The sequence below is a fragment of the Lissotriton vulgaris genome, chromosome 6 (assembly GCF_964263255.1).
Source record: "Lissotriton vulgaris chromosome 6, aLisVul1.2, whole genome shotgun sequence".
NCBI lineage: Eukaryota > Metazoa > Chordata > Amphibia > Caudata > Salamandridae > Lissotriton > Lissotriton vulgaris.
This window is the reverse complement of record NC_141694.1, coordinates 1,859,749,273-1,859,821,361: the sequence shown is the minus strand read 5'-3', so window position 1 is coordinate 1,859,821,361 and position 72,089 is coordinate 1,859,749,273. Positions and strand designations below refer to the sequence as shown.

General features: G+C 46.0%; 1 protein-coding gene across 1 annotated transcript; it reads left to right on the top strand.

Annotated features, from left to right (window-relative positions):
- Window positions 1-40,508: 40,508 nt before the first annotated feature.
- On the top strand, window positions 40,509-70,356 carry LOC147709670 (omwaprin-b-like). The gene is made up of 3 exons (XM_086925530.1): window positions 40,509-40,655; window positions 56,547-56,699; window positions 69,858-70,356. The coding sequence occupies exons 1-3, from the start codon at window positions 40,565-40,567 to the stop codon at window positions 69,860-69,862; spliced, it is 249 nt and encodes an 82-aa protein (XP_086781656.1). The 5' UTR covers window positions 40,509-40,564; the 3' UTR covers window positions 69,863-70,356.
- Window positions 70,357-72,089: the final 1,733 nt, after the last annotated feature.

Genomic DNA, 72,089 nt, shown 5'->3' with positions numbered 1-72,089 from the left:
GATTACCCTCTTGCTGCCTATTAACACCGTTGAGAGGCAGAGGTCGGTCAATGACTATTACCCAATTGAACTTTTTGACTACCAAATTGTCATAGAAACATTTGTATCCATGCTTTTCTGACCGTTATCTCCTTATTTAAACCTCTGCAAACACAGGGGGGGAGGGAGAGGGCAGCTCCCTGGTGGCGATCCACCATGCTCTCCGGTGAATGGTACAATCGGTGGCACTCGTCCCCGCTGTACCCCACTGCTGCCCCCTGACCAACTGTAACACTCTTCCTGTTAGCCCACATCCCCCCACCCAACACACTTATTTGGCGCTCCCTGTCATGCCTGGTGGAGCTGCCCCCGCCCACCCCGTACCAACCCAATTCGTCAGCCCGCCCCATAAGTCATAGCCTGACCTCCCTGTTCCCCCTATCTCATAAATTCCTTTACTCGGACGGCCCCCTTTCCCTGTAACTAAACCCCTACGCTGTGCCTTCCCTGGCTGCCTAGGTTGGTCCCCACCCCACTATCCCTGGCGCGCTTCACCTCCCTCCACCCTAACTCTCTTAGCACTGCACCTTACCAGAGCCAGTGTACTACCAAATGCCAACCATCCCCCACGGAAGGGGTGTTGAAAACACCCCTGCTGCCAGCCTCCACTGTCCAACGCTGCACTGCAACTCCCAAAACCACCAACCACTAGGCCAGTGCCCCTTCCTCCCTCCCGACTTGCAGCAGCCATAGGTCTCTCCCAGAGTCCCCCCCGCCGCCTGGTCCATCTGCTACTGAATTCCAAACTCCGCCACCCCCACCCCCATTTTTCCCATTTGGAAAAATGTTTATTTATTTTTCTTCCCCCCACGCCACGGATACCCACAAAATCCTCCACCCGCCTGTCACCTCAACGGCCCATGCCCCGTCCTCCTCATCTTAAATTCCTCCTCCTGGGTTGGCTAATAACCCCCCTTAATTTGTAATTAGACCCCTTGCGGCCTCTTTCTTAGGCGGCCGAACTGAGGGCCCCCTGCCCTCGAGTGCCTTTGCCTCCCCCATAATACGACGCTGGTATGGATGCGCTTTTAGAGAAGCACCCATTCCCCAGAGCAGGACATAGTGCCAATATCGGCAACATTCACCATCCACCCATGCAGCAATCTCATGGAGAAATAACGAGACAAGACACCTTCTTTGTGGAGAAACATTGCTGCAGGTTTATTAGCATTACTAAGATGCCCAGATTGGTGGGTTCGCTTACAGGCGATCCCAAGGCAGGCAGCCCCTGCCGCTTGCCACCTGATGAGCCAAATTACACCAGGGCCCTGCCCAACGGTGTTTCCCATATTTTGGTGGAGGCACACTCCTTTTGCTCACCCCCCATAGGGGGGCGGAGCATGCCAGGCAACTCCCGGTTGCTCAGGTCCACAACCGCCCGTAGGACTAACAGGGCGCCGTCACTCCTCCAGGGTCCAACCGGAGGACCTCCCTGTGGATATTTGGCCTTTGCACCCTTGTTGTGCTCCTGCAGAGGGTACCCATATGTACCTTACAGCCTCTGGATCGCCCTGTAACTCCGCCACAGCTCTAGGTGTGGCCACCATCACCTCAGAGCCCCCCACCAAGATAGTCTTCCTTGCTCACACCCTACTACCCCTAAAATCTCCGCCAGATCCAGTTAGAACAGATCCATACCTTCTTTGGACAGATGTACCCCATCATCTTCCCAACACCCTGTGGTCTTAGTGTGCCGTAAACCATGACGGATGAAATCAACCCCCCTTTGCTCCATGAATTTCCTCATGGCGCTGTTGACCTTCCTGCGAGAGACCTCCATGGGTTCCCTTGATCGTGCCCCCTCCACACTAGCCGGGGTGTTATCTCAGACCACCATATCTCACAGGTCCCCAGCTGACTGCTCAACTTACACATGGTGACGGTCATTTCATGGAGTAGTGCCCTCCTCCCCACAGATGCCAAGTCATTCCCTCCCAGGTGTATCACCAGCACATTAGGGGGGGGGAAATCCCCCCCAGTCTCTGTTGCAGCTTCTTCAGCAAGCAGGTCCAAAGCATGCCTGTATATCCTAGCCAGATAATGTCTTTGGCTGGGAAACCATGCCTCCATTTCCTGTTCGCGGCCCACCGTGCCAATCACAAAACGCCCGAGTAGCCAATCACCCAGACCATAGTCCCTGGCAATTAAAGAGATGCAAGTTTGCAAGCTTTTATTGACTCACTTCACATCTACATATTAAATAGACATATTGCATTTCACCTCAAGCCACCCGCATCTGGTGCCGCAAAATTGTTCTTTATGTCCATCATGTGTTCATGTCAAACGTTATATTGCAGTACAACAGCGTGTCCCATCTGGGAGACGTCCCCTAGTCACAGCTCATATTACCCCAAAGGGGTGTCCTCAATTAATGATGAGTTCCAATTAATCACAATGTTTGTTGAGTTCACATTCATTTATGTTTCTTATTTTCAAGAATTTCTTCATTCTCATAAATTCATTCTCAATTCCAAACAAATGAAGTTGATTCACATCCTTATAACATACCCATAATCCAATGCATTTCGGCTGCTATTGAGCCTTCATCAGGGATATATGTCTATAATCAAAAAGATATAATACATGAGGTAACAGAAACTATAAATTCCACATTTAGTGAATTTACAGAAAAAGAACTATCTATCAAATACAGAAATAGTGAAAAGGCCAACGCCCTCAATAATGAATATCAAAATAGCTTAAACCTAATGGGCCAAAATTGAATCACCCGTGACATAATTAAGGAACAGTGGAAAATAAATTCATACAAGTCAAATATAATTGCAAATTCTTATCCTATAAATGACCATAAAATGTCTAAAGATATAACAACAACAAGATAGTCATCGAATTCAAGCATGGTAATTACGCGCTCATCTTATATCCAGGCGTTTCAAAAGTTATTTACGCGCCATGGCAGTTATCACCCAAGATTAAAAAAGTTATTTAAACAGTGGCAAATACGATAAAAAAAGAACAAATTGTTCCTATAATACTAATAACAAGTTCTTAATCGTTAACTTACATACGTAAGAAGCAGTAACGTATCGAGTATCCGTTCAAAAATGTTGCTCGAGTGTAAAATCAGTCGGCGTTTTAACTCGCGATTAGAAGTTAATGCTGTAACATAAAGGAAGGACTAACGTTCTAGCTGTGAGGATGAGTGCCATATTGGAACGATGTTAACAGCCTAAGGAAGCATTCATAGTTTAAGAATTAGCAGCATATATTTCATTCTAATGATACAACCATACTACGTAATCAAAATGAACAATGTAAAAAATAAATAAATTTGGGAAATTGAAAAAACTGTCTGATCGCAGTCAATCATTGGCATGTCTAGCAAGTACATTGTCAATAAAGTTAATTGAAAGTTTGATTCTATAGGTAACAACTAAATTCAACCCTGTCATTCATCCCATTGGGCTTCAGAGTGTCTAATTTATAAATCCAAAAGTTTTCACGTTTCAAAAGTAATTTGTTATTATCATCTCCTTCATGTTTAGAAACAGTCTCCAAGATAAAAAATCTCAATTGGCTGAAATTACGTGCAGCTTCCTGAAAATGGATAGCAACTGTAGATTTTGTGGATTTGTTGCGAATGTTAGATTTGTGCTCATTCAAGCGAACCTTCATTTTACGCTCTGTTTTACCCACGTATCCTTGTCCACAAGGACATTTCAGAAGATAAATAATGTTAGTACTGTCGCAAGTAGCACTGACTCTCAGTTTGATGTTATAACCTTTGCTTGGGTGTGTCGTGACGTTTCCTTTTATTATACAGTTGCAATTACTGCAATTATAACAAGGCAATGTTCCTTTAAAAGTCTGATTTTCACTCGGGTCCTTGGCCTTAGTTTAACTTCCTAAATTGGGAGATCGTTGATAGGCAAAAAGTGGTAATTCATTGAATATATTGGTAAAATCCGGTTCTTGAGATAACAGTATCCAGTGTTTTTTAACAATTTTTTGAAGGTATTGCTTTTGGTGGTGTATTTCGACACCACTACCATTCTAGTGATTTCTTTGCTCTTGTGAGTTTTTTTTAGAAGTTCTGTTCTATTTTTTGCTGCACAACGTGTTCGAGCTTCATCCAAAATTTTGATAGGATATTCTCTCTCCTTAAATCTAGTTTCCATTTCCTGAATTCTTAATTCAGACTTATCCTCAGAGGAAACAATGCGCTTGACTCTAAGCATTTGAGAGTACGGCAAGTGTTTTTTAGGAGAATCCTGGTGAAAACTCTTATAATGCAGATGATTATTGCGATCAGTAGCTTTTCTGTAGATATCAGTTTCAAACCCAGACTTTGTTCTGGATACCTGCACGTCTAGAAATGTGATTTTATCTCTGTTTACCTCCGAGGTAAATGGAATTTGTTCGTCTCGGGAATTCAGAGTAGAGATGGCCTCTAATAATGACTCTTCCGAGCCAGTCCAAATAATGAACATATCATCAATGTATCGTAATATCAGTCTGGCTTGAGATTTCCATGGTTCTTGGTTACAGATGTATTCTTCCTCAAAGGATTTCATAAAAATATTAGCATAACCTGGGGCTGCCGAATTTCCCATAGCAGTTCCTGTCTGTTGGAGGTAAAATTGATTCTTCCAGCAAAAATAGCTGTGGTAAGGGTGAAATAAAAAAGTCTCATGAGAAACACCTTAAATTGTTCTTCAAGTTCAGTTTCCAAGAGGGCATGTTCAATGGCTTCTATGCCTTTTTGGTGAGGTATGGATGTGTATAAGGATTTAACATCCATACTACACATCACTATTTGTTCTTCCGAAGAGATGTTCACTTGCTCAAGAATATTTAAAAAGTGGGTCGTGTCTCTGACATAAGTCCTCATTCCATCACACAGGGCTGCAGATACCTGTCTAGAAGTTGTCCAATAGGTTGATGAATGCTACCCACAGTTGAGACGATAGGTCGAAAAGGAGATTTTTCTAAAGACTTATGAACTTTTGGTAACATGTATATTGTCGGGCTCCTCGGATGACGGGTAATCAAAAACTTTTTCGTTCTTTCATTTATTACACCGTTTTCATATGCCTTGTTAATCAATGTTTCCAGATGTTTAGAAAACAATTCAGTGGGGTTATCCTCCAGCGGTAGATAAATGGCTTTATCATTTAAGTGAGCTTCAACTTCTTGTTCATAATGTGAGGTTTTCATTATAACAATAGCACCACCTTTATCTGCCTTCTGGCAGATTAGCTCCGGATTCTTTGAAATATTTTTGAGAGCGTCTTTCTGTTTATTGGTTAAATTATGTTTCCTGTCTTTCTTGTTGAAACCCAATGTGGATATTTCTAATTTAACCAAATTTTCAAAAGTGTCCAATGTTTACTGAGAAATTGGAGCAATGGATGTGCTCTGGGGGGATAAACCCAGCAATTGATCTTCTTTTTCTTCTTTTTTGTCGGTTACCACATTATCAAAAAAGTGACGCAAGCGAAGTTTTCTCATCAACTTGTAAAAACTCACTTCCATTTCGAGTTTATCTGCCTCAACGGTTGGAACGAATGATAATCCTTTCTGTAGGGCTACTACCCTGATTTTATCCAAGGGTGTATCTGAGATGTTAATCACTAGGTTCGTCTCCATTAAGTTTTCTTTGGCTTGTCCTTCTTCTTGTCGGTTACACTCCGTGTGGTGGGAGCCTCCTTTTCTTTCTCCTTTCCTTTTACTCCTCCTGGTTGGTCTCTTTCTGAGTGGCTTTTCTCTAAAAAATGCTCCCCGTTTCTTTGTTGTTGTTGTCGTTCTGTACAGGAGCTGGATGTTGAAGCTTGTGGATCTGGAGATACTAATGTTTGTTCAGTAACAGGTTGCTGTCTTGATTTTCCTATGTTTCTCTGCCGAGAATGTTGGTCACTATCAGAAGATGTATCAGTACTTTGAGTGTAGGGTTTTTGTTGCCGGCGGCGGGCATACACCTCTGCCCAGGTGTACACCTCCCCGAGTTCATAGTCCATTATATCCCTACGTAGCTTTCAGATTTTTCGATCATTAATTTCCTGAGAGTGTTTTGTCAATTGTATATTGATATCCTCAAGGATCTTGGCCCAGTCTTCAGTTGGCATGCTTTTACTAATTTCCTCTGTTATTGATTCAATTTCTTTATGTAGTTCCTCCAGAATTGATGAAAGCACTTCTATTATAAGTAGGATAAGGTCTAAGGAACATTTGTTCAGGATCGCGAACCACTTTTCTTTGAATTTAAGAGAATTTTTACAAAGAGATGGTTTTAAAGCGATTCTCAATCCTCTTGGTATGCGAAGAGATTTGTGACATTTTACCAATGTGCTTGCATCCAGCCTTTGATTGATCTCACGTTTTGAAAGATAGATTAATTGTCGGATATTCTGTTCACGGTTTTTAATTGTGGAAGTTTCTGTAGTGTCCTCACGTATCAATGCGTAAATACGTGTTGCTTCATCTGGTGCAAAGGCAAAAGTATCTGCTCTTTGATCTGTTAGATTTATGATAGATTCAAATTCGATATTTTCAACTTGGGTGCTAAGCGAGTGGTTCCGGAATATTTCAAAATCAAGTAATAGTCCCACTTGCACACTCTGTTTACACCAAATATTCAATTCCAGCATGCTCTAGGGTGCACCCTCCGTGCTGGAGTGCATCAAAATCAAAGTACAACAGCGTGTCCCATTTGGGAGACGTCCCCTAGTCACAGCTCATATTACCCCAAAGGGGTGTCCTCAATTAATTATGAGTTCCAATTAATCACAATGTTTGTTGAGTTCACATTCATTTATTTTTCTTATTTTCAAGAATTTCTTCATTCTCATAAATTCATTCTCAATTACAAACAAATGAAGTTGATTCACATCCTTATAACATATCCATAATCCAATGCATTTCGGCTGCTATTGAGCCTTCATCAGGGATATATGTCTATAATCAAAAAGATATAATACATGAGGTAACAGAAACTAAATTACACATTTAGTGAATTTACAGATAAAGAACTATCTATCAAATACAGAAATAGTGAAAAGGCCAACGCCCCCAGTAATGAATATCAAAATAGCTTAAACCTAATGGACCAAAATTGAATCACCTGTGACATAATGAAGGAACAGTGGAAAATAAATTCGTACAAGTCGAATATGATCTTGGGTGATAACTGCCATGGCGCATAAATAACTTTTGAAACGCTTGGATATAAGATGAGCGCGTAATTACCATGCTTGAATTCGATGACTATCTTGTTGTTGTTATATCTTTAGACATTTTATGGTCATTTATAGGATAAGAATTTGAGATTATATTCGACTTGTATGAATTTGGAATGCCAGAAACCGGTCCTCAGTAGCTTGTTTCCGGTCCAGGGAATACATGGCTTGGCAGTTCGGGCTGGACTGTTCCCTTGAGGCACAGGGTCAGACTGATTTGCATATAGCCATGTCTGAACTGGGGTGGCAGAGATGGCTAAAGAACGGTGATGGATTAAACCCAGATCTTTTGACTGATTTTGAGTGTTTGATTGATTCAGATGCTCCGTCCATCACCACCCCCTTTTGTACCAAATTTGGCCGCCATAAGTGTGGCAGGGTATGCTCAGACGTGAGTTCCTTGCTCACTTTGACACTGGATTCAAGCAAGCCGGGCTGAAGACGGCTGGAATGCCAGAAACCAGTCCTCGGAAGCTTGTTTCCGGTCCAGGGAATACATGGCTTGGCAGTTCGGGCTTGACTGTTCCCATGAGGCACAGGGTCAGACTGATTTGCATATAGCCATGTCTGAACTTGGGTGGCAGAGTGGGCTAAAGAACGGTGCTGGATTAAACCCAGATCTTTTGACTGGGTGTGAGTGTTTGATTGATTCAGATGCTCCGTCCATCACCACCCCCTTTTGTACCGCTTTTGGCCGCCATAAGTATGGCAGGGTATGCTCAGACGTGAGTCCCTTGCTCACTTTGCCACTGGATTCAAGCAAGCCGGGCTGAAGACGGCTGGAATGCCAGAAACTGGTCCTCGGAAGCTTGTTTCCGGTCCAGGGAATACATGGCTTGGCAGTTCCGGCTGGACTGTTCCCATGAGGCACAGGGTCAGACTGATATGCATATAGCCATGTCTGAACTGGGGTGGCAGAGTGGGCTAAAGAACGGTGATGGATTAAATCCAGATCTTTTGACTGGGTGTGAGTGTTTGATTGATTCAGATGCTCCGTCCATCACCACCCCCTTTTGTACCGCTGCATTCTACCTTGGCAAGCTCGCACCAGTTCCCTCAACAAGCACAAAACGAGGGGACAAGTCGCTGACTGTGAATTGATGGCACCCTTCTAGGTGATAGTACTGCCTGCCAAAGGGAACAATTCCAGGACTGTAATGGGGGCCATGATTTTCTTCTTGTGCCAAGAATTGGGCCATTTCTGCGTGCACCACTCCCTGTCCAGGATCACCCCAAAACCTTCTCTACCTGACGCGTCTGTATAAAGCGCAAGTTCAGTACTCTCCACCCAGGGTGCCCTCCATATAACTGAGCCATTGAAACTCGCCAGAAAAGTAGCCCACATGTATAGATCTTCCTTCATACCTCTGCTTAGCTTTACCAAGTGGTGTTTCTTCTTTACCTTTGCAGTTGCCCTGGCTAGCCTATGCGCAAACACCCTCCCAGCTGGTATTATTCTGGCTGCAAAGTTGAGTTTCCCCATCAGGCTTTGAATGGAACCAAGGGATGCCTTCTTCTGACTTGATAGTGACTGAATCTGGTTTGCCAAGTCCTGGACCTTGTCAGCTGGCAGTCTGGACTCTCCTTTTATGGTGTCATGTTCGATCCCCAGGAATAATATTACCTGCGCCGGACCCTCGGTTTTCCCTGGCGCGAGTGGAACACCCAGATGACAAGCCAACTCTTCAAAGTTCTCCAGGGCTTCCCTGCATTCCTGCGTGCCCCACCCCCCCATAAAAAGGAAGTCGTCGAGGTAGTGTGTGACGTCTACCACCCTATAGCTTGCTTGCATGGCCCACTGAAGGAAAGTGCTGAAAGCGTAGAAGTAGGCACAGGAAATTGCGCAACCCATGGGCATGCATCTGTCGTAAAAGTACCTCTCATTCAGCCTGACACCCAGCAGGTGTTGGCTGCTCGGGTGGACTGACATCAAGCAAAAAGCAGATTTGATGTCTACTTTTGCTAACCAAGCCCCCTTGCCCGCCCTCCTGACTTGGTCCACGGCTACATCGAGCGTACAATACGTGACGGAGCAAGATCCCTCCTCCAGCCCATGATTAGGACAAGTGATGTATTAGTCTAAACGACCTTGTCTCCTTCTTGGGTACCATCCCCCAGAGGGGAGACAACAAAATTGTCCAACGGGGCTGCTGAAAAGGTCCTGCCACCCTGCCTAGGGCCCTCTCCTTTTCCACCTTTGCTCTGACTATTGCTGGTTGTTCCCTTGCTGACTTCAGATTGTCTGCCTCCCGACTCCCCAGTACGCACACATAGGAAATCCTGAAGCCTTCGCTGAAACCTTGCAACAGTAGCAGACTATCCTGCTTATTTGGGTATCATTTTAGGAGAGGTGTGAGGTTGGCCAGTCTGACTGTTGAGGGGCCCTTGATTGCCACCCTGGGAACGGGCCACATCCAGAGGTAGTGGAGGTACTGCTGGTGTAGACAATTGCTGACTTTGAGACAAAAGGGTGCTGCCACTGGGTGGGGGAAGGTATGTTTCATGGTGTTTGGTTGCGCTGTTGTCCTCAACTATCCTGCCTGCCTTTGCAGGCGGGCTGTCTCTCCTGTTGAGTGGGACAATTGACTGGAGGGTGTAGTCTACCACACAAGATACATGCATGCTGGAAGTTGCACATTTTGCCCCATGAGCATGAACCTATGTTGAACAATCTGCATGTCCCTGGGGAAAACCTCCTAAAGCCCCCTCTCTGGCCACCCTTCCTGAACCCACCTCAAAATGTCGGTTTAAAAGCATGCAATTTCCACTGAAAAAAGCCTTTGCCTGTGCCTCGTCCTGTCTGTGCCTTGCCCAGAGTCTCAGTGGATTGCTGTGCTCGGGAACCCATGTGATCTAGCCATAGCTGGACCTCCTTCTTGTCCCACACCATTTCTGGACACATGGACATCTTTTTCCTGAACTCCCGATCATAGTTAAACCAACCACTCCCCTCCACTTCATCGCCTCATTGTGGATTAACCTGCCATATTGCAAGAGCCCTTGCGCTTCCTCAGGTTGTTTTTCTAGGATGACAGCCGACAAAATGGGGAAAGCTACCAGCCAATTTTCTATACTCTTCTCCGGCTGGGCTTGAAACTATCTTTTTGTCCTCTTCCTTTACACCTGCTTTCCCTGGCGTCTATGCCATCCTGGCAGAGTAATAGCTGGGAAAAAATGTCTTTCAGTTTGCGCCTCCAAATTGCTTCCTTGGCCGCCTGGGGCACCTGCCACGCCAGAGAGCAACAGCCAGATAGACCAGGTAGTAGCACTGCTGAGAGGTCTTTAGTTCCAGAAAGGGGACTAACACTAGCCCCGCAGGTGGAAGGTAGCACCCCCACCCCGGCGGCCGGCGTGACCACCTCTGTGCCTGTGCTTGCTGTCTTCGGGAGTGGCCGGCTGACAGTCATGGGTGTACTTACTACCTTCTAATGTCATGTCCGGGTTAGAAGTAACTTGCTTGGCAACCCCTGCTCAACCCAACGCAGCAACGGCAGAGACCCCTTGTTGTGTTTGTTGCATGCAACCCTAGTCCCCCCAGGCCACCGCAGCTGCCGGCGCCCCTCCTACATCCAAACCTGTCTTGCCCCCCACCTGCGGTGAGCTGGGCCCGTTCTGATCTCTGCCATAAAGTCCCTCATTGTGAATTTCGCTGCGGCCACCACACTGTCCAGTGGAGTAAACTAAGCCACGAGGAGGTTAACGATCGGCTGGGAAACTGTGTCCCTAGGTGCAGGCAGTGCCCTGGTCTTGGGGTGTGGTGGGTCTGCCAGGAAATCCTTTGTTGTAGGCTTGTGTACCCGCTTGGGCCTAGTTGAACATGACTCTGAAGTGTGCTCCTGCTCTGGGATAGGGGCGTCAACAACAATCCCAGAATCTTCTGTATCCCCCGCATTCAAGAGAGCCGTGGCCCTTGCCAAATCTTTGGTCTTTGCCATCATGATAAATGCTGCCCACTGAGCCTTCAGGGACAATTGGGGCAGTGAGTCCTCAACCTGAGACATCTGCAAAAATAGGGGGGGAGAACCTTGGCCTTCCATGCCGCTTAGCTGACCCGACCGTCAAAACAATGTGAGGAGACAAATTTAGGAATCAGAACAAAACCCCATTGCATTACCCCTGGTGTTCGTTGAACCTTCAATACCTTATCCGCCAGCTGCTCACGTCCCATCCCCACTTTTATACTTACATCTTCTGAATTGTGCGGTAGCCTTATTCTGTGTATCCCTATTTCAAATTCTGTGTGTGCTCTGTGTGCGGAGATGAAGAAAAGCAAGTTAAAAGGCGCCCGGGTCTGGACCGGAGTCATGCCCCCCCAGGTGACCTATCCCATTGCAGTTGTCAAATGCAAACTTCAACCCCAGGTCTGCCTGCATGTGTCCCCCTTCAGTGAGCACCCTATCCATACCTGCTCCTGTTCCCTGCAAACAGTTCCCTGTGTGATGACTGTCTTTCGCTCCAGTGAATCCTGAAAATATGAAATTAAACGTTAACAACACTCTTTGCAATTCTGTATCGTGGTCCCTGTACGGCTTGCACTTTGCCCCCATTGACCAGATACCTGATCCATGGCCTGTCGTGGCTGTGACGTTTGGCCTCGTATTCATCACACTCATGCAAGGGCTGAAAGAAAAATTCAACAGAAGTTAACATATCCCCCCACTACCTGTTGGTAAACCCCTTACATCACTGTATTCCCTGAAGCAAAGACAAAAGCCGAACACCTATGGCCCAAATAATGACATCCTTCTTACCAATTTTTTTTTTATTTATTTAAAATGCTGCCATCTAACTGTGCCCCCTGCTGCCCCTTGCTTGCTGTCCTCTGTGGCCCTGTGGGTGCCATTGATGGGTCATTGTAACGCAGCCATACGTCGCTGAGCAGAAAACAAGTCACCTAAGAAAGACTTGCATAATCTACAGTGGAAAATGATAAACACATCCCATCTGACAGTCAAATTGTACTATGCATTTCCTTGTGGGACCTCTGCATTGGCCAAGATCATGTTTCCTTATTGTGCACAGTGCTTGGAAAACAGTTAAAAACAAACTATTGCAATTGTCATTGTAACCAAGAGGCCAGACCACACAACACATGACAAAGTACAGTACGCTAGCAGTTAGGGGAGCGGCATGGGTGGCGACGCTGCAGAGGCCTTCCTGAGCTCACCGATCACGAGGCCCACCCCCATCCCAATTTTTTAAAATTATTCGGGGGCCTGTACAATTCGTACCTGCCCAGGAGGCCATGCCCCACACCCAGGGCAACGCGACCGCGCTTGAGGTAAAGGGGGGGAGGGAGCGGGGGGCGACGCTGCTGAGGCCTCACCACAATCACCGAGCCAGAGGCCCACCCCAAACCCAATTTTTTTTTTTTTTTTTTTTTTAATTTGGGTACCTGTTCGAATAGGGCCTGGCCAGAAGGCCATGCCCCACACATCCATGTACAACGCGATCGTGCTCGAGGTAAAGGGAGTAGGGGGTGGGGGAGAACGTTGCTGAGACCTCACTGCGCTCACCAAGCCAGAGGCCCACCCCCATCCCAATCCAAACCAAAATTCGGGGGCCTGGTACAATCAGGCCTTCCCAGGAGGCCAAGCTACACACAATTCGAATTCAATGTACATAGCTCTCGCGGGGGGCGCTCTCAGTATCCCAACCACAATACATATAACAAATTTGGGGGCCTCAATCGAAACAGGCCTGCCCTGGAGGTAAACTCCATCACTGTCTGGGACACACGCTCATGGCGGTGGGTGGGGGGATTAAGGGGGAAGGATGCAGGGACCTCACCGCACTCACCGAGCCCGAGGCCTACCCCTACCCATACATGAACTCGGGTGCCTCTAAAAGACTGACCTGCACTAGGCGGAAGGCCGCAACACTTACAGGGACACGCGCTTGCAGCGGGGGAACACAGCGAGTGCCTCATCGTGAAAAGATCATGGCAGGCAGCTATTGATGCGCTTTCATGAAAACGGGCCTGCTCTCTGTAGCCCAGCTCTCCGTGCCTACTCCGCCCCCCCCCCCCCCCCCCCCCCCTGTCGTCCCACCAAGCCCCATGCTTGTGGCAAGCCCTGCAACTCTCACCCTCCGGTCCTCGGGTGTACTCTTTCCCACACTTTGTTATACTCCTGTTTCCAAATGATTTTGCGCAGGCGGCAGTCCTCAATGCGTGCTTCCGCGTGGCCTACCGCGTGTTACCAGGGCTAAACAGCGGGTGCCGCTGAACCCTGACACTCAGCTCAGATGTAGAACAACCTTTGCCCAAGAGTACCTGGACCCCACCTACTTTAACGCGCTGTTATTTTTGCTTCCTCGTCTTCCCGTACTGCATTCATCCTCACCTCTGTGTGTCCTTACCGCCCTCCCTACCAGGGCCCTCTACCTATCCCAAAGGTAACCGTCTGCCCTACCTAAGAAAAGTACCTCTGCCCTTTCCAGGATTCCTCCCTGTATAGCGCCCCTTCACCTCCGGTCTTCGGTCTCTTCCGCTCTCCCATAGGCACCGTAGTTACCCACTCTAACTGAGCCCGTAAGGATGAAAGCCTTTTTGAATCTAGACTAGGGCTCAAACAGCCATCCAAAGATACCAGCGGCCCTCAAGTCCTCTTATGGGAGTGAGCCAGCCCGGCAATCCCTTGAGGGCGGAAGCCCTTGTAACTGTGTGCAGCGATTCGCCCCCCTACCCAACCAATGGCTCTGTGATCTGTGCTGCGCCCTCCCTGTCTGCCCTTTCTACTACAGGACCATCAGCGAACCCTGCTACTACCCGCACATCTCTCCTCCCCCTTCTCCTTGTTTACGGCCCTTCATCCCTCCCAAGACCTACTGCTCCCCTAGCCCCCCCCCACCCCTCCTCACCTCACCCGCACCCGTCCATGAACCCCCCCACTGTCTTGTTTAGCAACACCCTCTGCTCCTGAGCCCCATCTATGCATCCGCAACCCTCCACTGTGCTTTAAACAACCCAAAACCCGCACCCTTCCCTACGCCCAAGCCTTTCCGTGTACCCACCCATCCAAACCTTCGCACCCAACCTCCTGTGATTGCCCTCATTCCTCTGCCGCTATTTATTTTGCACTAAGCACCATGGCAACCCTGCTTCATCCTGACGCGCTGACACTGTCCAGGAAGACGCCGCCTGATCCAGTCACTCTTCACGAAAACATTTGTCACAATCAATTACAAGGCCCCCCCCCGCTCGAAGCCGGGGGGATGGAGCACCATTGTGCAGCTCTGCGATGACCTGACAGCGCTTGAGCGCTTGACCCCTGGTCCACGGTCCTTGCCTGTGTGCGGCACGAGACCCCCTGCCCCTCATACTGCACCATGATCCGAGGTGTGCCCTCCCTGTGTGTCAGGACCAACAGGAAGCCCTGCAGCTGCCAGCACATCTCCACCCCCGCACCTCGTCTGCCCAGAACCAACCACCCAATAGCGCCATGCCTGCAAGCAAACCAAGGACACCAGTGGATCCCCCATCCTCTGAAGCCCCCTTCTGCATCGATAGTCAGCTGATATTGCGGGGAGTGACGTATATCAAACTTTCATTTCCCTTACGCCGTAGCCCTGCTTAGTGCTTTACTATGCCATACTGCTCTTGTGGTGACTGCCCCTCCCGTACCCACTCTTTTACCATTTGCTGTGTTATGTATTTGCATTATCCATAGTGCCAATATGGGCCCGCACCCCAACCCCCCCAATAAACATGTTGCACATAAAGAAATAAACAGACAAGACAACTTGTTGTTGGGAAAAAGTAGCTGCAGGTTTATTAGCATAACATATGCCAAAACATGGTGGGTTATCTTACAGACGATTCAAAGGCAAGCCGCCCCTCACAGCTTGTCACCTGATAGGCCAAGTAGCCCGCGGTTTTGGTGAGAGGATAGCCTCTCCCATATCCGGTGAACCATTGGTCCACCCTCTTGCTCACACCCCCCCCCCCCTACAAGGTGTGGAGCATGCAAGCGACCCCCGGTTGTCCAGGTTACCAACCGCCCGTAGGATGACGGGGCGCCGTCGCACCCCATGGTCCACCGCACAGATCTCCGAGGGGCATTGGTCCTCAGCACCCTTTGTGCTTCTGCATAGGGTACTCCTGAGTACCTTTTGCCTCTGGATCATCCTGTAACTCCTCCTGCAACACAAATAACAAATATTATAAGCATAGCTCCCCCCGCCCCCTGAGATGTAGGGTAAGCGGCGGGGAGGGCAACATCGAGGGAAGAATGACGACAAAGAGGCTGCCTAGAGGGAGGGGGAAGCCTAAATACCCCCCCCCCCCCCCACCTGCCGGAAGTGACGCGCCTGCAGCTGGCTGCTAGCAGCTGGGACCTGAAAGGCTGGTGCGCTTGCCATCTTGTGGCACTACGGTGTCCGCCCTCTTATGAGGGTCCCCTGCAGCGATGAGTCGGTCGGCCAGCATAGTGCCAATATCGGCCCGCACACCAACCCCTACAAGGGGTGGAGCATTCAAGCGACCCCCGGTTGTCCAGGTTACCAACCGCCCATAGGATAATGGGGCGCCCCAGGGTCCACCGCACAGAAATCCCGGGGATATTGGGCCTCAGCACCCTTTGTGCTTCTGCATAGGGTACTCCTGAGTACCTTTTTGCCTCTGGATCATCCTGTAACTCCTCCACAGCCCTGGATGTGGCGACCGTCACAGCCAGGGCCCCCCACCTGAGCTCAACCTTCCTAAACGCAGCCTGCTGAAATAAGGGCTTCCAGAATGTCCAACAGGAATAAATCCATGCCTACTCTGGAGAGGTGGACTCCTTCTTCGTCAAAGCATCCTGTGGATTTGGCGTGAAGTTCCCCATGCCTAATGAAGCCAAAGCCCATCAGCTCAGCGAATTTACGCATTGCGCAGTTCACTTTCCTTCGCGCTACTTCTAGCGCTTGCCCAGAGCGAGCCCCGAGCCAAACCCGGCGTGGTGTGATCTCAGACCACCACAGCTCGCAAGGTCCTAATAAGTTGCTAATCTTGGAAATGTTCACTTTCATGTCCCTCAGTAGGAACCTTTTACCTAAGATAGGCAAGTCATTCCCTCCTAGGTGCAGGATAAGCACGTCTGGGGGGTGGGGTTTACCCTGTAATTCTTGTTTTAGAATGCCTAGCACCCCGTTCCAACGCAAGCCTTTGATTCCGCGCCATACAAATTGAATTTTGCTAAACCCATGATTTCACTTCCTGCTTTCAGCCCACAGAGCCAACTTGGATACACCCTCGTGGGCCAGCAGCCAGACCGTGGTTCCTGGTAAATAAAGAGAAGTTGTTGAACGTAATTACTTTTATTAAAACATGCATTTAAAACACACTGGCATGAAAAACCACACTGCAAAAAATACACAGCAAAACTCAGTTTGTCGGACAGGGCCAAGAGTGCCCAAAATTACAAGCTACTGTCTACAGTCCCAGAACAAAACCTTCACAAAATTTTCTGCAATCTCTGAGAACTACTTGCTGTTATCTGGTCTGATGTACCTCTTATAACAGTCTGAGGTCCATCTCCCTAATTGCTTAATGCCCTCTACTTGTACCCCTTCAAAGAATGCAGTGGTAGCTGCACCTATGTGGAAAGAGAGTGCGGAACCGTTTGCCCTGAGTAGAATCACCTGCCGAAAATAAACATGCATGCATGACATGTTCCACTTGATATTTAGTGAGCGATGTGCCATCTGAGTGCATGAGGGGATAACCATCACTAGACGGATGGCTAGGTAAGCCGCCAGGTGGCTCACTGGGCAAAAATTGGGCAAGCCTAGGCTTTGTAACCAAAACTCTATCCCCCTTCCCTGCTGGTCAGTTTTGGATTGACGCAGGGTGATCTTGAGAGAATCACCTATTACCAACACATCCTGCAGTAACATTGCTACACCCGACGTGTCATTCTTTCATTTGGCCACCAGCTCGGAGATCCTGAAAGCGCCAAAGAAAGCTAAACTGAAAGCGGATGCGAACAAAGCCGCCTCGTAAACAGAGGAAGTAACCTGAGGCAAACACAAGATCATTCTTTGGAGTGTTATGAAATCAATGGGCGATCTGTTGTCAAGCCCTTTTGGGTTCACCTCTAGCCCACCCCTTTAAAGCTGCCCTGATAACAAAGGTCCTGGTAGGGTCAGCCTGCCCCTTCAACTTGGCATTGTGGCTAATGGCTGCTAGGTGGCCTGATATCCAAGAATGGCTCTTTTTGTTATCTTTGGCCCACAGGATGAAGACCTGAACTTTCAACTCCGCAGCTACCCCAGAGTCCTCCCACGACCCCACAGTGGCACAACATTTTTTCACACATGCTTTGCATCTTTTGTTAGTGTTCGGCGCTAACGACATCTCCCCCAGGGCCCTCATTCTGTTCACCACTTCAAAAGGTACCAGAGGTGTGCTGGGAAGGGGGTGGCTTCCTCTCTCGCTCTTGGCCAAGCCTCTCGGAACCGGTGCCACTGAAAACGAGAGAGAGAGCGTCAGCTGCAATGTTCTTGATACCCTGAATGTGTCGCGCCCTACATTCGACATTGTTGTAAAGGCAAGTTCGCACCAGTTCGCGCAGCAGACATAAAACTAGGGGGCAACTAGCAGAGTGAGAGTTGATGGCCTGTACTACTGCTAAGTTGTCTGACCATGGCAGGACCCTTTTGGCTGACAGGATGGCAGGCCATAAGTGAAAGGCCACTACGATGGGGAACAGCTCGAGTACAGTGATCTTTGCAGTCACCTTTTTCTTTATCCAAGCGTTGGGCCATTTCTCAGCGCACCACTCCCTGTCTAAGATGGCACCAAAACCGTACCTACCTAACGAATCTGTGTAGAGGGCAAGGTCAGGGCTGCCAGCCAATGGAGCCCTCCAAATCACTGCCCCATTGAAGTTGCGCAGAAACTCAGACCACATGGCCAAGTCGTGTTGAATACCCTTGCTCAGCTTCACCATGTGGTGCTTTTTGGATATATTTGCAGTAGCCCTGGCGAGTCTCCTGGCAAAGACCCTACCTGCTGGGATGATTCTGGCAGCAAAGTTGAGGAGACCTAAGATGCCCTGGATGCACACCAGGGAAGCCTTGTCCAGCCCTACCAGCGCCTGAATCTTGTTTGTCAGGTCGCGCACCTTATCCGCAGTAATCTGGACTCTCCTGCAATCGTGTCGATCTCTATTCCCAGGAAAGTCAAAATTTGCGCTGGCCCTACTGTCTTACCAGGAGCAAGGGGTACCCCCAGGTGGTCTGTGAGAAGAACAAAGTCTGCCAGTGCCTGAGAGCAAAGCTGTGTCCCGTCGCTCCCGATGAACAAAAAGTCATCCAAGTAATGAGTTACCCCTTCTACACCGTACGTGTCTTGGAGTGCCCATTGCAGGAAACAACTGAAAGCTTCGAAGTACGCACAGGACACAGCACAACCCATGGGCATGCATTTGTCATAGTAGAACTTACCGTCTAGCTAGAAGCCTAGCAGGTGATAGCTACTCGGGTGGACTGGTAATAACCTGAAAGCTGATTCAATATCTGCTTTGGCTAACCAGGCCCCTCTGCCCGCCCTCCTAACCAGGTCCAATGCTACGTCCAGCGTGCAATATGACACCGAGCATGCTCCCTCCTCTAAACCATCATTGACCGAAGTCCCTTTAGTGTAGGAGAGGTGATGAATGAGTCTAAAGGCACCTGGTTCCTTCTTGGGTACTACCCCCAGGGGAGATACAACATCATTTTCAAGTGGCGGGTGCAGGAAAGGACCGCCTATTCTGCCCAATGCTCTCTCTTTTTCACCTTCGCCTTCACCACATCTGGTTGATCTTTAGCAGATTTTAGATTGTCAGCATCCCTGCTCCCCAGAGCACCTGTAAACGGGATCTTAAAGCCCAGAAAACTCGCTTAGCTGCAAAGGGGCTGGGTGTGAAAGCGAGGAAGGGGTAGCCAGAACGGGAGGCATGGTGCCTATTTCAAAATTACTGTCCCCCTTTACGTGCTGGCTGTGTGCTCTGCTTAGAGTGGCATGAGGTTGCGGGGTGGGGTCCCCAAAAAGTGTTACAAGCATGTAAGAATTTGCATGTCTTACCCCAGCAGCAAGACCCATTGTTGAAAAGACGGCAAGGGGGGGATTGCTTGAAGCCACCTCTGTAACCACCCTCTCTGCGGCCTCCTCGAAAGGCGTGTTTACCCTTACCCCAAAACTGAAAGGACCCCCCTGTTGAAGACTGCCCACTGGGAATACTACTGGTGCGATGACCGAGAGCTGGCCCCGTGCTCCCATGTGCTCCATCCAGAGCTGCACTTCTTTTTGATCCCAGTTCATCTCTTGGCATTGAGACATTTTCCTTCTGAATTCCCTATAGTAATTGATCCATCCATAACCACCCCATTTCAAGGCCTCCTTATGAATGATCCTAGAATATTGTACCAGGCCTGGGCCCTGTTCAGGAAATCTTTCCATGGTGACTGACGCTAAAATGGAAAAGGCATCTAACCAATTAGAAATATTCTTTTCAGGCCATGGCTGATACTTTACCTTTTTGTCACATTCTTTTGCCACAAACCTCCTAGTGTCCATGCCTTCCTGACACAACCTAAGGAGTGTAAAAATATCTATAAACTCCCTTTTCCAAATACCCTCTTTGGTAGCTTGTGGTACCTGCCAAGCCAAGGAGCATCGCCCAGAAAGGAGCGGTGCGAAGGAGATCGCAGGAACAGGGGAAGGTAAGGGCGCGGGCAATGGGCTGACCGCAGGAGGCACCGCTGTGGAAGTGTTTGAAGAGGCCGAGGGCATGCTGGGAACCAAGGGAGTGACCGGGGGAGGAGCGGCGGGTGGACTCCCAAAAGGCGTCGCACTCTGCGCCCCAGTCGTATTAGCCACTGTTGTGATCGCAGCCTGCACAGTATCCCCTTGCTTAGAAGTTTGCACAGATGACCACACAGTGGAAGCTGCCGGAGCAGGACTCACGCTAACAACGCTACTTCCCCCACCTTGAGGCGAGCTAGCAGCAGTAAACCCCCCTTGGAAACGCCCCATAAAATTGTTCAAGGTGTCCATCATTTTAGCCAGATCGTCTCTTGTTACGAAATTACCTTGGGCAGCCTGGTTGTCCTTAGAGGACCTGGCGCGGCGGCATAGCAATTGCCCCCTGCGACGGGACCTCGCGGGGGTCCCCACCTTTTGCTTCGTGTCTGCGGCAGAGATTCCTGGGGGAAATCCCTAACAGTGGGCTTTCTGATCCGTTTGGGCCTGGAGGGAGTGCCATCGGCACTGGTATGGGTATCCGACGATGGTGAATCACCCGGGAAACCAGAATCATCTGGCTCCGGCGTGTACATCAAACTCTGTGCCCAAGCAAGGGCTTTAAGCTTTGCCATCTCCATAAAGTCTGCCCACTGTGTGTCCTGGGAGGTGCCCGGCAACGAGTCTTCCACCTGGCTGTTTTCTTGGAAGAGGGGGGGGGGAACTTTGGCTGTCCATTCTCACTTCTGTTCGCCCACACGGGATCTGGGGATAAAAAGTAGGATCAGCCACAGCACACACATGAAGAAAAGTACCCTGTCCGTCTTGTGTTAACAACTGGTGCATATCCCAGACCCCTCCATACTCACATCACAGCGTTGCGAAAAGGCGGAAACGAAAAGTGCGATCGATGCGGGGTAAACTCAGCGAGAGAGGGTGGAAAAGGGGCTATGGAGGGAAATAGGTAACGTTAGTTGGTGCACATGTAGGTGACAATCAATGTGATATCACTCTGTTGTGCTCCCTCTCCCTTACTGTGTGCCTGCCCCCTCCCTCTGTGTCCTTAACAATGAGCGTCCTTAACCATATACCTGTATCTGGCCCCCCAATTGCCCCTGGACCAACTCCTCGTCCTTTGCGCTGATTACTTTTCCTTGAAACGTGAAAGATAAAAAACATTGTCACAACGTTCTTTTCATTCCTTCAGCTGAGCTCTTTAATCTGTATTGCTCCTTCAGCTTCTGGCGTCGTGCCACCATAGCCCAGCTTCCTTCCGGCCTGTCCTCGCCAGCCGTTCACGTACATTTCCTGAAAATACACACATGTTAGTGCCTACTTATACATGACATACTTCAGCCCTGATTGCCCTTATTTATTACTCTCTAAGCGTCCCAGGGCAAGGGCCCGATAAAACGGTGGGGGGGGGGGGGGAGTTCCGGCCCTAGTACCACAATAATGAAGGTCGCATCTACTTCATAATAGCCTCCCCACTTGGGAATCCGGTGTCCACCAGGCCTAAACGGAAAACCCTGGGTCTGAGCGCCTGAGGTGACTCCACTGTCCTTCTACGGCTCTCGGGAACTCCCCCCCCCCCCCCCCCCCACCCCCAAACAGAATCCCTAGGAAACTGTTGGGTATGACGCCCTAATTACCCAGCATTCACTGAAGCAGTCTCCTGTGAAGAAATCACCTTAACTTAGAAAGTGAAGGAGTCTTAATGCAACATTCTAAAGGTTTAGCCGCTAGAGAAACCCGGCGTGCACTACGCCACACTCCATTCCACAATGTACCGAACAGGACCGGGCTCTTCCCCTCAGTGCTGGCTGGAGCAACGCATGCGTGACCTCAACCTCCCTCCTCCCCTCTCCCCCCTCCCCCCAGCCTACGACTCGTTCCTGTGTTAATAAAAGGAGAGCCTGCCCCCGATCGCCATACAAGCTGCGGGGGAAAACCAGGACCCTGCTGTGCACTCCTGTGAGCGCCCCAACCAAGCAACGCGAGGGTAAAAGACGCTGATAAATCGCAAGGGAATGCGCAGAGTGAATTTCCAGTGCGACTCGAGCAGAGCGGCACGGGCAAACCGCCCCATAACAGGATCAAGATTGGTGAATGTAATAAAAGCATCCCGCTCTTCTCCCAGTGTCGACCGACATCGCGGCCTGCAGACCGAGCGGCGCACCACAAGGAGATGAAAATTAATCCCCGAGGGTGTCGAAAGGTCGCACAAAAATCTCTTAGACCAATCTAATAGCAGCCTTAACGATGCGCCCAGGCAAGGCAGCAGCCTCAACCTGCCTGCAGTAAGAAATAGCGTATCATGCTGGTATGATTCCAAAACAATGATAAAAGATAAAAACGGCGGCAACATGTACACAGTATCCCCCTTACTCCATACAAACCGAAGGTGCTGCTTAGCATAAGTCCGCCCCGGACCATTTCCAAACAAGCTCCTACCATAATAAATAGTGCCTAATAACTGGCCGCCCACAATCAACATACACTACGAGGGTCGGACAATGCAGCCAACCTGCCCCTAAAAATGGCTGCGCTGTGCGCCATTGACCCTATGCACCGGACACAGTGCCCCTCAAAATGGCCGCACCTGGACGCCATTACCACGTGGGCGAAAGTGAAAACAATATCCAAAACAGCCCATCTCCCCGCTCGTTCTCAAAGTCCCTATCTAAACCCCCATCGGAACTTGCGACATGTTGCATGTCGAATTAAAACTCGGCCACCCCGTGGCTTGGCCCGGTCAAGCTCGCCCCCGGGTGCCCGGACAAACTCTACTCAGAAAAGGAAGGCTAGCCCAGTAACGTACGTGCCAGGAACACTCCGAAAATGTGCACCGTGACCCTGCCTGGCCAACCGTTGGTGTTCCGATGCCCCGCAACCTCAATGCAGGGACGCAGCTACAGAAAACATAAGAGGGGGGGGTGTTGGACTAAGTCCGTGCTTGCAAGCTCCACACGCGTGGATGCCCCCCACCTCCTCCGCGCTGCCTTGGCCTGTGTCGCCCTACCGGCAAACCTGGTCCCCACTCACAAACCCTCCAGCGACACCCGCATCCGAGCGGCAGAATTAAATCCCCCAAACACGGTCCGTTAGAGTAAAGATACAAAGTAGCTGCAGGGTAATTAGCTCCATGATGAAAGCGCCCGGGTAGACTTAAAGCAGTCCCCGGTCAGAACAAGTCCGGTAGCTACCCGGAGAAGAAGAGACACCCCGCCAAGCCCAGCACAAAGAAATCCAGAAACCCACAAAAACAGAACAGTATAACGATATAAACCCCCCACACAAGCCCCCGGGCAGCAAAAAAATTACAAGCCCAAAAATCGCCTCACTCCTGTGAAAAAACCCCCGCAAAACAAGGAGACAACGACCCGAAAGTAGCCCAGAGGAGGCGAACCCCTCGCCGTGCCCAGACCCAAAAAAACACAACACATAAACAAGTACCAAATTGCAAAGTCGAAGAAAAATGCGTGCCCCAGCTTCAGGGCCCGCTACTATGCAGGCCGCCCGGCCCAGTTCATCTCCCATAATGGGGGAAGCAGGCACGAAGGGGGAAAACAGCTCACCTCAGTAAAGGACTCCCTGGGTACGGCCAACATTGAGGGAAAAAGGACGACAAAGAGGCCGCCTAGAGGGAGGGGGAAGCCTAAATACCCCACCCGCCGGAAGTGACGCGCCTGCAGCTGGCTGCTAGCTGCTGGGACCTGAAAGGCTGGTACGCTTGCCATCTTGTGGCACTACGGTGTCCGCCCTCTTATGAGGGTCCCCTGCGCCGACGAGTCGGTCGGCCAGCACTTTGAGAGCAAACTGTTCCTCTAATTGTTCCTTTTGAATCTTCACCGAGCAGGACCTATGCTGACCACAAGCAAAACGATTCCCCCCTCTCCTTGTGCTGCACCCTCTACCCTCCCGGCCCAGGCAACCCCACCTGCCGGCTGCCCCACGTATCTCCCCCACCCGCTCTCTCCTTTATCCACTACACTGCAGCCCACCCACGACCAAGTGGTCATGAGGGAGGGAAGACAACAGAAATATGCTGGCTGGAAAAAAAAAGAAACATCCTGTAAAAATCAAACACTCATAAGGAATGCAAGATTAAGTAAAACATGTGAAATGTAAGCAGGAACAACATGGTTTTCTTAACGCTTTAACACTTATTATTAAAAATTCACTGAGTGTTTTACCTGGAAAGGTAAGGACATGACTACAGGGCCCGGAAGGGACCAGTTTTAAAGCCCATTGCTTTTATCCTTACAAAACGTAAGCAGTATGATTTAAAAGACCACATTCCTGAACACAGGTACACATTTTATAAATTAAAATGAGGAAAACAGCCTCACTCTAAGCAGCCCACCCTCAGATTGATAACTTCACTGCCATCATGGTGAGCTTAAGAACAGGCTCTGAAATCAGCATCTCTAATGTACCATGCCAAACCCGAAGGGCAGGCAGGGCCTTACTGTAAAGTTGGTATATCGAATTGTGATCATGTGGCTGAGCGCACACGGCAATTAGAGAAGGTAGGAACTGGACAAAGACCCTAGAAGAGGAATAAACATGTTGACCCAACGAATGGTTGGGGCCTCATCCATCCCTTTCCTGAGGCTCAGCCGGGAACACGCGCGTCAGTTTAGCTGATACTCTTGCGATCTGTGCTTTGATTTTTAATTGTTCTGTGACAGTGTGACATTGAAGCTACTGTTTAATTTTACAGTGTGACATTGAAGCTACTGTTTAATTTCTTGACACTGAAGCAAGTCTTTTTTAATTTTTAGCCCTACCTGACTTTGCACTCTGGTTAAAACGCTGCTTGCAGCACGGCCGCCATCTTGGGTATAACTGGGGTCAGCATGCTAGTCTTTAGCGCCCTCTGACCATAAAAACACCTTTTTCAAGCGCCAGTGTGACATTGAAGCTACTGTTTAATTATAATTTTTGTGACAGTGTGACATTGAAGCTACTGTCTAAATTCCTGTCGCGCTGACACTGAACGAGTCTTTTAATTTTTAGCCCTACCTGACTTTGCACTCTGGTTAAAAAGCTGCTTGCAGCGCGGCCGCCATCTTGGGTGTAACTGGGGTCAGCACGCTAGCCTTTAGCGCCCTCTGACCATAAAAACACCTTTTTCAAGCGCCGCCTTTGACCCGTTCCTGAGGCTCTGCTGGGAACACGCACGTCAGTTTAGCTGATACTGTTGCGATCTGTGCTTTGATTTTTAATTGTTCTGCGACAGTGTGACATTGAAGCTACTGTTTAATTTTACAGTGTGACATTGAAGCTACTGTTTAATTATAATTTTTGTGACAGTGTTACATTGAAGCTACTGTCTAATTCCTGTCGCGCTGACACTGAAGCAAGTCTTTTAATTTTTAGCCCAATCTGACTTTGCACTCTGGTTAAAAAGCTGCTTGCAGCGCGGCTGCCATCATAGGTGTAACTGGGGTCAGCACGCTAGTCTTTAGCGCCCTCTGAGTCACTTCCTTCCCCTATTTCTTCCAAATGCCTCAGAGGACGTGCAGCGGACAAGTGCAGCGGGCGCGCCTAATGCGCGCCAAAGGTAAGCCCGTCTGCACCCGTCCGCGTCCCGGAGGCGCCAGGTGTCGGCCTGGCGATTGGACCCTTAGCCACTACTTCTGGCAATATGCATAAATACGATTCAAGTTTTTTAAAACCTCTAAGGGGTAATACTGGCTGTTGTTGTCCTGTGTTCTCTAATTACCTTAAGGGCGATGTACGCTGCACTAGCTGTGGATGGATACTTTACAACGCACCATCTAGCAAGGACATCCCTTGCTCTTTAGACCCCTCCAATTCTGAGATGACCAGGGGACGCCATCAAAAAAACTACTCCTGCATGCTACTTAACACGCGGTCTCTGGGTAAACATGCCCTTGATCTCTTTAATCTATTAACTGAGTCCAATCCCGCGTGCCTATTTTTTGACAGAGACCTGGCTCAGAGATTCCTCTAGTCCTGACATATCCAATGCTCTCCCTCAAAATTACTACATAGTGAGGAGAGACCGGGCTGTGGGCAAGGGAGGAGGAGTTGCAATTGTGGTGGACAGCTGCTACTGCTGCTCAGTCGTCCCTATCGAGGATATTCATGGGGCGGAGTCACTTGGCTTTTGTCTGTCGTTTTCACGCCATCATTCGTGTGCCGGATTATTCTTATATAGACCGCCTGGTCATATTGGTTCTTTTCATGACGAACTTCACATTGCCATTTTCTCAATAACTATGACATTTAAGCACTGTCTGCTTCTGGGTGACTTTAACATCCATATGGATGTGGCAGAAGCAGCAGACACCATAAAACCTTTGGACGTCACAAGTCCATTTGGTTTGATCCCTTTCATTTCCACAGCTACTCACAATAAAGGTCACATCTTGGACCAAAGTTTTTCAACGATTCCCATCACTTCTTCCCCCCTTTACCTTTGGGGTGGTCTGATCACTATTTACAGAATTTTGACATCCTGCGTGTGACTAAAGTGGCCAGTACTGGCTCGGGCTCGCAGTCAACTGCCACTCGCTCTTACCATTGTGTCTCTTCTGATATGCTAGCCCAATCTCTCGCTATGCATCCATGTCAGCTAACAGGTGATCTCGCCAGTGACTTAGCTCTCTTTCAGTCCTGGCTCACGCAACGGCTTGACGAGCTAGCACCTCTTTCTATCCGCTCCAAAAGAAACTCTTGCGCTTCTGCACCTTGGTTCACCCCTGCGTTACATGATAGTAGAAGGCTTTGTAAGAAAGCCGGGAGAGCCTGGCGTAAAAATTATGATGTTTCATCGAAAGAGGTATATAAGGAACTTATTAAAATCTATCATAAATATATTGTTACCGAGAAAAATCTAATTTTTCGAAAAGAATTGAATCAGCAGCTAACATTAGCAAGGAAATCTTTACAATAGTTAAGGAATTCACCTCCCCTACTACTTTAATTTCTAAATTTTCACCCTCGGAACTCTGGAATAAACAACTGGCCAGATTTTTTGCTAACAAAATCAAAAGCATTCAGGCCTCATTCACGCCAATCTGCTCAATAAGTGATTCTGGCTTAAACCTCCCTGAGAGCCATATGCTCTTGACGTTTCTTCCCCTTTCCCCACAAGCATCACTGGAGCTACTATCTAAATTAAAGTCCGCTCTCCGTCGAATCAGTGCCCTGCAAAGTTCCTTGCCAAGATACCACACATTATCAACCCCATCATTAATCCGGTTCTCAATTCCTCCCTTAAAACCGGCACTGTTCCCAGCAATTGGAAGAAGGCTCATATCCTTCCCTTACTGAAAAAACCTAATTTGGATCCCCTCACCCATTCTAATTATAGACCTATTTCGTTACTCCCTGCTTTTGCTAAAATTGTCGAGAAACATGTCCATTCCTCCCTCTCGAATTTTCTTGAAACCCATGATATCCTCCATCACACACAATCTGGGTTTCGCTCTAACTTGAGCATGGAGACGGCGCTGTTGGATGTTACTGAGTCTATTAAGGAGGTTTTGGAAAACGGAGGGAAGGCGATGCTGGTTTTACTCGACCTTTCGGCTGCTTTCGATACCGTCCCTCATAACCGTCTTCTTTCAAGACTCCAGGAGATTGGTTTGAGAGGGACGGTATTCAGTTGGTTTGAGTCCTTTCTATCTGGTCGCCAACAATCAATCTGGGCCCCTCCATTTACAGCTTCAGTTCCACCGCTGGAGGTGGGGGTCCCACATTGATCGATTGTGAGTCCCACTCTTTTTAATATATATTTGTCCTCCTTGGCTGACTTGGTCGAGTCTCATGGAGCCCAGATTGTTTCCTACGCCGACGATACGCAGCTTCTATTTACTTGCGATGAGAACACAGACTTTGCCGGCGATAACATTATGAGCTGCCTCGAGGTTGTTTTCTCGTGGTTTCAACTGAATCAACTTAGATGCAACTCTGATAAATCAGAGGTCCTTTTTTTCGGCCGTCCCCCGATGCCAAATGAAAATCCTGGTGGCCCGCCGATATGTATCCTCCATCATCTGCTACTTCTATGGCAATAAAATTGGGTGTTAAAATTGACAATGGTTTGACCTTTAAACCGCAGATTCTTAGTGTAGTTGGCCAATGCTTTGAACTTCTTAGATCTCTCAGGAAATGTCTTTCCTTTTTGTCAAATACCCACAGGAGGATCACTGTACAGGCCTTGATCGGCTCAAAGCTGGACTATGTCAATATACTTTATCTAGGCCTCCCTAGAATTTCTTCTAACCCGTCTTCAATCCGTTCAAAGTTCGGCAGCAAGAGCCATTTTTGGCCCCAGCCGAAGATCTAATACCTCTGCTCTTTTAAATTCGCTCCACTGGCTGCCAGTGCGCAAACCCATTTACTTTAAGACTCTCATCACGGCGATTAAATCTCTTCACGGCACCGGTGCTTTCTATTTAAGGAGAAGAGTGCGCTTCTACTATCCTTCCCGATCCTTGCGATCCGCCTCTCAAGCGCTTGCCATTGTTCCTGCAATCAAACGAACTCGCATTAGGGGACGTTCATACCGACTTTTGGCGCCTCAATTGTGGAACAAACTGCCTCCTTCCCTCAGGAAGCTTGACAACTTGCTTTCCTTTAGGAAGGAGCTTAAGACCTGGCTTTTTGGACAATAGTTCCATGTGTTTTCCGGCCCAGTCCCTACAGGTCTGTATAGCACCGGGACACTCTGCCCGAGTAGCTGAACGCTTTATAAGACCTAACATAACATAACATAACATGACATGACATGACATGACATAGCTCCTGTTCTCATCACAGTCAGAGTGGACCTTGCTTTGGTGTGGTCCATGAGTCTGGGCTCCTCATCTGATGAGTAACCATCATGCTGCTGCCTCAGGGAGGGCATTCTCCATGGTTCTCCTGCCCCCAATCACTCTGCATATGTGGGTCTGCATAATTGTGCCTAATGCATTTTATGAGGTATCCAGAGCAGGAATCTAAACTGAATCAAAAAGCCACCTATTCTTCAGGATCAGGAAATTCACTGGCCGGGTTATCCATCATGCTGAGAACTCTCCTCCACTCTAGTAGTCAGCAGTATATGTCCCATGTGCGCAGGACACGTCACAGAATAAAAAACATTTTCCATTGCAGTGTCCACTTCAGTCCCTCTCAGCAGGTAGTCATGCTCTTTACTGCTGACAAGACCTGGCCCACCTGTTGGTTTGATCCTATCCAGTGCACCCTTTGGTATTGTAAAGGGAAACAAGGAGATGTGAAGGGACAATCAGTAGACCTCTCAAGAAGCCAGTGGCATCACCCTCTTCTCATGGACGTCACCAAGGGGTCTCAGCTGCGACTACTGGTCTGCCTCCTGTGACCCCTGGAACTGTCCTTGAACCCCTTGCCTCAGAGGTAGGGAGGGCAGTGTTGGGAACAAAACTTAATTCAGGCTGTAATGAGCCTTGTTTACTTTCTGTACCCCTCATCTACATCGTATGCGGACCCAAGTAAAAACTTTCTGGGGCTGTCCTCCAGCCCCATATCATGTGAACGAGGCACAACATACATGGGGAAGTGAGAGGTGGAGAAGAGGACAACATCTATGAGGGGAAGATTATGAAAGGAAGAACAGGAAAACAAAGACCAGTTGTGTGTAAGGAAGAGAAAGAAAGGAATTAAGGAGACATCAGAGGAAGGTGACAGGTTTGGAAGATATAGACAGATGTGAGAGAGAGTGAGAGTTGAAAACAGAACAGCTGTATGAGGGTATATAATAAGAAGAGCAATAAGAAAGATAGTTTAGATAGAGGAGAAGGCAGAAGGTGTGAGAGAGAACATAGCAACATGAGAGATAATGAAGACAGTTGTGAAACCGGTATGTGGAGGGTGACATCGGGTCAAGGGTTATTTGACTTTGCTTCCAGGAATGTCATTGAGGTCAAATGGGCTGTGATGTCACTTCTGCTACTCCTGCCATCTTGGTGAATCGTCATGCACAACTGTTCGTCCTTTTCTGCAATGCCAAATCATTCTATTTGATTGCAGCTTCACCTGTGCTCCATTTCAAGGATCATTCTGTGTAGGTTCCTCCAGTCACCAATTGGGGTTGGGAATGGGATGCACTGGTTTCCTACTGCTTCAAGCATCCTTTCAGTAGTGTTGATTCTTTTGCAAGTTCAATACACTCATAGCTCTGACAGGCTTGACCACTGCGGTCAGTTCAAATGTTTCATCCTCCAAAGATCCAAGAGGGGTCTCTCTAGCCATCAGTATTTTAATGAGTGTTTCTACTGTGAGTGCTGTCATGTCTGATGTGCAGATGACCTGCCCTCCAGTTCGTCCCACCATGCTGTCTGCTGGAAAGAGAAGCTTTCTAGAGGTTTGGCCGGCTGGCATTAAGTTGATTCACCATAGTCTAGATCACACAGGTGTGTTGCATTCAGTGCACAGCTAATCAGGTATGTTCCTGTACATTGCCTCTGCATACATAAAGACCTCTCCATAAACTTGTACCACCATATGGATGGATGATCGGTGTTGGCAACATTGTAAACACTTGGCATTTCACAGGGTTGAAGTTGTGAGTAGGTCCAGGCTTTTTCTTGAAGTAAAATGGTGGAAGGTGGATGCCAAACTCAAGCAGGCATTGGACAAGACAGCAACTGCCAAAAGGCAGTTCATGCAGCCTGGAGTCAGTCAGTCGTGCCGTAAAACCTATCCGAAGGGTCCCCACTCAGGAAAAGATATGTTGCTCAGTACATATGTTATGCAGAGTAACTCCATAGAACAAGGTAAGAGAGTATACTAGTGGAGAAGTGTGGCTCAATGGTCAGGCGGGTCTTGGGCTAAATTTCCCCGGACCTGACAATTCTCGCCTCGGTGCCTATTCTAATCACGGGTCCCACGCTGCAACTCTGGGCAATAGCTTGCTTAATCTCCACAAGAGCCCCAACATCGCCAGGAAGCCTGGCCTCACCTTGGGGGGCCCAGGAGTGGGCACTTCACATGGAAAGGCCAGGAGGGGTTCCAGAGCAGTATGTGTACAGCGCCGTGATACCCCAAAAGTAGTTTTTGCCATGATATGAACCTCTGTACAGTTCCACCTTCTTGATGACTTCTTCCTAAAAATGGGCCACTTTTCTAGATGCCATACTCTACAGTTCAAAAAACAAGGGTGGTTGGGCCCAGTGGGAGAGAGGGTAGGTAGGGCCACAGTATAATGTAAACTTGGGGATTTTTACCTAAACCTCAAATGTTGGTTGAAACGATGAATGCTGGTTAGAGGATAAACACAACTTTATTAGTTTACCCTGACAATGATTTATGTCTTTTACTTTTTACTCAGTTATCAAATTGTTTTTTTCGCACAGAACAAAGATCGCCATCAACTTCATGTATGGCCATATATAGTTTGAAAAACAAATTATAAATATTTACAGTGAAAAACACAACAGTGAACATGTGAATACATATACATCAACAATGTGCTCGTGATTATAACATGGACAAATTGATCACAAACTTTGAAAGAATCACAATAGTCAGTATACAACCAGGGGCGTAAGAGACTTTTCAAAATCAAACCCCAAATCCTGAGACAAAATGAATCAGTACGACTCAGGAAAAAATGTCCATTTCTGCACCAGTATCACTGGCATTGAATGTCAAGAAAGGGAGAAATGCTGACGCGTTTCGAATCCCGTTAAATGATTTACAGGATTCTCATCAGGGCGGTGTGACTCATGTTCATGAGAACTGTTTATAAAAAGGGAAAGAATGTTTTAACAAACGGGGTCCTCAAGCCAAAATAATGTTTCTAATGTTTGCATCACAAGATGCGGCATACCTTGTATAATTCTTGCCCAAGGATGCACTTGCTTTATGGAATCGTCTATGCCGTGGAAATTAACTGCAACAGAGTGTAGACTGGGTCAAACAACGTTACGGTGGGAGCAAAAAGTTGCTCACCTAGGTAGGTGTGCGGTAAAGGAAAAAGCTTTTACCTTTACTCCTTGTAGTCCGGCGGCGAGTCTGCAGTTGTCCGGATAAAATATTTCTTTGTCGACCGTGTCACATCCCTGAAAAATGATGTTTATCAAAAATGAGGATTTGCGTAAGTCCGCTACCCTGTTGAGACTGGTGTGTACAAAGGATTAGGAGACTTACTCGTGTATGGGTCTGCCGGCGCGGGGAATTATCGCTCCGGTGTTCTGATGGTTTCTTTCTGTGTGAATCAGAAAATCAGGGGGGAGAATCACTCGGCTGGTCTATTTTGTCCGAAATTAGGTGAAAATAGCCGTGTTTTAGTTCCGAGGCTTACCGCTAAACTGCACGGTTATCACCACTCATCAATTTCACTGCAACACGGCACGCTGTGATTGTAGGTGTCCGAGGCAGTGCCGGTTGATAAATACATATCTCATGTGATTATCGTGTGGCCAATCAGAAACTCCGTGGCCACGGATGCATTATGGTGTCTTCTGGGATCTGTTGTACTGGGAACAAACCTTTGGTTCTCAAGCCCTGTTGATTTCACTTAGACAATTTAGGTCCTTATTGACACTGTCGAATTTCAGAATCAGGTATGCCTCTTTGCGCAATAACATGGTATCGACATTAAACTGATATTTAGAATCGATCCAGACCAATGTTGTCCATTTAAAATCATTTTCACTGTGGTTATTATTCACAAAATGTTCAAACATTGGCTCGGACAGTACTCTTTTCTTTATTCGCGAACGATGTTGGGTTATCCTTGCATTAATGGGTTGGCTTGTCTTGCCAATGTACACTCTGTTGCACGGACAGACCACAGCATAGACCACATTTCTGGTCTTGCAATTTGTGAATGCTTCATGTTTCCATTTGACTCCATTGTGGATAAACACATTGCCTTCCAGTGTTGTTGAACACGATACGCAATTGCCATATTTGCTGTGCCCACATATAGGTTTCAAATTCCACTGTGCTATAAGGTCACTTTTTTGTTGCGGAATGTAACTGTCTGCTTTTATAAGCTGTTGCCCTATACTTGTATTCTTCCGCATAGCGAAGATTAGTTTTGATAGGTGGTACTCTAGCGTTTCCAATAAACGCCAGTTTTTTAAGATGATACGTTTAAAGTGATTTGTGTGTTGACTGAAAGTTGTTACGCACACCAATTTGTCTAATTCACTTTTCTCTTTAACCTGAAGGAGAGTCTCTCTTGGGGTAAAACTGGCCCTATTTTTTGAATGTTTTAGTAGCTTTTTCGGGTAACCCCGTTTCGCCATTTCACTGCAGAATGTTGTTGCATGTGACTCGAAATCAGACACATTTGTGCAATTTCGTCTTATCCTTAATAGTTGCCCGTAAAGTAAGTTCTCTTTCAAGCATTGTGGATGTGAGCTTGTATAATGGAGAATGGTATTTCTGTCAGTTTCTTTTTTGTGTAAAGTGGTTATCAGCTTTGCTTCACTGGTGCCTACTGTGATGTCAAGGAAGGTCATTTTGTATTGACTGGATTTCAGTGTGAGTTTGATATCTGGATGCCGCGAGTTTAACCATAAATGGAATTGGTAGAGTTCCATCTGTTTTTTTCACTGTAAATATTTATAATATGTTTTTCAAACTATATATGGCCATACATGAAGTTGATGGCGATCTTTGTTCTGTGCGAAAAAAACAACTTGATAACTGAGTAAAAAGTAAAAGACATAAATCATACCCTACAGTTGGCACTTTTATTTTGGTGCCCAGGCCTATTTTCTGCTCGAGTCCAACCCTGCTCATTCCCCTAATCAGAGCTTTAAGTGGGATGAAAAAATTGGAATGTCTCTCACAAGTTTGAGGCTGATGTAATTAAGGGCGTGGCTTTAAAACACAAAGCTAAAAACCTGTGCTTAGCATAGTGTGCCGCCCAACTAGTATTTTGCTCTTTCTGTCATTGTAACCTGATATATAAATCAACAGGTGACATTAGACCTAAACAATCCTGGTGTATTGGCTTTGTCAATGATTGTTAGTTGCATTAGAAAGGAAAGCAACAACAATGGCTTCGTTGTGTATAATATTGAACATGCTTCAGTTCTGAAATGATGAGACTGTGAAATAACTAAAATGAGTCTCTTTGAAGGTAAATCATAACAGATAAAGAGTCTGCTGCTGCAGAGCTAAGATTTGTTTTCACCCTGAGGGTGAGAGCAACAATGGAGAGCCCTATAGGGACCGTCTCAGCAGCCGATTTTTAAAACTTCCGGTGCTGAGCACCGACAGGACCTGGCCCACTTAAAGTCCAGCCCCTACTTTAAACAATCCGATCTGGATGCTTTAATAGTTAGTAACTTACATCCAATCTCTTCCTTTTCATTCACAACTCCACAAATATGAAGTTAATAAACAACTGTGTCACTTAGACAGCAGTAAGATTTTCGACTTGACCCAATCAGATTTCAGATGCATTCACGGAACAAAGTCCACTCGCATGGCCATCATGGAGGACATGTTTCCTTAGATAAAGGAGGCAAAGCAGTTCTCATTCTTTTCAACCCTCCCCGCGTGTGACCCTTCCACTCACTACATTTTTAGCAACCACAAAAACAAGCATTTGCAATGCAATAGGTCTTGCATTTGTGAGATTTTGAGCTACTGGCATTGGAAATGACAATGCCTTTTATTAATGTGTTTAAAAAACCTGAATAATAGAAGGCATTGACATTTACAATACCAATAGGTCAAAGTCTCAAAAATGCGAGACCTATTGAATTGTAAATGCTTGTTTCTATGGGGTGTAAAACACACATTTACCACCTCCTGCCATGTCTATGGAGGGCTGGAGTACAGTGGAGCTTGGAGGGAGGGTAGTAGGGAGGCTGGAAGAGGGAAGGGGAAAATGCTGGTTTTCAGGGTGGAGAATGACATGCCATTCCATGCCTTCTTTGAATGTTGGACTGGTTCTGGGAAGCGGATCAAGGCCTTTTCCAATGCAAATTTGCTGTATTTCCTGGTCGGGTGTTCTTGCTCTCAGTAAATCTAGGTCAGTGGACAATGGCCCACTCATAATTGAGGGGTGCAGAATTTCACATAAATTCACCTCAAGCAACTCATGTGGGGTGTGTGTGCTTATGCATGTAAGTAAGTAAGTGTGTGCTTGTGTGTTAGTCTGTGTGTGTGCCAGGGTATGTGTGTGTATATGCATGCATGCGTGTGTGTGATGTGACAAAAAGTCATTTTTAACAGTATTTTTTAAATATTTATGGTAGCATTATCATTTGTGCTTTATACATAAGTTGTCAGGTTTTTTGAACAGGTAATACTATTATTATTACAAAATAAAATGTACCTTCCTCAATTTTATTCTCCTTTCTCACGACTTACAAAATGTTTCCCAGAGCAGGTTTCACAATTTGGCAGGCACCTGTGTTGGCAGTTACATCCGAGGCCCACACTTAATTTAATTTACTTTAAGAGGAGTCTTTGTTCTCAGAGGACTTTTTAACCACAATCATTTTTAAATCAAACCCAGTCTTCTCTAAATAAACTATATGACATAACATTTGGATTTTGTGTTGACAATTTTTCATGTGCCACAGCTAACACCGAAAGAACGTCATCTGTATTCATTCAGCAAAAACGTCATAAATTGACAGCTAATGAACAACAAATAAAAATGATAAAGAGCACCACTGCCAAACAAGGCGTCGTCGGCACCGGTTGGGGCGACAGGGCACATATACGTTAAAGCAGGGGTCTCCAAACCGGTCCTGGAGGGCCGGATCCATGCCAGATTTTTAAAATTACTACATGTATCTCAATGGGGATATCCCAAAAATCTGGCATGGATCCGGCCCTCCAGGACCGGTTTGGAGACACCTGCGTTAAAGATTGAATAACCATGTTTTAAGTAGGTTATGCAACTCTGCTGAATTCCGCGGAGTGCAGCTCCGCGGGCTCCGCCCACCCCTATTTCAGCCCTGCCCCCAAGGGTCAGGCATGCCTCAATAAGGCAATGAAGCATCACAAGTAATGCTTGCCCTAGGTGCTTTAATAGTCAGCCCTGCAGTGGTTTATGAGATCCATCAATCATCCTGTTATCTCACCCTATCCCATCTTGCCACAGGGTGCAGAGGTGTTAGGAATCTCAATATCCCCACACCTCCATGTGGCATTTGGGAGAGGGTAAGGTAAGAAGGCTGAAATCTGCAATCTGCTTTCCCCTGTGAAGGTCTTAGCTTTCAGCTCCTTTTTAAGAGTTTGAGGTGGGACAATGCTGTGTTCCTGGCTCAGTGTCCATTCAGCATTTGCAGCAGAAGGGAAGTGAAGAAAGGTCTGCCAAGAGTTGCATGGGGGTGACAAAGAGAGAGACTTTGTGTGTGTTTGAGAAAGACAGAAATGTGATTCTATGTGTGAATGAAATTGAGTGAGTGAAAGTGAGTCACAGGGGCTTTTGTAACTATACTTGAGAGTGAGTAACTGAATGAGAATAAATGAGACAGAGTGAATTAGAATAAGTGAGAGTGATTAGGATTGAGAGACTGAGACTTTGAGAGTTGGTGTGAGCGAGACACAGTGAGTGCACTTTGGGAAGTGTTAGGGTGTCAGTGACAGAGTACGTTATAAAGAGTGTGATTCAACGTAAGCATGAGGAAATAAGAATGTGTTTGTGAGACAGTGAGTAGTCTTTCAAGTTTACCAATGGCCATGGGATACTGATTGTGATTCTTGTCACACTGATTAGCCATGGCAAAGTGTTGGTACTGGCATATTGGTGGTAATTCTTCGCAAAATACTGAACATAATTCTTGGAAAAAAGGGTACCAGTGTCAAAACGCTGACATATTTGAGGCAATTCTTGGCTTAAGTGCCAGCTGTGGCAAAATGCAGTGCTGGCTTACTTGAAAGAAATGTTATTCTTTGGTGTGAACAGCAGCCTACCTCAAGGAATAATCACAACTCTTGGCAGAGTGACTGTTCAAAGTCACAACATTAGTTTGAGCTCACCCCGCTGGTAGCGATGACACAGAGCAGAGAGGTTCAACTTCAGGCACTGTGTAAAGTTTTTACGCAGTACCAAAACAGTAATAAAGTCAAAACACCAAGCAATAAATATCTCAAAAATGAATTAGGAGCAATAAGTAAAATGTAAGAAGCAAAATAAATCAAAATGACAGCAATCTATCAAGGGAGCCCAGAGATATGATTTTTCAAAGTTGTAGGTAAAAAGAGAGCTAAAAAGCACAAAACGCCAATGATAGTCAACGGTTGTGGTGGGGTCGAACCCTGGTGTGATAGGAGGCAGATAGCAATGAAGCACTGGCCGGATACACTAGCCAGGTTCATCTGGGTCAAATACTTTCCCTTCTGACTTATTCTTTTAAGCATCTACCAACCAAATGAATAAACATCTAAAGCCCCCAAGACTTCAAGGAAGGCACTAGAGACTCACAGGATGTTGTTCAGAGGCCAATAGTAGGGTGCAGAGGAAGTCTGGGTGAGGGTATAGCTTTGTAGAGATTACCAGTCCATATGTGGAAGAAACCCTAAGATACTCTTAGTCCTCTCTGACTAATGACATAAAGGTTTTCAAGCCCTGATCTACCTACTATGCACGTGTCGGCTGGCTGCTATAGAGCATATGAAAATTAAAGAATTGAAGACTACATTTGCTGTTTTGGAAATCACTGCTTTTCTGCTGCTATACGTTTATTTCTTATTGCATTTCAATACTATTCTAGTCAAATTCGATACTCAGTTGTGTGTGCATAGGGTCTGCCTTTCCCAGTCTCAGGCGTTGCCTCTGGACCCTTCCATGGAGGAGCTGCATCAGGACGAGGATCTTACGTCAATCCAGGTAGATGTTAATTCCAGCCTCAAGACAATCAACACCAAGCTACACCTGATGCTGGAGCGTCTAGACAAAATCAACGAGCGTGTCAATAAACATGAAGATCGTATAGACCATCTGGAAACCAGAGATTCCGACATCGAAGAAACCCAGGAAACAACAAAGGAACAGTTGCTGAAGATGTCGCTGTCATCAAGGCCAATAACAAAGACCTGGAATCCTGCTCAAGGCGTAACAACCTTCACATGCTGAACATACCAGAATCCACTGCAATCCAAAATATGGAGCACTACATCACAGCCATGTTGAAGGACATCTTCATCGAGTCTCTCTCACCAGTGGTTTATTGTCAAGAAGGCGCACAAGTCCCTGGTGCTGTGGCCAACATTGGGGGCCCCTAGCTACTAGCTCACTGGGGAACAATACATCTAGCCTGGATCTAAGAGCTTAGTATTTGGATGTACATCTGTCCCCATTGTACTATTGAATTGCAGCTGATGGATTAATGATTCTTTGGTACAAAGCATTCCCAGAGCCCAACTTCCAGAGGCACTGGCCCTGACTGCCAGACCCAGGCAACATGGGAAAAACTACTTTTGAATGTTTTAGGGGTAGACAAACCAATACCTTGCTAGCACCAACATGGGTCAATGATATGAAATCTAAATCTGAAGGTAGTGAACAAGGGGCTGATTGAAAGGTGAAGGGAAATTTAGATTTGCAAGCACAAGTTTGATTTTTAAAAAAAGCTGTGGAGAAATCAGAAGTCAAAGTAGAGAACTGGATTATGATCAAGTAGCCATGGATAGAAGGAGTTTTTGTGGGTTTCTTCAAACCTATGAAGGTAAACATTGTTGTAAACAATGCTTTTAATACTTAGGATTACTGCATATGGAATTTGAACAGAGTGGTGGTGCTTAGGGAGGAGGTAATCCGCAGGAGTTCAGCCAACCTTGGGGCCCCAGGGGGCAGTAAGGATGGAATGTTCAAAGGTTCAGGGGGGCTTTGATTTCTTAAAGAAAAGTGTATGTGAGATACATATCCCCCTTACATACTAAGGAGCACATACCTGTTATGTTATGTTAAAATGGGTCTTTTATAGCTCACGGCTACTCCGTGGAGTGTCCCGGCGCTTTGACAAAAACCCGAAAAAGAGACCAGGGCAAATGTAGGGTGAGAAACAGAGGGAATTACTGGGAGAAAAGCCATGTCTTCAGCTCCTTCCTGAAAACCAGTAAATTGCTGATTTTCCTAAGAGAGACAGGCAGAAAATTCCAACATTGCGGTGCCAAGCATCGAAAGGAGCCTCCTCCAATTCTAGCCCGCCTAATGGATGGAACAGAAGCCGTAGCCAAGGAGGACGATCTCAGACGTCTAGAAAGGACATAGAATGTCAGACGCCTCCTTAACTCTTTGTATTTATGTTTTCCATGTATATTGTTGTATATTAAGTTATGTTGTTAATGAGCATGTACAACTCAATCTCTTTTGTACTTATCTTTTCCATCTATATTAGTGTATTGTAAGTTATGTTGTATATACAGTTATTACGGAAGGAGGATGTGTGGCATCTAGGGTGATTGTGAATGTTTAAACCAGCATGTATAAACCAGTCATGTGGAAGTAACCATGGTAATGGAATGAGGCCATGTCAGAGAATGATCAGGTGCGTTGTGACTTCCAGATCTGGCCAGCAGCTGATGGGAATGGAGGATCCCTCTGAAGAATAAGACTTCTTACTTAATTGCTGCATGACCCTTGTACTTCATACTTAAAGGTCTACCTTGGTTGCCCTAAATTGCTAAAAAGAACAATGTCCTGCACTTACTAATATATATGACCCAGCAGATCTCTTTCGTTCGTTAGAGTCCCTTCTCTGATTACCCTTCCCTGAGTATGGCAGCCAGGCCCAGTGCCTCAGGAAGATGGGCTTCTGGGAGTGCTCGGTCCCAAAGAATCATTAATCCATCAGCGGCAATTCGATGTACGATGTGGACTGATGTACTTCCAAATACTTTTCTCTTAGATCCAGGATAGAGGTGTTGTTCCCCAGTGACCCAGTAGCTCCTGGGTTGTCACTGTGATGGACTGTGCAGTCATCCAAGAATGGGACACCCTTCCATAGCTCTCATAAACTCTCCTGCAGCTACTGCAGCATTGAGAAGCTTCCCAGGTCATCACTAATCTTCTGCACCCAAGTCATGTTTCTCCTGTTTCAAGACACAAAGCTGACTTTTACACTGTAGACTGCTGTGTGACAGACCTTCTTAGCGTGCATCTCTTAAAGTATCCCTGCAGATCTGCTAAAATTTGGCCAACACAGCATCCATGGATGGTCACAGGTATATGGTATAGTAGTTCTCTGCTACCCTGCTGCTCTTTTCAACATTTCTGACTTTTTTAATGTTTACTACTACACAGGATTTTAGGGCTCTGGTGTAGATGAGGTTAACACATAGATCTGTTTTTATTTTATTAGCATTAGATTAATCAGTAACCTTGAACGTGTTGGTGATTGCGCACTCGTTGACATTTAGTTCACATCCAAATTGCTTGAGGCAATTCCATACGTAGGTATAATGTACTGCAGTCAAACTTCTATTCTGGCTATAACAAAGGGAGAAACGGCTGAAGAAAACCAGTTTGTTGAGACGCTTTCTCTGCAATACTGTAGCTTGTGACAGGGATATAATTAAAATGTCCTTGGCTAGTGTCCAGTCTGTTTCCCAGCATCATCCTTCCTTCCGTCTCTCCCTGTGTTATCCTATAAATCCCAGTAACCGGAGCAGCAGTCGTTCAGAAATTGCTGTCCACGCCATGATGAAGTCTTCAGGTGCCATCTTACTCCTGGCTGCCCTCCTTGGGCTCTGTGAGGCACTTCCAGGAGCGAAAAAGTGCTATCCTGCAGGTGAGTAAACAGGGATTAGGCCCTCAGCATCTGACTGCACAATTTATCTGAGGTGTTGATGATGTGTCTCATTCTGCAGAAATACATGAATATTTTTATCTTGTGTAAGAGACATTACGGAGACATCGACTCTGAATAATGTTGATCTGGGTGATGTAAAATACTGGGAGTAGTTTTTGTTGGGAGAGTAGGTGTAAACTACATCCAGTAAAGTGTTTGTGCCAGGGGTGTAAAATAGGCACCAGACGCCCCTGTGATACAGGGTGGAGATACTCACTCTAAGGTCTTTGTATGTCAGTAAGATGCAGATCTCAGGGACTCTGCATAACATTTCGTAGTGGGGTAAGAGCGGCCACTGCTTTCCGTTGCACCACTACTGAGAGTTTTACTGGTTAAAACACTGCGATGTTGCCTTGCGTTACTTTGCTTCTGGCAGGCTTTACATGGTTGGAGGTTGGGTTTTCAAAAGCATCCACCCATGTTTTTATTTAACAAAAATACAGAGTTCCTAACTCGTAAACCTGAGTTCACGCCACTGTGGTGTGCCTACCCAATTGAGGCATTACTTCCTTTTTCCATGTGTCCTGCATCCTGCAACACACATGGAAAGAGGAGTATGCCTCTAAGGATTGTTTTTGTGCAGGAAGGCCTCCCTTAATTAAGGGAGTAGATTAAGGATTCTACAATCTATTAGCAGACTCCTTTCAGGCAAAAGTGAAAGCAGTCGCTGGTTCCTTCTCTTGCACCCATCGGATGACGGATGTGCGCACTATGGGTCCCCCCTCCGCTACCTTGGATGGAATAAGGGATTCAGGTTTTCCAGCAGTTGCCATCCCTAGTTTTAATACCTTTAATTTCATCGCGGATCTAGAGGTCATGACCATTCTTATTCAGACCAGAGGTGGATCCTCATGGGAGCAGTGCCCCCCAAAAGTCCTCCACTCGGTCTCTGAGGTCACAGCTAACTACCTCAAAGATATCTTCAACTGTATGTTCTCCAAACTGTATGTTCTCCAAGAGATATTTTTCTCTACAATGGAATAGTGCATCGATTCTCCCATTGCTGAAAAAAGCAAATTTGGACTTTAAAGGCCCGAACAGCTATAGGCCAATCTCCTGATTGCCTCTGCCTGCCAAGATCGTGGAAAAGGCCTTAAATATAGAGCTCATCCAGTTTATTAATGAGAATAAATTTTTGAATAGCTCTCATAATGGCTTTAGGAGTCTACATAGACTGGAGCTGGCCCTGATAAATGTGTCGGAGGAAATAAGAGAGGTCGTGGATAAAGGCGGGTTGTCGGCCTTGATCCTGCTGGCCCTCTCATCAGCCTTCAACAAGGTCAATCACACTGTCCTCATTAGCTGTCTCTTCTCCCTGGACATCAGCTTAATCAACTCGTAAGTGGTCCCACCCACAGAGCGGGACACCTCCTTGATCCCATCTTTTCTAATATTACGAGTGGATCCGCATGCCCGCCTATTCCCATGACCTGGACAGACCATCATCTGGTAATATTGTCAATTTCCTGCAATTCTAGCCCTGTTTTGGTGCCCACTCCGCTAGTTCAAAAACGTCCATGGAAAAAACTTCACCTAGAAGACCTGCATAACCTCCTGGTGTTAAATCCCCCTCCCTCAAGTGAGGACCTTGACGTAGGGTATGACCAGTTTTGCCTTGGATCACCCAGGCACTAGACACCCTGATCCCTGCTAGATGGATCAAGGCCCGCACCCATACGGCTAGTCCCTGGTACAATTCTGAACTAGCCATTTTGAAAAAGGAATGCAAAAAGGCGGAGAGGGGTTGGAGGAAAAATTACGATGCCAATCTCAAACAGAATTATGTCCTACTCCAGAAACCCTATCACCGAAAGGTGTGCAGAACAAGAGCGGTATACTATGCCGATGAAATCAACAGTAGCTCCAACACCTCTAAATCTGTTTTTAAAATCTTGAAAGACCTTACTGCGAAAAAAACTGTTATCACTGCCACTACCTCCCCTGACCTTTGCAACAATATGGCTAATTTTTTTACCAATAAGATTAGGAAAATCTATGACACTTTGCCAAACCGTCCGCAGCTTTCGGTTACTCTGGACCCTACCAGACCTTCTCTCTCCTCTCTTCCTACACTTGAGCGAGAGAGTTTTCAAAAAAATTGTAGAAAAATCTAATCTGGTTCCCCGGCGGATCCCTTAAAACCGGAGACTTTCTGTGAAGCTCACGAACTTATCACAGAACATATACGAGACATTATTAACCTGTCTCTCTCTACCGCCAGTATTCCTTCCAAATGGAAGCAGGCATGGGTATCCCCCATCTTAAGAAAACCCACTTTAGACCCCACGCTTCCTGAAAATTTTAGGCCCATCTCCCTGCTTCCCTGGCCAGCCAAAATCATCGAGGCACACGTTAACAACATTCTGACCAACTTCCTCCTAACCAACAACATTCTGGATGACTCCCAACACGGGTTTAGAGCTGGTCACAGCACCGAGACAGCCTTGCTCAGTGTTACAGAGGACCTCCGTACCATCCTTGACACCGGCGGAACGGCAGCACTGGTCCTGTTGGACCTCAGTGCTGCCTTCGACATGGTGTCGCACGAGGTCCTTCTGACGAGACTGGAGGAAATTGGAATCACAGGGACAGCCCTAGGATGGTTTAGAGACTTTCTTTCCAACAGGTCTTTCAGAGTCTCCACCCCCCCTTACACCTCTAAGGAGCATAACATCGGACAGGGAGTGCCGCAAGGTTCTTCCCTGAGCCCCACCCTGTTCAATGTCTATGTCCGCCCTCTTGCAGAGGTGGCTAGAAGGAGCGGACTAGCATTGGTGTCCTACGCTGACGACACCCAGCTGGTGGTGGCTCTTAATGACAACAGTTGTCTGGAGGCTCATCCCTTCAAACAGACACTTACTGACATCACCAACTGGATGACCGCGAATTTTCTCAAACTTAACGCAGGGAAAACAGAGATACTGCTCCTGGGGAAAAACACTGCGTCCTGGGGAGATAGTTGGTGGCCTGACGTCTTGGGCCAACCTCCTAAGCCTAAGGAATGCGTTACAAATCTGGGAGTCTGGGTGGACTCGGCACTGAAGTTCACTCACCATACTAAATAGGTGGCTGCCACCTGCTTCGGCATTTTACGTAACCTCAGACCTATTTTGAGGTTCTTCGACTGCCGCACCCACCAGTTAATTGTTCAGGCGACCATCCTTTCAAGACTGGACTATGCCAGTTCTCTTTTATTGGGGGCGAACCTTGCTGAAACCACCAGACTACAGATAGTCCAGAATGCGGCTGCCAGGGCGCTGGTAGGTCTCCCTCGCCACTCCTCGGTGGCCGGAGCCTTGAAAAAATTGCACTGGCTCCCGGTGGGTAAGAGGATCCAGTTTAAGGCACTGTGTTTAGCCTTTAAAATCCTTAAAACCGCCTCTCCCCCAATGCTGTGCCCCCTCCTGTCGGAGTACACTCCTAGGAGGTTGCTTCGCTCAGAGGGACAACATCTCGCGATCATCCCTCGCACCAGACTGGCCAGAGTAGGCGGCCGATCCTTTAGCTTCCTGGCTGCCAAGCTATGGAACAGTCTTCCGGAATCTATCCGTGGCATGCAGGACCTTTTGGCCTTCAGAAAGGCCATCAAAACCCATCTCTTTCAATAATTGCTTCCATACCTCTGCGCCTCTAACTCTCTGCAATTAGTCTTCGCGCAGCACCGGGACGCCCCTTGGCTGGGGCAGCCGTGCGCTATACAAATCACTATAACATAGCTTAACATAACATTAGGGGTAGGGCGCTGGATCTACTGAAGTCCTTTCTCGGTGACAGAGAGCAACTGGTAGAGCTTGGGAGATACAAGTCCCCGTCGCTCTCTTTTCCTTGCGGGGTGCCACAGGGTTCCTTGCTGAGTCTGACCATTTCAACCTCTATGTCACGCTACTCTGCTCACCTATAAAGTCCTTAAGCTTTAAGGCAGGATCATATGCTGACGACATGCAAATTGTAGCATCCTTTGCAGGGGATTCAACAAACACTGCATCAAGATTCCACAATTGTATGCGTAAAGTAGGTAATTGGATGTCCCAAAACAACCTGAAGCTAAATTCAGGTGAAACTGAGGTGCTTCTCTTCAAATGAGATAACTCCTTCCGGACACCGGGGGGCATCTTTTCAAGAATGGAGTTAAGATTATCGCTACTTTAGAGGCAGGAAACTGCAGCTAAAGCGGCGATAATGGGCTTGATAATATGCCCTTGAGAATTCCAATAGAAGCTCAGGTTCACACCAGAACATGGGCTTCTAATGGGAATTCACAAGGGCATATTATCAAGCCCATTATCACCACTTTAGCGGCAGTTTCCTGTCGCTAAACGGCAATAATCTTAACTCAGTTTCTTGATAATATGCCCCCAAGTTGGTGGCCACAAGAAGTGGGAGAAATCCTCGAGCCAGTTACAAAGGAGAAAATCGTAGGAGTTTACGTTGACACCAACTTATCCTTCAGAGGACAAACCAATGCGATCACCTCTTCCTGCTTCTTTATGATTAAAACCCTCAGGAAAATATTACGTTTCTTTCCATTAGAACTCCAGAAAGCTGTGGTTGCTGCACTCATCTTGTATAAAATTGATTACTGCATGGGGCTTTCTCTCAATATACAATCAAGATATCTGAATAAATTGCAGGTGCTCCAAAATGCAGCAGATGTCTGCAGCTTGCTATTCCGATGCATCAGTCAGTGACCCATGCTCTTCCACCTCTCCGCTTGCTACCAGTTAAAAGACAAAACAAATTTAAGTCCCTCTGTATTGCCTTTAAAGCATTACATGGGCTTGCCCTGATTACTTAACACAGATTCACGTGGTACATCCCAGAGAGGCAGCTTCGGTCAATGGCCTCCCCTGATCTGATAATCCCAAGGACTAAAACTGCCTCATGGGGAAGGAGAAGTTTTGTGGCGGGGACTGCTAGCCTGTGGATCTCTCTGCCTCTGACACTGAAGAAGGAAAGCAATCTTCTGGCATTCCGCAAACTTTTAAAAACTTGGCACAACTAGCCCGAACACACTTAGCGAATTCAGTAGTAAAGCCATGCCAGGACACCCTCGGGTATTATTGCGCATTATAAATCTCAATTCTATTTCATTTCATTTGTGCAAAACCCGGCTGAATGAGAAGATAAGATAAATCCAGAAGCTGATCTAAAGCATGAAAGAATGTTACTGAGGATGGAATTGAGAACCTAGCGGATACTTTCATTTCATCATTTAAAAATGTGTCGAAACAAAGTGCACTTTTCTTAAAGTATCATAACAAAAAAAAAGTTCCAAAAAGCATTGACATTTAATAGCTTATCTTCACGAAACTGCCATAGCCATAACTAGGAGAATCTGGTGTAATTAAGTAAAATAACAAAGGGCTGGAAGAGCAAAGTTTTGTTGATGTTCAAACGCCTGCTTTTGCGGATCGCCCTGTTTGCAACAGAAAAAAAATATTTATTTAAAATACAAACACCAAACTGTGATTCCATGGAATCGCACTTTGGGTTTGCTATTCAGTATTTGGAAGGGTAATGTTTACGGCATCCATTCCAAACATCGGATCCCAAGTGTATGTATTAATGTTTTGCGACAAAATTCTACTTGCAAAGCCCTAATATTTTAACCTCTTCAAAGGCGGTGGTAACTGATTTGCAAACTGGGAGGGGTCTGCAAGGAACCCTTTCCCATTTGAGAATGTTAAAAATAAATATTTTTTGATAACCTTAAAAAATAAAGTTAAACGTTTATTTATTTTCTTTTTTAAACAGATCCTCTTTTCCTTTAAGGAAAATGGGCTTCATTTGAAACAAAAAGGTTGCTTTACTTAAAAGCAATAACAGACCCAAGAACGAATGCATCCCTGAGATGGCTATCCATTTCAATTTCAATATAAGCTTTATTCGGTATTTACAAACAACCATAAAAGCAGTTATAATATTAAAAACATAGATATAAAATAAGAGTCATTTATAAAAATGTTAGCAGCAAATTGCATTAAAACAGGTCCTCATCAGATAGATACTAGCTTTAAAGATCAATACTTTTCCTCACATTTATAGCTTTTAGAATAAATAAGGCGACATTAAAACAGACCCCGGAATCACCCAGGTAAGCTAATAATTTCATTGCAACTTTGTTTTCCCGACATAAAAAAAAAAGAATGGTTTCAGATAGTAACGCCTAAAATTCGAATAAGGATTGCGAAAGAGCAGGAAGGGAACTGCGCTTTAACTGCCGTCATATGGACAAGGAGATCAATCTAAAGGGCAGGGTTTCATTATAGGGAAAGTGACCAGATGGTGTCCACTTCCAAGTCTAAGTCTGGTCAATACATGTGATGTGTCGGCTTGGTAACCTGGTTTAGATACTTTTGAAAAACCATCTTAAGCTCAATCGTTTGATAACATTTAAAAGTCGATTTTTCCCCCATCACTCTCATATGAGATTCCTTTTTATCAGATCATAAAAACATCCTTGATCACCTGTTTCGTTAGAGTTGTCACCTGTACAGGTTTCGACTCAAATGATAGATTAAACAGCTTGCTATATGTATTAATGACATAATTTAACCAAGGAAAATACATTGTTTTATCCAGAGATAGACAGTCCATAATCATTGCATCAGTCTCAATGAACTCAGATCTGCTCGGTACTGTAGTCCTACTTCAGGGTGTATTATCTCAGTGGATGCTGAGGACGTAAACTTAAAAGACGCTTCAAAAAGTAATTTTGTTCGTGCTGCAATACCTGACTAAAGTGGAAGCCCTACACCCCTGCACCATACAAGGTGGTGGCAACAGATCTAGCCTTATAAATTGGAAGCATATTCTGGATTGGGTGGTTACCTAATTTTGTCGCAAATCTAAAACTAAAAACCCTGCGCACACTCCTATTCATCTTAAACTGGGCATTTCATTTGACCATTTACCACTACCTGAAAAGGTTACTCCCAGGTAGCAAACCGTGTTGACAGGATCGAATGGAATATTATCCATATAAAAAGATTCTCATTTCTTTAATTTAGGCCTGCACACCATAGTGTGTGTCTTTGTTTTGTTAATTACAAGTTTCCTTGCTTTGATAGAATCCCCAAAATTGTTAATTAATCGGGGTCATGGATAGTAATGCGAAGTAGTCGGCGTAAAGCAGCACTGTGTAGGAATCCCAGAGTTTTTGTGGCATCAGCTTCTACCAGTTGCAGAGCCTTATCTAACTCATTGATAAACAATGAAGAGGAGAGGAGCAAGGACACAGCCCTGACGAATGCCTCGTTGATCAAAGCATGGTCTCTAAGTTGGCAATGTAAGGCCTGTTTCGGTTGGCTGAAAGCCAAGGTACACGTGTGGTTGAACCAACCTCTACGTTGTCTGCTTTTTGCCTGATGTGGGTGAGTAAGAATCCTGTTAATATTAGCATTAGTATTAATAAAATGAATTATCAGTTGAGTGAGACTGACTACATCATTAAGACAATAGGAAATCTCTTCTCCACATTTTATAATGATTCCATGTCAAATTTCAATGGGGTCAACTCCGTCCCATTTAATACGTCTCCCATTGGGTCTTATGGAGGCGATAGTCACTATGGTACCTGGGTGGTCCACAAGCATTCTGCCCCACAATAAAACTGTCACCATGATACAGTTGTGATCGCTCAACGGTAGCTGGGCCACCCTTGGGGTGGCACACAAAATTGATAACAATGGAAGAAACCTGCATGTAAACGATGGTAGATGCAGCATTTCTACTTATGAAAGTTGGGATCTTTTCACCATTAATCTCACTGGCACACTACAACATTTCTAAGTCATACTTAGCAATCATTAGGTTCAGGGCTCCATGTAGGAAACTGGCTCTATATATACTGTACCGAAGTGAGGTATGGTGTGCACAGAGTCCAGTGGAACCCCAAAGGTAGGCAGAGGTAATAGTAGATATCACCTTACTCTCGATTTGTGGCAGTGTTGGCGAGCAGTGAGGCTTTATGAGAGGGTAGTGTTAAGCATTTGTTGTACACACTCAATCAGAAAATGATGGTCACATGATCAAAGACTGAACTCAGACCAATTGGTTGTAGATAAAGATATTCTTTTAGTTATTTGATTTCCTAGAACCAAGCAAGCCTGGCTAAACAGCTTGTATTGCAGATGTATGTATACCTTTAGTTGATTACAGTAGAACTACTAGTAATGCAATGCTTTGAGATATTGTACATACACTTTGTATTAAGTGGAATGTCAAGTAGATTACTTTACAGATTACTTTTCTAACACAGTGCAGTATACCTGGACACTGCACTGGGACAATTCCTGTAAACAGGTGAGTAAAAGCGTTTTGGTTATTTTGTTACAGTTTTAGACATTTGTATAGATTTTCCAACTCCACACTTAGAAACTTTTCACAGAAAAATAGTCAATGTTATCCAATGGATGAAAATAGGGTTATTAGTTCAAAGATAAGTATTTGGTTGTGGGAGTTGGTTTTCTGAGGGTAGACTCAGGGGCCCCCCGGGGTCAAGGGTGCACTCGAGTTACACCCTCAGCGGCACTAGGTCAGCTGGGTGCAGAGTGCTGAGGCCGAATGTTATCTAATAGGGGACAGGGGACCTCTGGTTGGAGGCTGCTTACGAGCAGGCCACAGGGTTGTGGGAGCAGAGCTCACGGATTTAAGCGCAGGGAAAGCGGGGGTTCAAGCCAGCATAAAAGGTGCACCCTCAGAGGCACTGGGGCGGCCGGGTGCAGAGTACTGTTTTGTTGTCGGGTGCCCTGTCGCTTTCAATGGTGTTTGCAAACACACTGCAGGCTTGGGGACAAAGGTCTTCTGGGTGCGACCATCACTTGGAGAGGTAAGTTGGGATGATGGGGGTTGGTTAGACACCATTGGTTGGGCAACCCAAGGCTGTGGGGTGTCGAGTGCAGGGGGGATGTCTTTTAAGGTCAGATCTTCGTACCAGCTCCTAGTCGCGGTTGGGGGGGGGGGGACCTTCTGGTTTGAGGATGCAGGCATCGACTGGAGGCTTGAGGCAGGTCAGGGATCACCGGATTATTGGTCAGGATTGCCTGGTAGACCTTGAACCTGCAGAAGCTAAACTCCAGTGTGTCCTGCAACCAGCAACCTCAGGAGCCCCGAGGACCTGCCCTGCCTTTAAAAGAAAAGACTTTGCCTCCTGTTAACACTGGGTTTGTTCACTCACAGACTCCAGCTCCGGCAAAGTCACGGCCTGAATTCGAAAGGCCCAACTGTTTGCCTATACTGGAGAGGCGACATGTCTAAGCCTCTGGAGAAAGACCCCATTCCATAGCAGACTCTGCCACGTGCTGCTGAAAACTCGAAAGGAGATGGTAACGTCAAACTCAAGTGGAAATAAAGGCACATCAAAATCTTTTGGGAAGTAAATTCAATAGAAAACCCAACCAATAAACATGCTGCATGGATGGCCCTGTTTCATGCATGGCATCATCTTCAGGTTTGCCCAAGCAGGATATGTCCACCACATATGTGTTTAATTGTCTGAGGCTGAAACAATATTCATTTGGGACTGTCAGAAAACAGTTGGTGTCTTCAGTCGGGCAGTTTGTATTAGGAAGGCCCTATAAGCACGTTCGGCATGAAAGGCTCAGAAATAACATATATTGTGTGTCTCAGGGAAGATATTAAACAGCCAGAACAATCTTCTGTTTGCATCAGAACAGTGCCAGTCAGCAGGCACATGTGTGCCCCCAGGCTTCGAAAGAACAAGTGTAAAACAAAGCGACCAAGAAGAGACTGTGAGGAAAGAGAGAAACATAAAGAAATAGGGGAGACACACAGCGAGAGAAGAGAATGAAAGTGAGAAACAGAAGGGAAAGAGGAGAGACAGTGGGAAGGCATAGAACACAAAGCAAGCGAGAGAGAAGGCATTATTAAGGCGTCTCAAATGACTACTTACTTCATACAGAAGAAATGCACTTCATTTACCAGCATCGTGTCAAATTTTATTGAGATCCGTAGCAGGGGAATCTAAACAAAATGTGCTGAGAATGACCTCATGCAAAGATGTATATTGACGCCCCCTACTGCTTTATTGTACATCAGTGGTTCTTAATCTTTTGACTTCAGTGAACCCTGCTGAATCACTGCTCAACTATAGAAACAAGAACACGTCAAACAAATACATAGATTATAGAATATTTGTTTTCGTTTACAAACAACAATGGAAATTATAATTTTAATGGGAAGTGTTTTGGGGGGGTTTATTTTTAAAAGGCAAAGGTATATGGTATATTCCACCAAATTACTTTGTATGTTTTGCCAATAGTGCATCCTCTCTTTCTGTCAGAGCATGCTAGAGCTTCAATTGAGCCCACTGTTCACCCATACTACTATCTGAAGAACCTGTGCTGGTTGTGCCAGTCAAGCCTCCAGTTTTAAATGTTTCCACATTTACAGAGAATTGAAAAATGTTCAATTTTCAATTCAGCTTTATCAGTCCAGGGAAGGCAATCTTTGTTGACACTCCCATAATGCCCTTCTTTTTAATGGATTTAATCACTAACTACCACCAACAGTGCCCCTCATCTCTTCGTAGCCAACCTCTCACATTTACTGAAATGTTTTTATAGCACTCCTCCTCCTAATATAGGGTGTCTGAGCACTTAACATCACACACATATATTACAGAAAGACAATGTTTCATACAAGTGTTTACATCAGTTTATAAGAAATGAGGGCTACAAAGTGTTCGAGTCACATATCACCATGCTGGGGCCCTATTACAGATGTGACCCGCTGCCACGACAGGTGTTTGGGCACACTTTGCAGACCCTTCTGTAACACAGATAGCGTTGACGCACATGTAGCACCAGTGCTATGTAAAGAGGGCGTGCCCTCAATAACATAGGGCTGTGGGCCCATGCAAATGAGGGAATCTCTTTGCCTCTGTGCCCGCACCGTATTATGGACGCCGGTGCAGAGGCAAATCCCTTTAGGAGGTGCATAGAAAGTGCACCACAAAAGGTGGCACACTTTCAGTGTGTCTCTGAAAGGGAGCCCTTTGAAGGGATGATAGGGGGTTCTATAGACCCCCCACATATCCCCTTGCAGGCTGGGGTGGTCACTCACTGCGCCCGTCTGAAAGGGGAGCTCAAATCCCTCTTGAATGTGCAGGCAAGCTGCCGCTTGCAGAGAGAAACACAGATCATCTTTTAAACAGCAGCTCTGTATTTCTCTTGAATGCGCTGCCTGGGTGCAGCACAAGTCCGCAGCTGCCCCTAGGGCAGCGCATTCTACATGATAGGGCGCACTTTTCCTGTTTACACCCGGCACACCGGCTTAAAGGTGCACCCGGCACAAACAGGAAAAATGCTCCTTATCTAAAATAGGGCCCCTGGTAGGCATTGAATGTTTATTCTGCTTGGTCTGGAGTAACACAGAGTCAGATTATAAAGTGTAACACAGTGGTTGGGGTTGTCTGAGCTAATTAAACATTATTACCTCACAAAGGCACCTTTTTAGTGCGAGGGATGGAAAAGAAACAATTGGCCTCATTTATGAAAACTGTCCCTCGCTGCGACAAAACAGCAATGAGACAGTTTTCACCTCGCCCTCCTTGCAACATGGTGGATGTGCTGTATTGAATGTACCAGTGCGCGGAGCATGGGCGGAGAAAGGGCTGGGTTGCTTCTCTGCATTGGAACCAGTGGATGGAGCAGGTGTGGGGTAAGGGCTGGGTTGATGCTCTGCATTACAACCTGTGCGCAGAGCAGGTGCGGGGTAGGGACTGGGTTGCTTCTCTGCATTACAACCAGTGCGCGGAGCAGGTGCGGGGTAAGGAATGGGTTGCTTCTCTGCATTAGAACCAGTGTGTAGAGCAAGTGCGGCGTAAGGAATGGGTTGCTTCTCTATATTAGACATAGTGGGCAGAGCAGGTGCGGGGTAGGGACTGGGGTGCTTCTCTGTATTAGAACCAGTGCATGGAGCAGGTGCGGGTTAAGGGCATGGTTGCTTTTCTACATTAGAACCTGTGCGCAGAGCAGATGTGGGTAAGGGCTGGGTTGCATCTCTGCATTACAACCTGTGTGTGGAGCAGGTGCAGGGTCAGGGCTGGTTTGCTTATCTGCATTAGAACCAGTGCATGGAGCAGGTGCGGGGGATGAACTGGGTTACTTCTCTGCTTTAGTACCAGTGTGCGGAGCAGGTGCGGGGTAAGGACTGGCTTGATTCTTTGCATTAGAAATATTGTGCGGAGCAGGTGCGGGGGAAGAACTGGGTTGCTTCTCTGCATTAGAACCAGTGCGCGGAGCATGGGCGGAGAAAGGGCTGGGTTGCTTCTCTCCATTGGAACCAGTGGATGGAGCAGGTGTGGGGTAAGGGCTGGGTTGCTTCTCTGCATTAGACATAGTGTGCAGAGCAGGTGCGGGGTAAGGGCTGGGTTGCTTCTCTGCATTAGACATAGTGTGCAGGTGCGGGGTAAGGGCAGGGTTGCTTCTCTTAATTAGAACCTGTTTGCGGAGCTGGTGCGGGTAAAGGATGGGTTGCTGCTCTGCATCAGAACCAGTGCGTGGAGCAGGGTAAGGACTGGGTTGCTTCTCTGCATTAAAACCAGTGCGCGGAGCAGGTGCGGGTAAGGTCTGTGTTGCTTCTCTACATTAGAACAAGTGCTTGGAGCAGGTGCGGGGTAAGGACTGGGTTGCCTCTAAGCATTAGAACCAGTGTGCGGAGCGGGTGCAGGGTAAGGAGTCGGTTGCTTCTCTGCATTAGTACCAGTGCGTGGAGCAGGTGCGGGTAAGGACTGGGTTGCTGCTCTGCATTAGAACCAGTGTGTGGAGCAGGTGCGGGTAAGGGCTGGGTTGCTTCTCTGCATTAGAACCTGTGCGCGGAGCAGGTGCGGGTAAGGGCTGGGTTGCTGCTCTGCAATAGAACCAGTGTGCGTAGCAGGTGTGGGTAAGGGATGGGTTGCTGCTCTGCATTAGAACCTGTGCGCGGAGCAGGTGCGGGTAAGGGCTGGGTTGCTGCTCTGCAATAGAACCAGTGTGCGTAGCAGGTGTGGGTAAGGGATGGGTTGCTGCTCTGCATTAGAACCTGTTTGTGGAGCAGGTGCAGGGTAAGGGTTGGATTGCTTCTCTGCATTAGAACCAGTACGCTGAGCAGGTGCGATGTAAGTGCTGGGTTGCTTCTCTGCATTAAAACTAGTGGGCGAAGCAGGTGCGGGGTAAGGACAGGCTTGCTTCTCTGCATTAGAAATATTGTTAGGGAGCAGGTGCAGGGTAAGGGCTGGGTTGCTTCTCTGCATTAGAACCAGTGCACGGAGAAGGTGTGGGGTAGGACTGGATTGCTTCTCTGCATTAGAACCAGTGCACGGAGAAGGTGTGGGGTAGGACTGGGTTGCTTCCCTGCATTAGAACCAGTGCACGGAGAAGGTGTGGGGTAAGGACTGGATTGCTTCTCTGCATTAGAACCAGTGCACGGAGAAGGTGTGGGGTAGGACTGGATTGCTTCCCTGCATTAGAACCAGTGCGCGGAGCAGGTGCCGGTAAGGACTGGATTGGTTCTCTGCATTAGAACCAGTGCACGGAGAAGGTGTGGGGTAAGGACTGGGTTGCTTCCCTGCATTAGAACCAGTGCGCGGAGCAGGTGCCGGTAAGGACTGGATTGTTTCTCTGCATTAGAACCAGTGTGGGGTAAGGACCGGGTTGCTTTTCTGCATTAGAACCAGTGCGCGGAGCAGGTGCCGGAACGGACTGGATTGTTTCTCTGCATTAGAACCAGTGCACGGAGAAGGTGTGGGGTAGGACTGGGTTGCTTCCCTGCATTAGAACCAGTGCACGGAGAAGGTGTGGGGTAAGGACTGGATTGGTTCTCTGCATTAGAACCAGTGCACGGAGAAGGTGTGGGGTAAGGACTGGGTTGCTTCCCTGCATTAGAACCAGTGCGCGGAGCAGGTGCCGGTAAGGACTGGATTGTTTCTCTGCATTAGAACCAGTGCACGGAGAAGGTGTGGGGTAAGGACTGGGTTGTTTCTCTGCATTAGAACCAGTGCACGGAGAAGGTGTGGGGTAAGGACTGGATTGGTTCTCTGCATTAGAACCAGTGCACGGAGAAGGTGTGGGGTAAGGACTGGGTTGCTTCCCTGCATTAGAACCAGTGCGCGGAGCAGGTGCCGGTAAGGACTGGATTGTTTCTCTGCATTAGAACCAGTGCACGGAGAAGGTGTGGGGTAAGGGCTGGATTGCTTCTCTGCATTAGAACCAGTACGCTGAGCAGGTGGGATGTCAGGCTGGGTTGCTTCTCTGCATTAAAACTAGTGGGCGAAGCAGATGCGGGGTAAGGACAGGCTTGCTTCTCTGCATTAGAACCAGTGCACGGAGAAGGTGTGGGGTAAGGACTGGGTTGCTTCCCTGCATTAGAACCAGTGCGCGGAGAAGGTGCCGGTAAGGACTGGATTGTGTCTCTGCATTAGAACCAGTGCACGGAGAAGGTGTGGGGTAAGGACTGTATTGCTTCCCTGCATTAGAACCAGTGCGCGGAGCAGGTGCCGGTAAGGACTGGATTGTTTCTCTGCATTAGAACCAGTGTGGGGTAAGGACCGGGTTGCTTTTCTGCATTAGAACCAGTGCGCGGAGAAGGTGTGGGGTAAGGACTGGATTGCTTCCCTGCATTAGAACCAGTGCGCGGAGCAGGTGCCGGTACGGACTGGATTGTTTCTCTGCATTAGAACCAGTGCACGGAGAAGGTGTGGGGTAGGACTGGGTTGCTTCCCTGCATTAGAACCAGTGCGCGGAGCAGGTGCCGGTAAGGACTGGATTGTTTCTCTGCATTAGAACCAGTGCATGGAGAAGGTGTGGGGTAAGGACTGGATTGCTTCCCTGCATTAGAACCAGTGCGCGGAGCAGGTGCGGGTAAGGACTGGATTGTTTCTCTGCATTAGAACTAGTGCACCGAGAAGGTGTGGGGTAAGGACTGGGTTGCTTCCCCGCATTAGAACCAGTGTGTGGATCAGGTGCGGGTAAGGGCTGTGTTGCTTTTCTGCATTAGAACCAGTGTGTGGAGCAGGTACGGGCTAAGGGCTGGGTAGCTCCTCTGTGCTAGGGACAAGACCTACTTATGCACAGTTGGAAACCTAATAACTGCACAGGTGAGAACGAATATGTGAGACCTGTGTCCCTTTATGCTAAAGCATATGGATAGCCCGCGCTCGCTGTGTGCAGAGGAGACCTCACCCAGTCAGACGGAGAGGACGGATTGTTTTAGGTCAGATCAATGGCTGATGTGCAGAGGCCCGTCCCTGCTGTAATGACTCTACTGAGGTATACAATGGTAGACACATTAACGTGAATATGTCCATGCGTCTCTTTTTCTGTGCCTGTGTTCTGGAGTAAGGTAATAAATAAGCAAGTTTCACAGGGTACTTACATTAGACAGCTATACTCTGATCAGAGAGGATTCCAGTTCCTGAACTTCACACACCCATGTTCATCTCTGCACATCCATGATCCTGCGATCAGCTGGTGACCACCTGTCAGCTGCCTTCCATCTTATAATAAAATCGCCTCACTCCTACCTGCCTTGCAATCAACAGTACACACAGTCCGGCCCCTTCTTGTGTTTTTTGTTCTAATTTTGAACTTCGCATCAGTAAAGTGAATAGAGAACTGAAATGACAGAATTCTATATTCTTGTCAGGTACAGGACTGTCGACTCTCATTGTGACGATCATTTTCATTGTGCGATTATATTCGCATTTAAAGGTTTTTAATTTATTACTGATATATATTAATTTGAACCTGGAGGCGTCTCCATTAAGGACATTTGGAGAGAGGTCAGGGGGTGGCTTGGTGAATTTCATAAGTGTGTTTTTCTTTCCTACAGAGAAATCTGGCCTGTGCCCGGCGCCAAAAACCATGTGCCAAGCAGTCGAAGCTACAACAGAACCTCCACGGTGTACCCGAGACTGTGACTGCCCCGGAGCACAGAAGTGCTGCATCCCGTTCTGCAGCCGGAATTGTACGAATCCCATATTTGGTAAGAGGCAGACACAATGTGTGGGATTCAGAGCTCAGAGCACTCACCACGTGAGCACCCAGCTGATACACACACACTGCAGCACCATTGTTCGTCATGTTTCTGTACTAACTGGGGGCGTGGCCAGGGTTTATGGAATCCCTTCCGGTGCCGCCCACATATATATATATATATATTCACTGAAAAAACCATAGGTTATAGACCATATATAGTTAGGAATTTGCATTTACAAAACCTTGAAAATTCACTGAAAAAACCATAGGTTAGAGACCATATATAGTTAGCTGGACATTTTATTGACATAAAACCAATGAAATTCCATATATAGTTAGTTGCACTAACTATATATCGCGCACCCGCAATCCACTGCTGATGATGTCACATATTACATCATTCATGACATGGTCAGTGACATCACTGATGACATCACTGATGACATCTCAAATGACATCACTGATGACATCACTGATGACATCTCAAATGACATCACTGATGACATCATCTAGTGTCTGTGTGTTTTTGTAAAGTTTAAATATGTTTTACATATTGAAGAATGAGTGGATGTATGGAAGACTGAGTGTGTGTGTGACTGGCTGGGAGGTGTGTGACTCTGTGCATATCAATGTGTACTTGTATCAGTGATTGTATAAGAGAGTAAGTATGTGTTAGTATATGTGTGAAAAGTATGGTGTTCTGTGTTTAACTGTATAGATGAGGAAATCGAAGTGTGATTGATTCTTCACAGGACTGACTAGGTGTATGAGTGCATATGATAGTGTTGTAATAATGAGTGACTGTATGTATGAGTGATTGTATGGGTGAATGAGTGAATGTGTGTGTAGACGTAGGAATCAGTGAGTGCGTATGTAGTAACTGGTATTGGTGTGTCATGATGTCATCAGTGATGTCATTTGAGATGTCATCAGTGATGTCATCAGTGATGTCACTGAAGTATGGTGTTCTGTGTTTAACTGTATAGATGAGGAAATGGAAGTGTGATTGATTCTTTACAGGACTGACTAGGTGTGTGAGTAACTCCATGGATGAGTGGCAGTGTGTGAGTGTCTGCATAGGTGTATGAGTGCATATGATAGTGTTGTAATAATGAGTGACTGTATGTATGAGTGATTGTATGGGTGAATGAGTGAATGTGTGTGTAGACGTAGGAATCAGTGAGTGCGTATGTAGTAACTGGTATTGGTGTGTCATGATGTCATCACTGATGTCATTTGAGATGTCATCAGTGATGTCATCAGTGATGTCATTTGAGATGTCATCAGTGATGTCATCAGTGATGTCACTGACCATGTCATGAATGATGTAATATGTGACATCATCAGCAGTGGATTGCGGGTGCGCGATATATAGTTAGTGCAACTAACTATATATGGAATTTCATTGGTTTTATGTCAATAAAATGTCCAGCTAACTATATATGGTCTCTAACCTATGGTTTTTTCAGTGAATTTTCAAGGTTTTGTAAATGCAAATTCCTAACTATATATGGTCTATAACCTATGGTTTTTTCAGTGAATTTCATTGGTTTTTTAAAAGCTAATATCTATAGCTGTAAAATATATTCTTTATTACGTGACGTATCACGTAGCCACGTGAGACGCCTCATGACGCGTCGCATAACCGTGACGTATCGGTTCTGCAGCGCAAACAAAACCCGTAACGTAAGCGTGCCGGAGCACGCTTACAGATATATATATTTTTTTTAACCTTAATTAGACAAAATCCACACGTGCACATATCTTGAGGCCTTGCAAAGGCACATCAAACAAACAGTCCCTACAATTTTGCCAAGTTTGCTGGAAATCTATTCCCTTAATTTTTTTTTACTGTTTCTCTTGGTTTTCCCCTTGTTACGCTTACCGGGACGCTACCCGGTACGCGAACCGGACGCTCCAAAAACACAAGATGGTGGACACCCGTTACGCTGCCGGTTAGCTGCCCGGTTCGCGTACCGGGAAGCGCCTCTACCGCGAAAAATCGCGGGGGACTTTAATATCCCCCTCATCAATCCTAGGGGGTCAGGAGGGGTTTACCTTGCCCCCTTTCCTTCATTTCCCCCTTCTTTTTTCACCACATCTTGTCTCTCGAACCTACCGAGAGACAAGATGGCGGCCGCTCCGGACTGTTTACAATGTTGACAGCTTTGCTGCCGGTTAGCTGCCCGGTGAGCTGCCCGGTTCGCGTACCGGGACGCGCCTCTACGGCGTAAAATCGCAAAATTTTTTGCCCCGCAGGGCACTTTAATATCCCCCTCATCAATCCTAGGGGGTCAGGAGTGGTCTACCTTGCCCCCTTTCCTTCATTTCCCCCTTCGTTTTTCACCACATCTTGTCTCTCGATCGTACCGAGAGACAAGATGGCGGCCGCTCCGGTTTGTTTAGAATGTTGACAGACACCGGAGAGCCAATCAGATTCGCTTCGCGCAGTTCCGTTACGCGTCAGGTACGCGAACCGGGGCGCTAACCGGAGCGCTGTCACAGATATATATATTTTTTTAAACGTTAATTTCTCAAAATCCACTGGAGCACATATATTGAGACATAGCAAAGGCACGTCGGGCAAACCATATCTACAATTTTGCCAAGTTTCATGTAAATCTATTCAGCCGTTCGAGCTAAAAGTGAGTCCAACCGCCCTATGGAAAAATGAATGGGAAAAACGCGTTTTGGGACCCCCCTTTGTTCTCGGCCCCCTCTTGACGAAACCCCACCCCAAATTTTCAGGGGCTGCTCAGAAAAAAATGTGCCATTTTCCTGAAAATTTCAGCCAATTCCGTCCACAAACGCCAAAGTTATTAGACATAGAATTTTCAGAAATCCCATAGAGAAAAAATCCTAACTATATATACCCACTGGCTATCGCCAGTAGGTAATATACATATATAAACATATGTAATCTGCATATCTATATAAATATAAATGCATGCATACATATACATATATGCATACATATGCATGTTATTTACATGAAAGTTTTAAAAACACTAATAAAAGCAAAGCTAAAAAGCCACCTCATTACAAACAGAATGGCTTTAACTTAAACGAGGGCGAGATCTATTGCATTTTCAATGCTTGTTTACTTTGGTTCTATCAAGAAGGCATTCAGATGTGTCACACATTTGCCATAAATTCTGAATGTTAGCACTCTAGTTGCTCATTAGATCACTGTAGTAAAGCTAGTGCTCACCAGGGAAGTCTGCTGCTAATCATGGTTTGCAGCCATTTTCCCGCATTTTTTATCCAGCAGACTTTCAGTCCGCATACCATTATCCCGCAAGGTCATTGAGCTCGCATACCATTATCCCGCATTTTTTCAAAACGCATGTGCATTTATCGCGCATGCCTTTACAAAGAATTACGTTTTAAAGGCATGTATGGTAAATGCATTTGCGTTGTGAAAACCACGATGACGAGAAAGGTAAGTGGGTTTGTGTTAATTTTTTCGTGGGTTAGTGATTGTGTAGTGTAGTGTAGTGTTGTGTAGTGTAGTGTTGTGTTAGTGTAGTGTAGAGTTGTGGTGGTTGTTTAGTGTAGGGTCATGCTGGGGGTAGTGTTTTAGGGTTTAGGGTTGTGTTGTAGTGTTTGCGTAGTGTAGGGTCATGCTGGGGGTAGTGTTTTAGGGTTCAGGGTAGTGTTGTAGTGTTTGCGTAGTGTAGGGTCAAGCTGGGGGTAGTGTTTTAGGGTTTAGGGTTGTGTTGTAGTGTTTGCGTAGTGTAGGGTCATGCTGGGGCTAGTGGTTTAGGGTAGTGTTGTAGTGTTTGCGTAGTGTAGGGTCATGTTGGGATTAGTGTTTTAGGGTTTAGGATAGTGTTGTAGTGTTTGCGTAGTGTAGGGTCATGCTGGGGGTAGTGTTTTAGGGTTTTGGGTAGTGTTGTAGTGTTTGCGTAGTGTAGGGTCATGCTGGGGGTAGTGTTTTAGGGTTTTGGGTAGTGTTGTAGTGTTTGCGTAGTGTAGGGTCATGCTGGGGGTAGTGTTTTAGGGTTTTGGGTAGTGTTGTAGTGTTTGCGTAGTGTAGGGTCATGCTGGGGTGTAGTGTTTTAGGGTTTTGGGTAGTGTTGTAGTGTTTGCGTAGTGTAGGGTCATGCTGGGGGTAGTGTTTTAGGGTTTTGGGTAGTGTTGTAGTGTTTGCGTAGTGTAGGGTCATGCTGGGGGGTAGTGTTTTAGGGTTTTGGGTAGTGTTGTAGTGTTTGCGTAGTGTAGGGTCATGCTGGGGGTAGTGTTTTAGGGTTTTGGGTAGTGTTGTGGTGTTTGCGTAGTGTAGGGTCATGCTGGGGGTAGTGTTTTAGGGTTTAGGGTAGTGTTGTGGTGTTTGCGTAGTGTAGGGTCATGCTGGGGTAGTGTTTTAGGGTTTAGGGTAGTGTTGTAGTGTTTGCGTAGTGTAGGGTCATGCTGGGGGTAGTGTTTTAGGGTTTAGGGTAGTGTTGTAGTGTTTGCGTAGTGTAGGGTCATGCTGGGGTGTAGTGTTTTAGGGTTTTGGGTAGTGTTGTAGTGTTTGCGTAGTGTAGGGTCATGCTGGGGGTAGTGTTTTAGGGTTTAGGGTAGTGTTGTAGTGTTTGCGTAGTGTAGGGTCATGCTGGGGTGTAGTGTTTTAGGGTTTTGGGTAGTGTTGTAGTGTTTGCGTAGTGTAGGGTCATGCTGGGGGTAGTGTTTTAGGATTTAGGGTAGTGTTGTAGTGTTTGCGTAGTGTAGGGTCATGCTGGGGGTAGTGTTTTAGGGTTTTGGGTAGTGTTGTAGTGTTTGCGTAGTGTAGGGTCATGCTGGGGGTAGTGTTTTAGGGTTTTGGGTAGTGTTGTAGTGTTTGCGTAGTGTAGGGTCATGCTGAGGGTAGTGTTTTAGGGTTTAGGGTAGTGTTGTAGTGTTTGCGTAGTGTAGGGTCATGCTGGGGGTAGTGTTTTAGGGTTTAGGGTAGTGTTGTAGTGTTTGCGTAGTGTAGGGTCATGCTGGGGGTAGTGTTTTAGGGTTTAGGGTAGTGTTGTAGTGTTTGCGTAGTGTAGGGTCATGCTGGGGGTAGTGTTTTAGGGTTTAGGGTAGTGTTGTAGTGTTTGCGTAGTGTAGGGTCATGCTGGGGTGTAGTGTTTTAGGGTTTTGGGTAGTGTTGTAGTGTTTGCGTAGTGTAGGGTCATGCTGGGGGTAGTGTTTTAGGGTTTAGGGTAGTGTTGTAGTGTTTGCGTAGTGTAGGGTCATGCTGGGGTGTAGTGTTTTAGGGTTTTGGGTAGTGTTGTAGTGTTTGCGTAGTGTAGGGTCATGCTGGGGGTAGTGTTTTAGGATTTAGGTTAGTGTTGTAGTGTTTGCGTAGTGTAGGGTCATGCTGGGGGTAGTGTTTTAGGGTTTAGGGTTGTGTTGTAGTGTTTGCGTAGTGTAGGGTCATGCTGGGGGTAGGGTTTTAGGGTTTAGGGTTGTGTTGTAGTGTTTGTGTAGTGTAGGGTCATGCTGGGGGTAGTGTTTTAGGGTTTAGGGTAGTGTTGTAGTGTTTGCGTAGTGAAGGGTCATGCTGGGGTGTAGTGTTTTAGGGTTTTGGGTAGTGTTGTAGTGTTTGCGTAGTGTAGGGTCATGCTGGGGGTAGTGTTTTAGGGTTTAGGCTAGTGTTGTAGTGTTTGTGTAGTGTAGGGTCATGCTGGGGGTAGTGTTTTAGGGTTTAGGGTAGTGTTGTAGTGTTTGTGTAGTGTAGGGTCATGCTGGGGGTAGTGTTTTAGGGTTTAGGGTAGTGTTGTAGTGTTTGTGTAGTGTAGGGTCATGCTGGGGGTAGTGTTTTAGGGTTTAGGGTAGTGTTGTACTGTTTGTGTAGTGTAGGGTCATGCTGGGGGTAGTGTTTTAGGGTTTAGGGTAGTTTAGTTGTTTAGTGTATGCTTAAGGCATATTCGTTCTAAAAGTTTTCGTTATTTTAATTTGCGGCCTAATAGTACATGCGGGATTTTTTTTGCGGACTGATGGTATGCGGGATTTCGTCATATATTCGCTAATCATACTTTCTATGGCAAAATGAACCCCCTCATTTTGTTCCTTTTTAAATTAAATGTTTTAAGAGTTACCACTTTATTCCAATCAAGATGGCTTCAGGTGTGCCATACCTTTGTAATAAGTAGGACTGTTAGCACTCTAGTTGTTCTTTAGAACACTCTGGGACAATCTGTCATTGGGCTATAGTTGGGCTACATCTGGCTGATATTTGGGCTACATTTGGTTTTTTTTGTCTCTGGCGGCCATCTTTGGGCTACATTGGGCTACATTGGGCTACATTGGGCTACATTTGGGCTCCAACATATATATAGCCCAATGTAGCCCAATATATATTTTTCAAAGTTAATTTTCGTAAAAACCACTGGAGCCTATATCTTGAGACATAGCAAAGGCACATCGGGCTACCAGTCCCTACAATTTTGCCAAGTTTGGTGTAAATCCATTCAGCCGTTCAGGCTAAAAGTGAGGCCAACCGCCCTATGGAAAATTGCATGGGAAAAACATGTTTTGGGACCCCCCTTTTTTCTCGGCCCCCCCTTGACGAAACCCCCCCAAATTTTCAGGGGCTGCTCAGAAACAAAATGTTCCATTTTCCTGAAAATTTCAGCCATTTCTGTCCTCATAAGCCAAAGTTATTCGACATAGAATTTTCAAAAATCCCATAGGAAAAAAATCCTAACTATATATACCTACTGGCTATCGCCAGTAGGTAATATATATATATATATATATATATATATATATATATATATATATATATATATATATATATATATCCCTGATCGAGCCTAGTGCAAGGGACCTCAGCCGGAGGTTCTTGTAGACACCTCTTTGATTCGCTGATACTGATTCTCGCATCACTCTTTTACCAAAACTGTTTTTAATCTATATAATATTCTGTCATATAATCGAGAGGATAGCTTGATGGTGTTCCCTGCTCCTGCTTAACTCTGTTTGTGGTATTTAGTAAATGGCACATGCATGTGACTGAACTGGATGTTGAATCACTCATTTAAGGCCAAACTTATGTCAGCAACAGCACTCCTCCATCACAACCTAGCAGAGGCGCAGCTAGAGACAAAGGGGCATATTACCAAGGAGTGCGTTGGAAAACGCACAATGCACATTCCCGTATCGCCGGCTATCGCCGGATTTCATCGCCTTTTTAGCGCGCAATTATCAATGCGCATCAGGCAGGCGAATAGAAATCCGGCGATATGGCACATTAGCGCATGAAAACAAACGTTTTCATGCGCTAATGTGGGCCTTGACAATATGGGGGGGTGGATTCAGCTTTATGATCCACACCCCCATGGTAACAATGCCTAATGCCTGGTCAGAGCAGGCGTTGGGAGACCTGCGATAAATGAATTTATCGCAGGTCTTTTCCTCCCATCGCCTTCCTTGGTAATAGGGTGTCCCCACCTCCAACCACATTTTTCATGTGGTTGGACGTGGGAACGCCCACTTTGCATATCATTAGCGATGTTTATCGCCGACATACAAAGTGTGCTCGGCCCAGGCTTTAAAGTGCCCTTGGTAATAGGGCTCTAGCAGTATCGCCGCTTTCTCGGCACAATTCGCAGAGAAAGCGGCGATACTAGCCCTTGGTAATATGCCCCAAATTTCGGGGGCGGAGGGCTACTAAAAATTTTGGGGGGGGGGCCTGATTCTTCCAGCAATATACAGAGTGGAGATGCAGGGACTCTAAGAAGGGGTGGAAACACGACAAAGCCATGTTAGCAAGTAAATTATTTTTTTTTTCTGTTAAATAATTTTTATTAAAGATAAATAACACAGGAATACAAATATAATATTCCGTTCAGATGAAAATACAAGTAGACAGTTATATATTAATATCATCAGCAGCAGATAAGTGAATTAAAAATATAAGATGAATAGATTGTATAACACTTGTATCAGTATTTCTAAAAATTAGCAAATAAATAACCTATAATAAAAATAGCACTGAACTTTGTACTGGTATATTAAAAACATCTATATATTTATACTCTGGAGTCTCAGCGCACCCGCTGAGAGAGTCCACTGCGCCAAGGGAGCCTCTCACAGCTGAGGTATGGTATGGCACCCCTTGCCAAAGCACTCCCTCTCCCCTTTTTGGGGAAGGATCCAGTATGTAGGCCTTGGAGTCTCAGAGACCCCTCTGAGAGAGGCCACTGCGTAAAGGGAGCCACTCGCAACAAAGATAGGGAAAATTTACCACTTCCCCTGGGATCACAGCTTACTGGACTTTGGGCGTAGCTTTGACTCGCCTACCGGTTTGTGTTCCAGTCACCCTTCCCCTCCTTTTTCCTTACTGTGTCCTTCACCCTCCCCTCCTCTTTCCCGCCTTCATTACCTGTCTACTTCCCCAGCTCCTTCCCCCCTCCCCTGAATCTTTCCCCTTGCCTGCTTTTCCCCTTACGTATTTGTACTTATTGTTTATCCTGACCTTACATGTAACTATGTTGCCATGCTCAAAGAACTGTGTAACCTTTGTAACGATGCAACCTGTAACCATGGTCTGATGCTCATGTAAAGCGCTCTGATACCTCCGGGTCTAGCCAGCGCTATATAAAACCTTCAAAATAAAAATTAAAAAAAAGATTTGCATGTCTGAGTCCAACAGCATAACTTCGCTTTTATCCCCATTTAATGTTAGGCAATTGCCCTGCATCCATTGATTGATCTGTTCCATGCAGTTTTTGAACCTGTCTACTGTCTCTTTAGTATTGTTTGCAATTGACACCACAATTTGGGTGTCGTCAGCGTAGGAGACTGGGAGGAAGCCACAGTTCCTTATTATTGCCGCCAGGTGTGCCACGTACAAATTAAATAGGGTGGGACTTAGCGAGGACCCCTGAGGTACCCCACATGGGGAGTTGAAAGATTTTGATTTAGCCTCTCCAAGCTCAACCGTGAACGTCCTATTGGACAAGTAGGAAGCCAACAGAGTGCAAGCCGTCTTGTGCACTCCTGCAAGACGGATGAGGAGAGGGTCATTGTTTACCGTATCAAAGGCCGCCAAGAGATCCAGCAAGATCAAGGCGGTCTTTCCTTCGGTATCCAGTACACTCCTAAGTTCCTCCGTAGCCATCAATAATGCTGTTTCCTTTCCATGCCCTTCTCGGAAGCCACATTGTGAGTACTCTAATGCATTTGCATCCACAAGGATTTGAGAAAGCTGTCTGTTTAGTACCTTCTCAAGAACTTTAGCGGCGAACAGAATTCTTGTGATGGGTCTGTAATTTCCTGGTTCTTGTGGGTCCGAACTATTTTTTTTTAGTAGCGGTAGCACTGATGCTGTTTTCCATGCTTCTGGAAAGTGGACAGATTTAACTATTTCTGTGAAAGGCAGACCGAATTGCTCACTCAGTAGGTCAGGGAAGAGGTGCATCACCTTAGATGGACCAGGGTCAGTTGTACCCCCGGATTTTGTTGACCTAACTACCTGAGAATCTGTTCGATGAAAGGTGGCTGAAAGTAAAATGAGTGATCCTGAAAGTGTGGTGAAATCTCTTCCTGCAATTCTAAGTTAAGCAGCATATGTCTAGGGTCGACTGACCTCTTGAATGACTGATATACCACAGAGACTTTGTCTACAAAAAACTGGCCCAGAATATTACAGAAATCTGAGCTAATTTCTTTTTGACTGGAGCTAACAGTTTTCGTTAGCTTTTTGATTGTAGAAAAGAGTTATTTGCTAGAGTTTTTAGCCTCCTCTATTTTTTGCGTAAAGTAATTGCTTTTCTCTGTTAGTATTTGTTTGGCCAATGAGGTTTTGTAGTCCTCTTTTAGCCCTTGATCATAGCTTGACCTCCATCTTTTTTCTAACTTTCTGCAGTGTTGTTTTTGTAACCTTAGTGGATTCGTGAACCAAGGGTGGGATGGAGTTTTCCTCCTTGACATATTGGACACACACAAGCACTACTCAGGAGACCCGTGAATAAATACCAGCCCAAACATTGGTGGTGGCATGTTGTAGGGATTCTCTTCTTGGGACAGAATTATGCTGGGATCACAGAACGTCAGTATGTAGGAGCGGAGTCCCCACACCACATCAGTACCTATGCACCCCAATCCAGACTAGTTCAAAGTGCCTCACCTACACTCCTAACCTTCCCAGAGTGACAGGTAATTTGGCACCCCAGAGCACAACGCTCTAGTCCCTTCAGGGAACCACAGTAGCAGTTCATCACCTTTCGTTCTCTCACTTATGCACCAGTGGTCAGACCACCATGGTACCGCTGCTACCCCCAGCAATCCACAATCCCTGGTGGTCTTGCAGTGATCAGAGGCTTGCAGAATGCTGGTGGTGCTGCTGCGACACCACCAAACATATTGCAAGTTTCCTAAGTGCCACAGATTTCATGGTAGTGAGCCCTCCGTGAAAAGAGTGATGGTGAGGATGTTGTCTCAAGGCCTGTTCCAACATGGCATGTACTTCACAGTTCATGCCGTGAAGGAGTGGGCTTTATGCAGACCCTCTGCACTGCCTTTCTATGGCTCACTTATGGGCCTTAGAATAGCAGTGCCACAGGACCGCCAAAGAACCCCTCGCGAGAGCAGGAAGAAACTCCTACTCTAGCAGGTAGTTGGCGGTCAACTCTGGTGGCCCGGGACTGGTGCAGTGGCATGGCGGCCCTCTTCCACAGTGCCAACATCTAATTAGGCCCTTAGTGTCTTGGGGACATGGTCAGCAACCACTTCAAAAACAGAGAATGGACACGGTCAGCATGTACTTTAAAAGCTCCTTGCACAATGCACATGCACTTTACAGTCAAAAACAGGAAGGGGAAAACAAGTACTGCATAGCTCAATGAGTCACTCCACAACCCGAAGTTAAAGGTACATACAAAAATACATGCATTTACCCGAGAATCTGTGACAAAAACGCTAATTTGCATACTACGAGGATGGGCTTATAATGAGCATAACATAAAACAAGCCAAATGAGGACATTAACAGACCCAAATAGCCCAAAGGTTTTTTATTTTGTCATTTTATTGACAAATGTAAAAGAGTCCTCTTTACGTGTCTTTATTAATTTAATTGAGTGCCACCGGCCAATATTGCAAGAACCTCTATTGTTTTTAGCTGAAGGCAATGATTTCTATTAACTATGCAAATAAACTTACTCCCTAGAGCTGAAACTGGATCATAAATTCAAATTTGTGCTGAATGTGGCCCACAAAATACACTTGGCCCAGGGCCCACAAAATCCTGGAAATGTTTCTGCATCAGGCATCAGTTTGCACAATGAATTCCATTTCTCCAGAATTGTGGCAGAGAGATCTGCATTAGTAAAGCCATTTAGGCCTGCCAAGAGTCCAGGATTGTGTAGAGGTATTTTTACTCCTAAATGTAAGTATACCTCTGAAAATATATACTACAAAGCGGAATATCTGGGTCATAGAATGAGATGTTTTGGTATGTCCCAAGGCAGAGTTGTTGGCAAACTAAGAAATCAAACTAAGAAATCAAAAAAGCTAACCAAAGAGAATAATCGGTGGTTGAAAGATTCTCATCAGACCACCCAAATGGCGGAGTGTCCTCATATGAGATGGGTTATGGATCCAAGCAACATCCTGACCATCATGTGACGGTATAGTTGCGGATACCAATAGTTGTCTCCATCCAAGGTTTATTCTCAATAGGTTGCTGATGAGGTGCAGTGTGAAAATACTACTCTCGGACGCTAGAGAGGGGTACCGACGGAGAGAGCGGTGCCTCATTTTCCCGAGCAGGACGCCGGGCGAGGTGAGGTCTACTACCCACATAAAGCTGGGTAAGGATCACATTATCCAACATCCCTGGAAACATTGGGGCTCCAAGGTCCGGGTAGGATGTTCATATTCTTGTCGATTAAAACCACTTTCACATCTAATTCTCTGTGCAGTAGTGTTTTCATCCCATTTTGGTCCTGAAGAAAGCCGGATACACTTCCTTTGGCTGAAATATGTCGACTGTCTTGCACAGCCTCACTAAGTAGTCATATTGCCAGACTACTAGGCGTAGTTTTTACAGTTGATACCAGATCAATACTCATTAAACATACTTTTTGTTCTGGTAATCAATTTTAACTCACACTTATTCACACACACTGCACCTCATCAGCAACCTATTGAGAATAAACCTTGGATGGAGACAACTATTGGTATCCGCAACTATACCGTCACATGATGGTCAGGATGTTGCTTGGATCCATAACCCATCTCATAATAGGACACTCCGCCATTTGGGTGGTCTGATGAGAATGTTTCAACCACCGATTATTCTCTTTGGTTAGCTTTTTTGATTTCTTAGTTTGATTTCTTAGTTTGCCAACAACTCTGCCTTGGGACATACCAAAACATCTCATTCTATGACCCAGATATTCCGCTTTGTAGTATATAGTTTGTAATTATAGGCCTTGGAATATCGGGGTCGGTAAATATAGGCCCCTTTTTGACCCTCCTCAATTTGTAATTTTTGGTACCTCTGAAAATACCCTATTTAATGTAGCCCAGAACGGTTGTCTGTAAAAACCTCTTGTAACGAAGACCACATTGAGCCTCATGGAATTGACATAGACATTAAATTGGATATAGTAAAATGAAATAAAGTCATAGAAAGTAAAAAGAATCATGGGAAGCATTTTCAACAAGACTGCACATTAGCTACATTCAACGGTAAGAAGAATTATTGGGACAACCCATAGTAAATGCTATTTGGAGGGACATGCAGGATGATCTGAAGTGTGTGGTATTAAATGTAATTAATGAAATGATATTGTACATTCACAGTGAGTGTAATTAAGGGGCATAATAATATAAAAAGGGCTATGAGGTAGCTAATCCAAGGCTTGATAAGCATCTTCATGGGAGTATTTAAAAACACATCAATATTCCATAATTGGTCATTTATAGAAAAATGATCAGTCACATATCTGTTTTCAATTTGACAGTGATGTTGTACACTGTTAATATTTGCATATTCAGTAAAATTCCTGTTGATATTTATTGTTTTATTTTTGATTTGTTAAAAGTTTATATGGCCTGTGACACATCTTAAAGAAATATACAAAACCACATAGTGCATGCTGTTTTCAGGATCTCTTTTTTCTGTGTGTGTTGGCAGTGCACATTTGTGAGTGTGTCTTACTCATTGTGTTCTTGTTTGCTTCCCAATTCTCCCACATCAGTTTGAATCCATCTACAAATGAAGCTCATGCCCTATTCCAGGAAAGGAAGAAGGTGGTTCTACAGGTTCCCCATCTCCACCCACCAATTGGAGAGTCAACATTCTTAGTTTGTAGCAAGGATGTGCCTTGGATATTGATGCTTTGCTCACCTCTTGTACTGCCTCATAGTTTAGAATAATGATGGGATAATGCTTTATTTAGTGTTAAATATTAGCCGTGGGCTCACTGATTCAGATATATGGAGAATACCTTCAAGGATAATTATTCAGCTTTATTAAAAAATGTACCTTTGATCACAAATTTCATTCAATTATTAAAGGTATTGATATTTAACATCAAGAATGTTCCAATGTTCTAGCGAAGCCTCAATCTATTACATGGCCTTGTGTCCTTATGATTGTATTACATAATGTAGAAGCTATGCCTACATGTAGGTGTCCACCTTGTAAGAAGGATGAACACAGTGACACATATGAAATAAAGCTCTTTAATGATTATAGTTTTTATTGTCCTCAATTCATAAAAACCATAGCATATCTAGTCAAAACTAATGTCCTTTGTTTACGTCAAACACAATTTTTGTATTCATTCTGTTATCCATAATGTACAACAACCTTGGATGCAATTTTGCCCTTTGCCAAACATGTGCTGGATAAATTAGTGTGCCTGGCAAAGGGAAACCCCAGAGTGAATGTACTAATGTACAAACTCAGCAGAAACGCTGTTAGCCATCTTCAGCACAGCCAGACATCCGGTGAGAAATGGTGAGATGATATTTTGTAAACATGGATTAAACTCAAGATAAAAAACTGAGTGCGACTAAATAAACATATTTTGGATAAAATAGCAAGGAACCTATTTTTGGCCCCTGCAGTGGAACGTTTGTGCAGAGAACATTTTAGGAATTTTTGATTGCTTTATCGAGTGTTTTCTTATGCTACTTTGCCCAGCAACATGGTACAGGGCTGAAAATATATATGTGAAATATTGTAGAGTGGAGAAGTTGTATGTTACAATCAACCAAGTTCCAGTTGTCATGGCAACTCACTGCGTTCATTACGAGTCTTTCCAAGTTGCAAGACAGAAGAGGTGGCAAAAGAGGGTTTCCCTCTTTTCTTGCATCTCACAGAGAAATGAGTCAGTGCTGGATTTATTTATAAAGTTTTATATAACGTGAATAAGACCCCTGTGGTTATTGGAGCAATTTACAATTAAGCGAGAAAGAGGAGGCATATAGATCAAACAACAGGGTCATTGAAACAAGGTACAAGGAGAAGTAATTAGAGGCCAAAAGAACAAAGCACAGTCAAGTAGTACACAACGGTGAGGGAAACCTGTCAAAGCGGGCCTGGAGATAAGCAGATCCAGAATAGGCATAGTCCTTTACAGGTGCACAGGAGGAGGAAGCCAGAGGATCCATTGCCAAGGTAAACACTAAAAGCAGAAGAAGCAGTACCTCTAAAAACCCACAGATCAAAATACAATTATAACAGTCAAAACAGTAAACAAGGGTGAGGAGAGATAGTCATACAGTGCTTCGAGAGTGGGAGGTTGTAGGACAAACATTTGTTCATCAATAGCACTTTAACTTTCTTTTTAGGTCGAGGACCGTAGGCTGCGCTTGCGCAGTTCGGTTCGAAGATTTAATGATTTTTAGTTAGGGGGCTGGAACCCGCCCTTCTTCTCTATTGGCTGGCCTCGTAAATGCTGGCCAGCCATTGGAGGAGAGGGTCATCACTCCGTTTAAGCCCCGTCTTTTTCGGATTCAGGGGCGTGTTTTTTAGGTTCTTTCTATCTGTGACATCTTCAGTCACTCAAACCTAAAAACACGCCCCCCAGTCTGAAAAGGACAGATCCCCTCCCCTCCTGGACCTCGCTGAACATGCTTCCCGACGCTGTTTTGCTGAGGTGAGTGGTCCTCCCCCCCCCCTCCCATTCCCTGCCCTGGTTTATTCTTCGGGGTCCCGCTCTTGTTTTATGGTGTACGGAACGCTGAGACACCTCGGGTTACAGTTGACTTGGCTGTTTCTACAGGGGACGCAACAACGACCGCCATATTAGAAAAACTGTACCAAAGAGCGAAAAGGGCAGCTTTATACACCGAAGTTGATGGCGTTAACGTTTTCTGTTAGTTAATTTCCATCATAGATGTGTATACTTCTGACGAGCAATGTTACTCCTAAAAATCATATCTAACGCAGCACTGAAATCTAGCCCAGCTCCCTCAACTTA

Excerpts from the sequence above, each read along its gene's own strand:
- LOC147709670 (XM_086925530.1), top strand. The coding sequence starts at position 40,565 with ATGATGAAGTCTTCAGGTGCCATCTTACTCCTGGCTGCCCTCCTTGGG. Across the intron at positions 40,656-56,546 it reads GAAAAAGTGCTATCCTGCAG|AGAAATCTGGCCTGTGCCCG; the intron begins GTGAGTAAACAG and ends TCTTTCCTACAG.